Source organism: Arctopsyche grandis, chromosome 10 (genome assembly GCF_051622035.1).
Source record: "Arctopsyche grandis isolate Sample6627 chromosome 10, ASM5162203v2, whole genome shotgun sequence".
In the NCBI taxonomy this organism is placed as follows: Eukaryota; Metazoa; Arthropoda; class Insecta; order Trichoptera; family Hydropsychidae; genus Arctopsyche; species Arctopsyche grandis.
Window position 1 is genome coordinate 26,832,091 of NC_135364.1, and position 72,089 is coordinate 26,904,179.

At 35.0% G+C, this 72,089-nt stretch overlaps 3 protein-coding genes across 4 annotated transcripts; 1 reads left to right on the forward strand and 2 right to left on the reverse strand.

The window, feature by feature from the left end:
• Window positions 1-41,771: 41,771 nt before the first annotated feature.
• On the reverse strand, window positions 41,772-45,829 carry LOC143917777 (WD repeat-containing protein 48 homolog). Of its 2 annotated transcripts, XR_013261086.1 has the most exons (5): window positions 45,377-45,812; window positions 43,852-45,290; window positions 43,553-43,777; window positions 43,263-43,430; window positions 41,778-43,007 (listed from the first exon to the last, which is right to left on the reverse strand). XR_013261086.1 is itself a non-coding variant. In XM_077439358.1 (4 exons), exons 1-4 carry the CDS (start codon window positions 45,714-45,716, stop codon window positions 43,338-43,340), a joined length of 2,097 nt encoding a protein of 698 aa, XP_077295484.1. In that variant the 5' UTR covers window positions 45,717-45,829; the 3' UTR covers window positions 41,772-43,337. The 2 variants fall into 2 exon arrangements, 1 of the variants encoding a protein (XP_077295484.1); XM_077439358.1 differs by having other exon boundaries at window positions 41,772-43,430; window positions 45,377-45,829.
• A 4,804-nt stretch (window positions 45,830-50,633) lies between these two features.
• On the forward strand, window positions 50,634-60,188 carry LOC143918455 (E3 ubiquitin-protein ligase UHRF1-like). Its single transcript, XM_077440403.1, has 16 exons — window positions 50,634-51,078; window positions 53,175-53,343; window positions 53,412-53,859; window positions 53,963-54,100; window positions 54,175-54,374; window positions 54,445-54,545; window positions 54,621-54,825; window positions 54,957-55,045; window positions 56,309-56,393; window positions 56,463-56,589; window positions 56,665-56,814; window positions 56,900-57,038; window positions 57,112-57,373; window positions 58,485-58,696; window positions 59,068-59,166; window positions 59,245-60,188. The coding sequence occupies exons 1-16, from the start codon at window positions 50,899-50,901 to the stop codon at window positions 59,392-59,394; spliced, it is 2,754 nt and encodes a 917-aa protein (XP_077296529.1). The 5' UTR covers window positions 50,634-50,898; the 3' UTR covers window positions 59,395-60,188.
• Window positions 60,189-62,562: 2,374 nt separating this feature from the next.
• On the reverse strand, window positions 62,563-71,436 carry LOC143918465 (spliceosome-associated protein CWC27 homolog). The gene is made up of 9 exons (XM_077440420.1): window positions 71,074-71,436; window positions 70,831-70,939; window positions 70,518-70,769; window positions 70,256-70,442; window positions 68,757-68,887; window positions 68,473-68,677; window positions 68,206-68,400; window positions 62,882-63,016; window positions 62,563-62,802 (listed from the first exon to the last, which is right to left on the reverse strand). The coding sequence occupies exons 1-9, from the start codon at window positions 71,113-71,115 to the stop codon at window positions 62,637-62,639; spliced, it is 1,422 nt and encodes a 473-aa protein (XP_077296546.1). The 5' UTR covers window positions 71,116-71,436; the 3' UTR covers window positions 62,563-62,636.
• Between the last annotated feature and the right edge of the window lie 653 nt (window positions 71,437-72,089).

The window sequence follows — 72,089 nt, forward strand, 5'->3', positions numbered from 1 at the left end:
ATAAAAGATGCAACGGAAAGTGCGAAATGATTTTTTCGAACACGTGTAAATGTCCTTTTCAACCTATGTACATTGATTTTTATATTGCTTTCTGATTTTTAAATAATTTTTATTATTACTAAATTATGTTCACAATACATCTTATGTCTATTTTAATAGCTACTGATCTACTGATCATTTTCTATTTTATAATTTTAATTTAATTTTGTTAGTCATCATAGTATTATATTATTCTAATGATAATATAATAGTTATATCAAAAGTTTTTTTTTCAACTCTATTTGCATTGAATATTTCAAATAATACATTTTATGCTATTTTTTTTAGTTTTTATATAATCTTATTGTATATGTGGAACAAAAGATGATAAATAAAAAAAGGATCCAATTATAAGTTTTCAAACAAACATCAACATAAGAACGTCTAAAAGAAAATGGAGAAAGTAATTGAAGGGAAAAATAGGAAAAAAGAAATTAAAGAATTATATATAATATGTATGTACATACATATAAGTATTTAGATGATAAATATTGGTTCCCTTTGTATTCATTTTATTTAACGTCAAAAGAAACACAAACAGAAAACAGTATAAAACATTTATTTATTTTATTACAACTTATTTGAAACGCTGAGGAATTACCAAATGTAATTAAAACTATAATATTTTATTTTCCCGCGAGAAAAAGTATCTTGTAATTACATAGATACGACTTGAAATAAAATGTGATATACATACATACATATGCACATATGTACGTATAATGTACTCAATAAAAAAGCGTGTTTTCTTCGAACTAATTTCAAAATAGTTTGATTTCAGACAAGGCGATGTCAATAATGAATTTTTAGTAAATCTGGATAAGTTAACAGATATGTTATAAGTTAGTTAATCTGGCCAATTAACCTCACAACTACAGTCAAAGCATTGAAAAATAATGAATTATAAAATTTTATTGACATTAAGAGCTTACAAAAATATTGTTGAGTCATTGTCCGAATAATAATTTTATTTATAACATTTTATTTATCGCATTATTTTTGATTAAAAACAAACCTACAGATTTCTAACTATAAGACTGTTTAAATTTTTTTATCATTTTGAAGATTTATAAGAATTGTAAATAGGTTTTTGAGCTTTTCTTCCTATTATGCTGTACCAAATTAACATTAGAATAATATAATTACTAACAAAATTAAATTAAAATTATTAAAAAGCAAGTAATCAGTATCTATTAAAATAGATATAAAATATATTGTGAACATAATTAAGTAATAATAAAAAGCATTTAAAAATCAAAAAATACGTAATCTGAAGTATCGTGGACGTCTATTTGTTTTCAACTTTTCAACTTTTACCCGTCCCAAGCAATGCCAGGCAAAGTGCTTCAAATTTCGAATTGTGTCACAAACAAGTGACGTGCACATATAACCGCCAATTTATTAACCACCAAAGATAATACGGCCAAAGTTAAAGTGCTACATTACATATTGACGCGATCAGAGCAGTCATTGAAAACACTTGCACCCTCAAAGTGTGGTATCCGCCATGATTACAATGAATAGTTGATACGGGCAAAAGGTAAATAAGCTAATGGAGAGGGGGAGGGGGATGAAGAAGGCACCTCTGGAAAATAGGGTGGGATATCCCGAGGTAATGTAAAAGTTCACCGGAGCGTCGGCACGTAATTAAACTTGTTATTACTGTTATAATTAGATTGGAAGTCATTACGGGACGCCCGGCATATTTTGTATCCGTAGGGAGTCGGCTACATCACCCCACAACCACCCACCCGGCGATGGGGGTGTTTCGGAGCTCGCGTGTCACCTCCTCGCACGCTCGACACTTTGATAAATGTCGACACATTTTTACGCATTAATTTTAATTAGGGGAATCCCCGTTCTCTCCCCCCACTTGGCCCCGTGACGTAAATTGTTTTTTTTAATCGCCTCCCCTTTTGCACCCTCCCCCGTTCGGGTGGGGATGACGTGAATCGAAAAATTAACGTGATGTGTTGAGCTGCGATTACGCTAATTACGTCGGTCACTGTCAGCATGGATTTGGTGAAACGTGACGGTCGCGTTTTCATGGAAAATGAAAATCTAGTTAGGTTTTCTTTTTATATCGGTATTGATAGTGTGTGGTGTGGTTGATGGGTTGTTTTTAAATGTTCGAAAAATTCACAGATACTAGGGCTATTTCAAATATTCAAACTCTGAATTTCCCATTTCCAATTTCCATTTCCGATATCCATACTTGATCAATATTAACTTTAATATTTATTTTTTACAATTTCGCCATAGTGACATTACAAATTAGCTCCAGGTCGTCACTATGGCTAATTTATTACATGACATTGAAAACTCATAATTAACAAGACACCTAAATACATAGTTATTACATACATACTCATGTAAATCGAAACAATACCTGACATACATATATACATATATGGTCAGATATTACAAACATCGTATAAATACGATTAATAACATTTTCCATGTAACAATACGAATTTTTACATTCGATAAACAACCACAGAGACATCTATGGTGAGCAAAATAGCGAAACTTATTATATAACAATAACTAAAGGTTTGCAACAGTAAATTGGGAAGGAAAGGAAGGAAAAGCCAATTTTTAAAGGAACTGTTTCGATGAAAATCAGAAAAATCAGCTGATAACTAAAAATAAGTGTATGTGATGTATGTATTTAAGCTAATTGTAAAAAACTAAATGTATGTTAGCTTATTGTAAATCATATTAACAATTAGATACAACATAACTTCTTATTGAATACTTATCTCGCAGATAAAACCGACTGAGGAGATATACAGTGAAATGTCAGATTTGACATATTTGGACAAAAATCAATATATATATATATATATATATCGTGTATTACATTACATGAAGCTAGACGCCAAATTTGAAATTTATATATACATATAAGAGTTAAAACTATAAATATTTAAATATTAGAGATAACGAGAACCTATAGAGCAAATTTTATAAAATATAGAGTGAATTATAGGCGTTTAAACAATTAAAATCTTATATGGCCATATCAAGGCGAACAGGTTGGAAGACACGGGACGAACGCTTATTAAACGTCAGGAAGGTTTACGGGCCCCGTTTTTAAAACGCGTTATATACGATATTTTATCTCCAACGTAATGGCAGACGATACATTAACGTTTATTGATGACCAAAATGAGCAATATGGCAAAGTATGAAAACGATCGGATAAGAGATAAAAATGACCACTAACACGAAAGCCATGTGAAACGTAAAGGAGGTATGTAAAAATTGGCAAATTCTGATAAGAAACGATTGACCTCGACAAACCAAGGTCTGGCCAACAACAAGATTCTTAGTGGGAATCGAACCCGTAACATCAAGCACGAAAGAATTCAATACTCACCACTAGAACACGCTGCTAGTTAATCAACTTTATGTTTAATTAAGCACTGTCCTATTTAATCATATTTTAGTTTTTATTATTTTCTTTCTCATTTGTTTGTTTATATGTAAATATATTTCCGCTTAATCAAATTCATTATAATTAAAAAGGATGAAATAAATTTTCTCACTGTGCTGAAAAATTAGTTAAAATATCTTGCACAAATGAAAATATCAGAGTTTCTGTCTTATACATAAATGCTACATTTCATATGATCCTTCTAATAGACTTTTCTACATTTTTTGGCAAATGGATTAGGCTTTAACTAGTATTAAATATGAATTCAAAACTAAAATTTACATTTTTGTTTAATGTTTCTTTCATTTTAAAACATCTCAACGCCAACAAATTTTCACTCAAATCGATATAGTTTCAGACAGCAAAGATGTCAAAAATATACATATATAAAGAGTAAAATTTGACTTGAAAAAATATAAGTACATTTAAAAATGAGCCACTTTGTTGAATTGAATAATAAATCTTTGCTATTTATGGTTACACTGTAACCCAGGATGAATCAATAAATACAATGTGTGTAAAACCACCAACCCATGTTAACACGCTTCTATACAGTTAGACAAGTCTGTACGTGCTTCCGCAGTTCCCCATACTAAGTTTTACAGTTTCCAATTGCATTCTGCGATCTGGTTTTGTGATCAGAATGAATCAAATCCTTTCATCTTCGTGGAGGAACGTCAGCAGAATCTGGATAGCTTTCGGTAATCGGTGACCACCTTTCAGACTAATTTATTTCTTAATAGTACGTAAACGTACATTTTTATTTATAATTATTATGAAAGTTCACCATTCAATACTACAAATGGAAGATATGTGATTGAATCCTGATACATATCTACATATGTAACTAAAGTTTCAAGTTCCAAACATATGTACATATCTAGTTAAAGTTCCAATAAAAATGAAATAATGAAAATAATAAAATAAAGCGACAATTTGTATCGAAATTTTTATAAGTCAAACATAGGTGTAACCATATATTGTTTTCCAATATCTGCGTTCATTCGATATGAGCTTTTAATTAAACTGCAAAGCACTGCGTATGAAAAAAAACAATACCATATCGAATTACAAAAAATCAATGAAACCATACTGCAGATAAATTAATATCTCGCCACGAGTTTTCTATACATACATACATATGCATATGTATGTATGTATGTATATATGTACATACATATCTAATGTTACTGTACGTATCTTCGTCAGCTACCCACTCCCTCACATTTTTTCTTTCAAATACGAAAAACAGTTATTTGTTTTTTACTTTTGTTGTCAACAAGTGTTGTTTCCAACGGGTGGCTTCGGAAAAATAATTCATGTACATGCAATAAAATAAAATATTATGTATATAATAATAATAACAAACAATAACAATTGTCGTTAAAATTGAACCGAAGCTAGAACCAAATAGAAATCGGGAATCGGAATTGAAATAAGAACCGGAACAGAAATCGGAATCGTAACCGGAACTGAAATAAGAATAAGAAATGGAAACTATAATAAGGATCGGAAATCGGAACTGAAATATGAATCGGGAATCGGAATTGAAATAAGAATCGGATCCAGAACCGAAACTGGAATCGAAATTGAAATCGCAATCAAAATCGATATATAACTCTTGATAATTTGTTTGAAATGAAATCTCCATACTCGTTTCAAACATACAAACATCAAAAATTTTAAAGCCATCTATTTATGGAAATATCCGGTTAGCATATCATGCTATTTATATATTGTAGCTCAATTTGACGTATTTTTTGTCCAAAAGTATAGAAATTTCCGTACTATCGTCACCTAAGGTCATCCATCATAAATAATTCGGATATTTCTATATTTTTGGATAAAAAATACTAGATTAGAATGATTGGTGCTCGTCAGCCACTGATTTACTACCACTGATCACCTGATCACCTGATCTGAATGGCTTCGTATGAATAAACCGTATAAAACAACCAATAAGGTCTCGCGATCCATCCACCAATGATCTCTCTGTACTGAGAGTACACCGATTTTGTTCCGTGCTTCATTTGGAGCTGGCTGGCCGACGGATCAAGAACAATAAAATAACTCTCTAGATGCTTAAACTACAATATTAAATGATCTAAACATATTGTGATACATTTTAGTAATATATAGATAATGTTATACTTTTTTGTACATGTAAAATGTACGTAGATTAATCCCACTACTGATCCCAATGAAGTCAGTCTAAAAATGAATCTACTTAAAAGCTTGCCTAAATTATTTGTTATAAAAATAAAATAATATATATGAAAAACGATATATGCACGATACATAACTAGATCGTTTATATAATTTTCTGAATTAGGAATGGTCGATATTCTCCGATGAAGTTTGCCTTAACCTGATGGAGATTGGCAGTGTTATCTTATATGTATATATTATATATGTACATACATATATAGCATTATCTAAAGAAAAACCTTCACCAAATCAAATTAAACAAATCTCGAAGCTATCGCACTCTCCGCACCGAACTCATCAGTATGCAACCCGAATTCAAGAATAACTAAGCAAGAAAAAAATAAAAGAACCCAATCCAATTAAGCATGTAATGGCCTGGTAAAATTTCATGCCGCTAACGAGATAAGGCTTTCATCAATTGTCCGCATGTTCCTATTGTTCTCGTGTCAGACATGAACGTGAGAGCGTGACGTGTTTTCGCGTGTTTTCCATGGAAAATTATTAGATTTCCCGACTAACCGACAATCAAGAAACTTCGCCGCCATTGTTCCCGAATCGCTCTTATATGAATCGGGAATAAATTGGCTGTAATGGAATCCACAAACAGCGAGAGCGGCCTCTAAAAGCCAACAGGAAGCCATCACCGAAGGAGGAAATTAAATTCTCATGATAGACAGTGCCGTGCCTAGATTATGAAGTGTGTTTTATACACACACACACACACTTTCCACTCGTATATGTACGTTTGTGATATTAATTTTACGTTTTCGAATGTGTAGTTTGCTGGTGGGGAATTTTGTGTATGCAAACTATTGTTTGTTTTATTTTTATTTTTCAGCTCGCTCGTTCCGAAGTCGTATTTAAAAGCATAAAACATTTAACCGCCAGGCATGCGAAATGTCATCGTCGTGTCAAATGCAGATTGCTTGTTTAAATTATTGTTCGCCACTCCTAGAACAATAAAAAGCCACGCTAGCCAAATGGAATATATGTATATAATAAAAATTTGCTGTTTCAGTATGTTTTTATATTCAAAAAATATATATAATTTATTTTTAAATCTTAACGATGTTCCAAATATAATTTTTATAGATTTACAATACATATGTATATGTACATACATACATGTAGATATATGTAAGGCTTTCATTTAAAAATATGTATGTATGTGTTTATGAAAAAGGCTCATATCAATTGCAAGATAAAGACTCCTGAATTTAGTAAATAATTATAAGATTAAGATTTTAGCTCATATTCATAAAATAAATGTTTTCTATACATGTTTTAATAATTAATTTATAATTATTAACCAGTAGAATATATCAATAATTACGATGCGGTGCAAACGATCGAAAAGTGCCAGACAGACTGAACTACAGATTAACGACACGTGTACCTTATGCGTGCGCACTGCTCGCACTTACACTAAGCGAAATCTACCCGAAGTCCCAACATACCTACCCTGTATACGTTCTGTGCTTCTGATACTTTAGTTCCGAATTTTTCCTTATTAAATTATTAAAATCTCGCCAGAAAGATCCAACTCAATTTTAATAATTACCATTTTAATAATTGCATCTGTGCACATGGAAAGGTTACTCGTCATCTGATGTGCAATTTTTCATTCGTGAAGTCGAGAGGTTCAATCTGTCTGGCGCTTTTCGATCGTTTGCACCAAACCCCAATAATTAGCATGTAATGATTTCAACTGTGTGGTCACAGTGTGTATCCCTGGTGTGTGCTGCTAGCAGAATTTGGATATGTGACTCCAAGGCCGATCGTTTCCTCTCAGAGTTTGCCAATTTATGTTATATACATATATTCAAGAATTAAAAAAAAAACGATTTTTTTTTATATTTCACTTAGTCTTATTAATTCAGTTGAATTTTAAATATACATATGTATGTATATGTATATTGCCAACTAATTAATCAAATCACTCAATGAATTAATTTATGCGGACGTATAAAAATATCATCGTAAAATGAGTCGGATTAGAGGTGTCCCGATAAAATCGCGCGGAACAAAATCGCCTGGACAAAATCGTGCAGTGACAAAATTAAGCAAAACAAAATAGCGCGGCAACAAAGTCGCGCAATATATATATAAACATATATAAGCAAGAAAATAAATACAAAAACATTTAATATAAATATTAACAGGTCTAATGTATAAGAAAAATCCGATAGACCACAATAAAAATAAAATAAGAAAATTTGGGTTCTTGTCCGATCGTTTTCAAACTTTGCCATTTTGCTTTATATCATTACATATGTACGTACTTACACGGCACACGCCTCTTAGTAATAGATAAGCCGGGATCATAATTTTGATTGAAATCCCAATCATTGAAATCATTTTGATTGAAATCCTAATCATAAAATCCCACACATTTTATATATTTATAGTTTATATTGTCGTACATCTGTTATTGAAATATTGTTTAAATTGCCTTTTTATTTTATTTTATAATTATTTTTGATATTTTAGTTTAGGTTTTTTTATATACATATATTTATTTTTTTAATATTTATATTACTTGTTTTTATATTTATTTCCTTGTTTATTTATGCGTTGCGCAATTTTGGTTTACGCGAATTACCCGAGCAGTTTTATGACGGCACCGGATTTGAGCTTCCAAGCTCTTCCGAGGAGCACCATATTTTCGGGTTTTTTTTGATTTTTAAATGCTTTTTATTATTACGAAATTATGTTCACAATACATCTTATATCTATTTTAATAGCTACTGATCTACTGATCATTTTCTATTTTACAATTTTAATTTAATTTGGTTAGTAATTACAGTATTATATTATTCTAATGTTAATCTAAAGCATAATAGGAAAAAGAGCTCAAAAACCTATTTACAATCCTTATAAATGTTCATAATACATCTAATACATAATATTAATTAAAGACTATCTAAAGTCGATGACCTAAAGCAGATTGTGTTTAGGTAATCTGTGTTTATACCTGAAGGGTATAGACATTTTGTTGTAATCACCGAGACTCTTCACAAGTGTGTTAGTATGGTTATTAGTGATTCTTTCATAGAATCTACTGGTTAGTTTGTTAGTAATGTCTGTAACAAACGGAATATTATATATAGCATGCAGTTTTTTCAGGTTAGTATATATGGGTGTATTATAAATTATTTTAAGGGATTTATTTTGTATTACTTGGAGCTTGGAAAGGTTAGTATTCGAGGCGTTATTCCATACAGGTGAAGCATAGGTTAATAATGGTAATATGAGCGCGCGATATAATTTTATTTTATTTAGCGTTGATAAAGAACTATGGCGATTAAATATTGGATATATTGAGGATATACCCCGCATCGCCTTGCATTTCGCTGCCTCAATGTGAGGTGCCCATCTCATTCTTTTATCAAACGTTACTCCTAAATATTTTATTACTGACTGCCATTTCAGACTTTCTCCAGAGGGGATTTTCAGATCTGAACTTGGCTTATGTTTTCTAACACTAAAGAATATGGCGTCTGTTTTGGTTTGATTAATTTGAATTTTCCACTTAGTGAAGTGTTCAGTCATTGTTTTAATTGCAAATTCAAGATTTTTAAGAATAGTGTCTGGTTTTTTGCTACTTGTGAAGCAAGCTGTATCATCTGCATATAGGGCTATGTGACAGTTTTTTGGAATAGGTATGTCATTTATATATATGGAGAACAAGAGTGGGCCAAGCAAGCTCCCCTGCGGAACGCCAGCTGCGATTATTTTTGGAGACGATAATTCATTATTTATGCTAACCACTAGCTTTCTACGAGTTAAGTACGATTTGATGATGAGAATTAGGTAGTTTGGTATTTTGTTAATAAGGAGCTTATGAATGAGTCCATCGTGCCAAACCGTGTCGAAGGCCTTTTCTATGTCGAGACATACCATTCCGGTACTTCTCTTCATATTAAAGTTCTTCGTCACGTGTTCAGTTAGTCTTGTTAGTTGTTGGGTCGTGGAATGTCCAGTGCGAAATCCAAATTGTTCATTTATTAATTTCTTATTTACGACTTTAAGTAAACGTGTGTAGATTATTTTTTCCAGAATTTTTGAAAGCGTGCAAAGTAAGCTAATGGGTCGATAATTGGCCGGGTTTTTTGAGCTTTTATCGGGCTTAAGTATGGGAATTACGTTGGCTGTTTTCCAGTATTCTGGGAAATACCCGGTGATTAAACATGCGTTGAATATTTTAGATAGTGAGACTAAAGCTTTAAATGGAAGTTGTTTGATTATGATGTTATCTATTGAATCTCGCCCAGGTGCCTTTTTATTTTTTAAATTACGTATTATATTTTGGATTTCACACGGATGCACCAATTTTATATTTTTAGTACTGTTAGTGGGAGTTTTTGTGATGATTTTAATGGACCGGTTGACTTTATTATGCGTTGGTATGTGATTGTAATGTTGTGTGAGTGTGTGATGTTTTTGGAAGGATTTTGATAATAGTTCTGCTTTGTCGCAATCACGCGTCACTGAGATTCCTGCATCATCTAATGGAGGAATCGAGTTTTTTGTCCTGCGAATCGCTTTAGCTAATTTCCATAGAGAGCCATCAACTGAGCTCAATTTTTCTAATTTTTTAGACCAAGCTTCATTTTTGATTTCTTTGATTCTAATTTTAATTTGATATGTGAGCTTATTAATTAATGTTTTCAATGCTGGATTTTTTGATGTTTGCCAAATTTTACGGAGTTTATTTTTACTTTTAATTAGATTTGCAACAAAGTCAGTTATCTCTAATTTGTGTTCAATGTATTGTGTCTTAGGTATGTGAAGGTGTTTGGATCGAGTTATTGATTCCGTTAGGTGTATTATGGAGCTGTCGATTTCGGTTTTGTTTGTGAGTGTGGTTGAAGTTAGAATGGTTTGGTCATTTATGTATGACTTGAACTCTCGCCAGTTAGCTCTCCCGTAATCCCAACTATGCTTGATGATTTCCTCGGGTTTCCCGTCGATTGAGAAGATTATCGGGAGATGATCAGACGACAGGGTTTGAAGGGCATTTGGTGTCGATATTTTTGGGCAGTTCTTGACGAGGACAAGATCTAGTGTGGATGGTTGTGAGTTATTTGTGGGATAGTGTGTGTATGTATCCGGATGAAGTAAGATTGTATCTGTTAGTTGAATGTATTTATAAAGAGTTGTGCCTTGTAGGTCAGTGTTTACGCAACTCCATAACGGATGTTTGGCATTAAAGTCACCAGCTACCACTACCGAACTACCAATGTTAAATATTTTGTTAAGATCGGATGCCAATAATCGTTTTTGGGGAGGATTGTAAGCGGATGCTACTATGTGATGGGTGTTGTTAATTGTTAGTTCGATGGCGGTTAGTTCTAAATTTTTTAGTGGCGGGGTTATTACGCGACAATGTTTAATTGACGATTTTATAAAAATGGCAACTCCCCCTCCATGCTGTTCTCGGTCTTCGCGATAGCAGTTAAAGTTAGGTAGGTTAATACGGATATGAGGTTTTAAGAAGGTCTCGGAGATTAAAACTATGTCAACACAGTACTCACCGATCGCCGACTCTAGTTCGTCAATCTTATTCTTAAGTCCACGAGCATTCCAAGCTAGAATGTTCAGGCGCCTCCCGTTAATCAAAGACATCGAGATATTCGACAAGCATGAGTGCCAGCTCTAGTTTGTCGGTGCAACCGCTGGCCTTGGCACGAATCTCCTGGAGGATCTTCAACATCTTCGTCATAGACGCCATGGAAGTTAGGTCTGTTGTTGGTTGAATGTTGGGATTGGTTGGTTGGTGGGGTTTTTTAGGGATATTTGGGATATTTGGTGAAGGAGTTTTAATGGTCGGTAGCTTTGGGAAGTTATGATCGTTAACGACCGGGATATTTTGTGGCTGCGCCACTGGGAGTTTCCAAGGGTTGGCTTTGACAATTGATGCTCGATTCTTCCTCGATTCCAGCATTTTCAGATAGCTCTGTCTTTTTGGACAGTCTTTGAAGTTAGCGGGGTGAGATCCTGAACAGCCTGAGCAGACAGCAGGGGTAACTATTCCTTTATTGCATTGTGCGGTGAGGTGAGTGCCGGCACATTTGACGCACTTGGCCTGCCGATTGCAGTTTTTCGCAGCGTGTCCATATTCTTGGCATCTGAAACATTGAGTAATATTTTGTGATTTACTAGTATATTTAACGACACTGACCTTTGTGTAACAGATGTACCGGATTTCTTTAATCTTCTTTGCCGATACCGATGGCTCGAAGAACACCAAGTATAGCTCGGTGGCGTTGCTCCTAGGCTCCTTCGTCTTCATCTGTATGACTTTGGTTACAGGGAATCCCTGTCTGATGATGTCATCTTTAATATCAGCTTCCGGCAATTTCGGCAAGCCACGTACGACACTTTTTATTTCCTTTTCCTCCTTCCTGGAAAAGGTATGGAATTGTCGGTCTGGTGTCAATCCATTCCGAAGTTTTTTAAAGTCTTCAAGACTTTTACATTGTATCTTGACATTATTTTGACCAATGTAAGTCATTGTGAAGTCTTTTATAAACTTCTTGATCGACTCGATCATGCTGCCGTGAGTGCCAGTAGCTGTCATGATGATGGGCGGGATTCTTCCACCGCTTCTGGGGACATCGGAAACTTCCAAGAGCCCTTCAAATTTGTTTTTCTCCTGAATTTTAAATTCAGGAGCAACATCTTTCACGTTCTTTGCCGTATGTTTTGGAAACTGCCACTCGGTCTCCATCTGAGCGGTCTGAGAGCAGCCTGGTTGAGGAGCTTCGGTTGTAGTTATCAGTGTCTTCTTAATTCGCTTTTTCAGGTTGGATCCTCGCATGGTGCCAACATGTGTTCGTTTGGTGTTCGTTTTGTGGGGGGTGTTTGTTTTGTATGTTAAAAGGTGTGGGTTTTTTGACGGTATGGCGTATCGCTGTATTATGAGTCCTCGCACAGAGAGTACGTCTTCGGCACGTCCGTTCTCACGAAGCGTCGAGTGACGAGTCATATTTTCGGGTTTCAAAATGTTGAAACGTATTAAAAATACTTTCAGTATATATTAATTACAGTTTAATATATTTTAAGTCCAATTCCGGGCAATTATAAATACAATATACCTACCGCGCATATATTAAGTGAATTGCCTGATTGATATGTTAATTGTAACGAAACGCTCGAACGAATCGCAATCCGCTTTACACGATATCTCAATTTAAATTTCCATTTCAGACACACGGTATTGAAATATTTCATCAAATGCTTCTTAAAACGCTATATTGTTCGGTGGAAAAAACTCTGTGACAAATTTACCCCATCGGAACAAAGCCAGCAGTAAACTGCTGCGTTTTATGTTTTATCGGTTTTTTTTTTCAACCTCCCTCCTCTCATTCCCTTTGTTCTCTCTATTTTAATTCGCATTATTTTCGCTTGTTTCTACCCTTCTTTTTCAAACGTCAGCTTCGTACAAAAATCAAGTTATTAAAATACAATCTCATCCGACCGCAAACAAACCTACACACAAGTGCGATATACACATGTACTGAAACAACTAGACGATTATTATTTTGAAAATAAACACTCTGATTGAAAAATTTATATTATTTAGCTAAATAAAACAAAACTATGGAAGATAGCAATATTACACAGTATTTTTTTAGATAATGTCACTAATTCACAATTCACAATACTTATTTGTAATGTAATATAAATCAGTTCAATTACGTCACAAAATACACGCGGAAAATCCAATCAAACACTGACCGCACCTCAGAGAAATGTTATAATTATAGAAGTGCCTTTACGAATAAATAAACTGTGTCAATAATACGCGGTACGTCTCCATAACTACGCTACAACGCACGGAATATAATCAGGGTCATCACATATTCATTACAGAAATTAAAGTTGAGTATATATATTACAATTTGAGTATATGGTGGTATTGGGCGTTGGTTGCCAATTCGTTTAATTTCTCAGTGGGCGGATTATTTTTATCCCCTTTTTTGTATTTGCCTGTTTTTGGGAACTCTTAAATTAACGTGTAATGTAGTTTCAACAAAAATATGTATAATTTAAAATGAACGATGTTCATATTAATTAAACTTAAATAGATTTAATTATCTTGACCGATTGATTCATTTCTTCTCCTTTTCTATTTTTCCAATATTTCCAATATTTTTATACTTTAGTGTAGTTATGTAATGTGCTATTTAATTATATTATAGCTTTCATTCTTTTCCTTTTCATTTGTTTATTTTGTATTTACCTTTTTCATTTGTTTTATATTTGTAAATTTCAATTTCTTCTTATATTCTATTTTATAACCTTTTCCAAATATTTTAATACTATAGTTTAATTATGCAATGTTCTACATATTTTGTCATGCCTTTATTCTTTACTTTTTAATTTGTTTTCCTTATATTTATCTTTTTCATTTTTGTAAAAATCTATTATTGGACTCGGATGTTACATATATTATTTATTCACTATTTGTTTTTTTATACATATCTATGTACATCCTGTCTGTTGATTTTTCAATAAATAAAATAAAAATAAAAATAAAATAAAATAAAATAATTGGTTATTTATAAGTATTCGGCGCCACCAAGAGAAATGTTTTTACATTTATTTAAAAATAATTTTTACATTTCTCTGATGCCACCCCTGAAATTTTATGAAGAATCCTATCAAACTGAAACGTAGTATCGGTTACTGAATTTTTTATGGGTACGACGTTAAATTTTTCCAAATTTTTAAGTTGACCGGAAATGATACCTCCTCTTATAGGTGTCCTCTTTTTTTAAGTTTTTGAATTCAATTATCTTCCAAACCGCTAAACAAATCCATTATTAATAAAAAAAAACCGCTAAACAAACTAAAAGTTTATTACATGTAAAATATATAGGTATTATAAATATTTACCCTAATATTTTTACCTCAACCGGAAGTAGTACTTTTACTCTAGAAAATCGAGCTTTTTTATTTTTTTCTCAGAAACCTTTAGGTTTATTGAACTAAAATTGATAGCTATGCGCTTAAGCATAATACCAAGTTATATATAAAATTTAGTAAGCATCCGTCAGCCGGAAGTAGCAGTTTATTCTTTTTCGATTTTTCTTCCACTATTTTTTTCCACGCCTTAAACATGTGTGCTCGTCACGAAAAAAAATCAAGTATAATTCTTGTATCAATGTAATGAAAATAATAAAAACCATTAAATTTTATAAACCGGAAGTGAGATGTTTTCCTCTTAGAAAGGACAAAAATGTTGTGGCCACATCTGTCCACACCCCACAACATATCAAGCTGAATATTTGCATTCTTTATGTACTCACTTAGAGCTGATAACGTTTTGGTCAGAATTCGTAAACCGAAAGTAGATTTTTTTCATTATTTCATTTTCATTATTGGATGCGGTGCATCCGCTCTAAAATCGCCAGACAAATTGAACGACAGATTAACGGACGGCTGCTTTAAATGCAATTCTCATCTTCTCGAATGATAGATTGCACACCAGATGACGGGTAACCTTTCGATGTGCACAGATGCAATTATTAAAATGGTAATTAGTAAAATTGAGTTGGATCTTTCAGGCGAGTTTAATAAGGCAAGATTCGATAAGTTCCGAATCTTGCCTTATTAAACTCGCCAGAAAGATCCAACTCAATTTTAATAATTGCATCTGTGCACATCGAAAGGTTACTCGTCATCTGATGTGCAATCAATCATTCGAGTAAACGAGAATTGCGTTTAAAGCTGCCGGTCTGTTAATCTGGCGATTTCAGAGCGGATGCACCAAACCCTCATTATTATATTTTTTATTTTATTTATTGAAAAATCAACAGACAGGATGTACAAAGATATATATAAAAAAAAGCAAATAGTAAATAAATAATATATGTAACATCCGAGTCCAATAAAAGATTTTACAAAAATGAAAAAGATAAATATAAGGAAAACAAATTAAAAAGTAAAGAATAAAGGCATGACAAAATATGTAGAACATTGCATAATTAAACTATAGTATTAAAATATTGGGAAAAGGTTATAAAATAGAATATAAGAAGAAATTGAAATTTACAAATATAAAACAAATGAAAAAGGTAAATACAAAATAAACAAATGAAAAGGAAAAGAATGATATATTAACAATATTTCATTATTTTATTTTAATCTTTTAAATTATTTTTATTTTCTTGATTTTTAATGTGTATAATACCGATAGTGATTTTTAGGTAATAAAAAAATTTGAACAAAATCCGACAACCGGAAGTACATACATATAATTTTTGTCTTATGCAAGTTTCCATACATTTGCGCTCAATTTGTATCGAATTTTTATTTTCTTATTTATAGAAGTTGTTTTATTTACGTTTATAGAAATTGTTTGTTAGTAAGATTTCGTAATCGAGTGTATTATAGTTATGCGCTCGCGTAACGTAATCATATTTTTACGTGGGTGGGTCCTTTCAATTTTAAATAGCGCGGACATTTTCCTTGGCTCAAATTTACGGGATATGTTCGATTGTTTCGCAGGACCCCCGATAGTACCTTTATAATACGTACAACATTCACGTTAATAAATCTTTGAAATACTCGTAAATTCATAAGCGGCGCCATGTTCCACCGAATGTGTGGGAACCGCTCGCGGTGATAATGCTCGTCCTGTGAACTAGTGGCTCTCAACATTGCACACACGTACTTAATTAGTAATTTAATATCGATCAATAGATAACTTAGCAGATATTTTATTTTATTTTACATAGATATATACCAGGAACACCTAACAGGTAGACCCCAATGCGCCTTCCTAGACAATTAATTATAAATATTCCAACATTTTTATTACATAAATCGCTGTATTTCGAGAGGCTGATGAATACGAAATTAACGGCGCACCGACATCTCAGCGCAAACCAACTTAGCGCCGACCTTTCGGCTCTAAGTTGACAATTCAGCGCATGGACTATTCAGCGCAACGACAATTCAGCGCAAAATCAATTTTTTCGATTAGTTTTAAATGCGTTTTCGAAATGATAATTTCATAAATTTGGAGTGCGACTTCGCTTTATTGTCACGGATATTCTATCGGATCAGTATTGTTGAAGCGTGTGGAATTAATGGTTTACTTGGGTATCACTTTTGATCCTCAATTCACCTTTCACAACCAGATCAAGACAGTCGCTGACGTTTCCTTTCGTCGACTTGGATTTGTCTTGAGATATGCTAGATTATTCTCCAACCCCTTGTCTTCTCGCTTGCTTTTCAACTCGCTTGTTAGAAGTAAGCTAGAGTATAATGCGATTGTGTGGAATCCGCATGAAGCAAACTACTCTCTTATTATCGAAAAAGTGCAAAAAGCATTTCTTCGTTTTCTTTATAAGAAAGAGTATGGGTACTACCCATATCTCTATCCTACTCCTTTCCTTTTGTGCATGCTTGGGTATAATTCCCTTGAACTTCGGAGAAACTTCTCGTTAATTCGTTTCGTTCTCCAGCTATTGCGTGGTAATACGTCATGCCCGTTGTTGCTGGAACAGTTGGGACTTTATGTCCCTAATAATTATGTGCGTGGTAGACATCATCATTTGATGGTTGTACCTCCTGCTCGCACAGTTCTTTTTCGAATGGCTCCTATACCAAGAGCTATTCGACTTCTCAATGAAATCGTTGCTTGATGTGATATTTTCCACCTTGGGGAGCGTAGATTATCGGATGTTATTTTAACATATTTATCTGGTAACCTTCGCTCATCATTTCTTTCTTAATTTGAATGTGATGAATGAGTGGAATCTTAATCTTAATCTACTCTGTTCCATTTGGGCCTCGCTGTGATTTTATTTTTTATTCATATTTTGTTGATTTATTTTACTTTTTCTTTCTCCTTTGTACATTTTATGTACTATTTTATTTGTATTATTATTTTCCTTTTGTTACTTTTTATTATTTTTTTATTCTGCTTTCTAATTTTTCTGTTTTTTAGGCCATTAGGCCATAGGCCATTTTCTGTAGGCCATTGTGGCGCATTAGGTTCTTCCTGTAATACCACAATGGTCCAAAAGTATTAATTAATAAATAAATAAATAAAGTGCGAATAAATTTATTTGATACTCTTTGCGTTTTTCTTAATAAATAATGAGTATTACTCATTATTTATTAAGAAAAACGCTCATAGTTAAGCAGATAAGTGGCCGTTAGTAGTTAGTACTAGTGTTGTACTGTTTTATGACTAATGTAACCACTGGTATCTGCTTCACTTGTAGTGTCACTCTTATTTTCTTCCTCTTGAGAAACAAAATAAACGATATCTGCATCATCCATGCGTTTAAAACCTGGATCACTTAAATCATGATTGAGTTTTCAAAACATTTTAAATGTTTTGAAAACTCAATTTTTATCAAAAGCAAAGCCCATAGCGAACGACGATTTGCGAACTTTAGTTTAGAAACCCTGCATACGTAAGGGTTTGGATAGCTAAAAAACTATTTAAAATGCTGCCCGGTTTAGAAACCCTGCTTAAGAATAAAATTTTGCGGCCTTAGTTAATAAACCCTGCTTGCGTAATATTTCAAGGCACAAAGAGTATCAAATAAATTTATTCGCACTTTATGAAATTATCATCTAGATATGGCTGACAATTTCAATAGAGTAATTATTTTCGAAAACGCATTTAAAACTTATCGAAAAAATTGATTTTGCGCTGAATTGTGGTTGCGCTGAATAGTCCATGCGCTGAATTGTCATCCGCTGAGTTGTCGTTGCGCCGAGTTGTCTGTGCCGAAAGGTTGGCGCATTATTTTTTTACATTATATATAAATCAAATTCAGATATTTGTGACATAGCGGGTAGGATTGTTATTGCCTATTTGATGGAGGAACCGTTCCAACAATGAAATCAGATAAATAAATTGGCAAACTATAATAGGAAACGATCCAATTATATAAAAAAATGCAAACAATTATGAAAGTAAAAATTTTGTTCCATACAAACATCTGTGGATTCAGACTTGTACATATTTTTTTACATATTGTACATAAATTAAATTTAGATATTTGTGACATAGCGGGTAGGATGATTTTTGCCAATTCGATGGAGGAACCCTTTCAACAATGGAACCAGATAAATTTGCAAACTCTGATAAGAAACGATCGACTGGGAGTCACAAATATCCAAGTCTGACCAGCAGTATTAAATATTAGCACGGGATCGAACTCGGTGGCTTCTCGGTGCTAAACATAAACGCAACCACCGAGCCATACTTCTGGTTCCAATATCTAAATTCCAAAAATATATCCAAACACATGGCTATACAGATGTCAATTACAAACCGCAAGCATGTGTATGCTTGCAACAATCAACGAATTCGGACATACCTATTTATTATTGTTATTTCTCATAAAATTTAATATTATATTGTAAAATAATATTTAAGATAATATTTAACCATAATATGTTGCTCAGCTAATAGTATACATAGTTTGGTGGTTGCGTTAATGTTAACCACCGAGCGGTTACCAGATTTGATCCCGTGGGTTGAACTCAATTGAAAAGGATTTATTCCAAGTATTTTCTGTAGTCCTGCTGGTTAGATTTGGATATTTGGAACTCGTCGATCGTTTCCTATCAGAGTTTGAAAATTTATCCGATTTCATTGTTGAAACGGTTTCTCATAAAATTGGAAAAAAACATCCTACCCACTATATCACGACTGTTTATTTAATTATTTATTTAGAATATTAGCCACAGTGATATTACAGAATACTCCAACGCGTCACTGACGCCAGAAATACAAATATAAAACATAAGCATATAAAACACTCGTGTTGAACATCACTCATATAGGATAAAACCAACAATCAGTGTAAATTTATGTAAATTAATTTTATATTTATAAATTTATTTTATAATTTTTATATTTTACGACTATAAATTTTTGAATATGATTTAAAAAATGTATAGTCTATAAAGTAATATACATACATTTGTATGTAAATATAATTTTAGTACCAGAGATGGCGCAACCTGAAAAATGGCATCATAAAAAATATAATTGAGTCCACCGGCTACACCACCTTTTCCTAGTATAAATTCAATTCTATTTGAATATTTGTCATGAAACACTGCACGAAAAAGTATTAGTCAACTCAATTTCACGAAATATATCAGTTAATGCATTTAAGTCGTATTCCAACGTAATACTTCCGTTCACTGTCTGTAAACTTTATATACCTATACATATGTATGTACATATTTATTTATTTATTTTTTTACATATATACCAGAAAGGCCTTACATGTAAACCCCAATGCGCCTTCCTGGCCAATTACAAATTACAATTACAATGCAGCATTTTTTTTATATGTCACTGAATTACGAGACACTGAAAAACTCGCAAATCAATAAGACATCTATCAAATTGTACACAAACTTATTTATTGCACATTAATCAATCACAAATTATAGGTGACATATTGTATAGGAGGGATTTTAGCCATTTTTTTCCGGGAAGCTGAATTCAATTTTTTTTTCTCTGATTTCAACAATGAAATCAGAGAAAATTGGCAAACTCTGATAGGAAACCTGAAGTCACTGATCTACCTGAAGTCACAAATCCAGGTATGACCAACAACATACTCTGAAAATTTCATTTTTCACTCGAGGCCTGGCCCAAGGATCGAACCCGGCGCCTGTCGACGCTAAGCAGAAGCTTAAAGACCGAGCTATACTGCTGGCTATATAGTATTATGCTAAAAAAAATAATATATACAAATAGTATATATTATTTTTATAGTATATATCATATAATATATACATAAATATAACATATAATATATACATAAATATAACATATAATATATACATAAATATAACATATAATATATACATAAATATAACATATAATATATACATAAATATAACATATAATATATACATAAATATAACATATAATATATACATAAATATAACATATAATATATTAGATTATGTTACAAAAAAAGCACACGTGGCAAATTCATGTATATACCAAACACTGTTGCTTACCCTCAATAAACGTACGAGAGCTAATTAACTACGCGATTGTTAGATTGAACGATCGGCGCTCGTCGACCAATCGGTGGCCAGCACTCATCGTCCAATCAGCGCTCGGCACCCAACGGCCTATGAGATCTCCCAACCAATTGGTATAAAAGTCATACAAATTACTCCATTTGGTCATTAGGTTCCGGCTGTTCGAGGTGTGAACATTAAACTGCCGCTACCACTATTATTTCACTACGATTTAGAAACTATTCTTTAACAATACAATTTTTTGTGGATGCAACACTTTGAAACGCAGCAATTTACTTGATGAATGACCACACAATTATTTTTAATTCCTGAAATATCTGATAAGAATTCAATAAAGGTACACATCATTCGGCATTATTGCGATTAAATCGTGATCGGGGATTTTCCTTTTCATAGCACGGCCTCCCAACCGTTGGAGAACCGCTATTGTAAACCAGATTGGCCTTTTGTATAACCGGTGTGTTCGGATTAAGCGCATTTCCCATATTGAATGGCACAATACAGGCACCCGAATATACAAGAACATACTCACAGCATCCCTACATGCATAAATACATACCATCATGTCTGAGCATACATATACATATATGTATATACTCGATTCAAAATTCGGTATAATTGGTTCGGCATGTTGAATTTGGTTTGAATCGGACATTCGATCTGTTCTGTCGGCAGATTATGAAATGCTCTTGTGCGTTTGCAGACGTTCGCCTAAAAAGTAAAACAACCGAATCCACTTATTTGCATAAGGGGAAGCCAAGGAAGCGGCGAAAAGTAATTTCCCAACCGCTAGACTCATTTTCCGACCGAGGAGTTAGCGAAAATGTCAACTTTCTTTTTTTCTCTCTCTTTATTTTCGACGACGCAGAGCCAGCTGGAAAATACGTACATAGATAGCAGACAACGAACGATTTTCATGTCAATACAAATACACTTTTCCGCTTCGCATACATTAGGCAACTTGTCATACTGAAGTAATACAGAGTACACTTTCGAAAGGCACCTGGATCACATTAATGTTTTTCATTTTGAGGCAAGTGTCCCTCATCGTATGAATATATGAGAACTAGCAGATATTTCTGTTTTGATACAAATGTATAATAGCTATTTTTTAAAACTAAATATTTATTTATTTTATTTTTATAGTTTTGGACCATTGTAGCATTACAGGAAGAATTTAATTCGCCAGAAAATAAAACAAGAGGGAAAAAATCAATACACAGAATAAAAATCAAAAAGAGAAAAATATGATAAAAAAATGCAAAATAAAAATGCACATAAGAAGAAAATAATAAAATGAAATAAATTCATAATAAAAAACAAGAAATAACAGAATACATAATAGGGAATGTCTTGGATCTACATATAGCCAGCATTGATTTATGAAATAATTTTTTTTTTACTTATTTGATTTATTTTTAACATAACATCACCTCTCAAAGCCAATCCAATCCTTACTATTATGTTCTATATATTTTTCTAAGATTGTTTGGCCTGTATTGTTTTCTTCTTTTTATGCAAATTTTCAAAAAATAAAGGTTAGTTTCGGATGTTATTACCATAGCGTTGCATCGATTTATTAGTTGTTTATATACCCTACGTGTGAAATTCGTTGTTTCCTGTGTTTTATCGCAAGGCGAAGTTGTTACGTGTCCATGTCGGTGTTGGTGAAAGTGAAAGATAAGCCCAACCGGCCTTGTTTTTTGCAAACTCGATCTGCGGCCAGTACAATGTGGTTCAAACCAGTTAAGATTGAGCATTTCTGAGCAACATCCCCTTCCTTTCTAAATTTTGATGACCAGCTCATTGGAACGCATCTCTACTTTTTCTTTAAAATTGTGGAACGCATCCCTACTTTTTATACGTAAGTCAAGTCTTTTCTTACGCAATATTCCATGGAACGCATCTATCGCATAAAAAGATATCTAAGTTTACTTTATTTCTCCATAAGTTATCTATCGTCAGAATATTTTCCCATTGTAATCTCGATAACATCTACGTACATACTACTTGCTTCTCAATGATATATGTGTATGTACATATGTATCTTGCTTCTTAATCATATGTATACATGTTTATATCATTATTCTTATACATTAGATTTGCTTTAAATATTTAAATTTCTTGATTTTATATTTATTTTCTTGTTTATATTTGTTTATATAAACGTTGCGATATTTTGGTTTGTGCGAATTTGTTACTGCGCGGCATTGTGACGGTGCCATATTTTGTACTGCGCGCTTCCGTCGCTTTTGTCCCGTGCGCTTTTGACTAGACACCACATTTCTATACCACTATTAATTTATTCTATTATCAGCCAAAAGTCTAAAAACAATTATTCGTGGTATTTGGTGTTTCTATAGCTGTTAGTAACATTTAAATAATATAATAAACCAAAATATCAGTCTCCTGACAAAAATTTCCAATTTTATATAGTAGTCGTTGAGAAAGTTCCACATTAAAATATTGACATCATCAAATTATTATCTCTTCCTGATCTCCACTCTATTGTATTAAAAACACAATAGGAAGCTGCTAAAGAAAAACCTTTCAAAGGATTCCATAGATTAAAAAAATATTCAACATTGAAATAAATAAAAGTATGCTTTAAAAAAAACTTCATCTATTGATACTTTATATACATATGTACATACATAAATATATGCAGATATAGTAAAAATATATATTTCAATGAAAACCAATTTTATGATTTTGTGCTTCATATGTAACTTTTATAACCCATTTTTAAGTGGGAGTACAACACATTTAAATAGATTATCTTTACGATTACTTTTCATCTAAAGATCATGCATGGTTGGTATGCTTTTTTCATTACAACAATAAAACCTGGCTTTAACGGATCGTTTTGATAAAGAATTTTCCGTTAAATCAGATTATGTCCCAAATATAGAGCTCAAAACAATCCATTAAAAATAACAAATTTAAAAACACATAACAATAATACATCACTCAATTATATTTACTTGTGTATAGTTTCACTTATCACCAGCCATTACAAATTTTAATTGAAGGTTTTTATTTTATTTCTAGCATCTCAAGGTCTGGCTCGAGTTCGTAGATTAGCTTCAGACACCGAAACGGTGATGCTTCAGGAGCGTTTCCCACCCAGAGTCGTCGCTCCAGGAGTCTTGGGAGGGGTCCAGCTAGAATGTGGTGCAACAGGAGCAGCAAAAATAGTGTGGAATCGCGACGGTCGTCCTCTTCCTCCACATCTTCAAACCCAGCACTCATCACGTCTTGCACCACACGGTGTCCTGAGATCGACTCTCAACATCACTCACCTGACTTCCGAAGAAGCAGGTCTTTATTCGTGCACGGCCCTGTCCCAGGACAACTCATCTTCGGCACACCATTCTGCCAGACTTGATGTTTATGGTATGTCACGTTTGAATGTGAAATTGAATGAAATTTCCCACTGATTTACAAGAGCTTATTTTCAGGTCAACCGTATATAAGGAATATGCTGCCGCTTAAAATTTTGGGTGGTTCTAGAGCTGATATATATTGTCCGTATTATGGCTATCCAATCAGGTATTGTAGAAGTCAAGTGTTTCTCGACCGATGATTCGTGGATTCCTTATAGGTTACTATCTTAGACCTCAAGCCAAATAACGTATTAAAATTCAAGACCTAAATCATCATCATCATCTTCAGTCGCTCACCATTCACTGCTGGAAGAAAGCCACTCCAACACGCTTCCAGTCGTCTCTGTTTTGAGCAACTCTCATCCATCTCACCCCACACATCTTCCTAATTTCGTCTACCCATCTTTCCTCCAGTTTTCCTTTTACCCTTTTCAATTCTCTTGAGTAACGTTCAAGTACTTCTTTTGTCCGCATTTCGTCCATTATTCTAGCCACGTGGCCCGCCCATTGCCATTTCAATCTCTTTACTCTATCCACTATGTCCACTACCCTTGTCACACTTCTAACCCACGTGTTCCACCTCCTGTCTTTCCTCATTATGCCGATCATACAGCGTTCCATACTTCTTTGAGTGCATTGGCTTTGTGTTGCATCTTGGCGCTCGGTATCTAAGTTTCACATCCATACATCATCACTGGCAAAACGCATTGATCGAAGATCTTTTTCTTCAGGCAGAGTGGCATTTTTGATTTAAAAACAACATTAACACAGCTAAAACAAATGCCAATTTTGAAACAGGTCATATTATAATTACATGTGTAGATAATCTCTTTTATTATTTATTTTTTGTTGCATCCTTATCGAACGCATCAACATACATACATAAACATCTTACGATTGTTAACTGATTTTTTTTTAATTATATTAATATAAAATAATACTTTTTTACTTTGGGTTGCTCAAAAGTTACATTTTTGAATATATTTTATATTAAGTACTAAAGTATTACATATTAAGTACTAAAATTGAACCAGTGGCAAAATTAAGTGGATATACATATGTATGTTACAGTGAAAGCATATTTCAAGTGAAAATATATTTTCATTATTGAAAATATATTATCACCAATTCAAGCAGTGAAAATGTATCAAACAATTAATTTACAACATTTAACTCTATAATTTTAACCCGAACAACCCAATCTCAAATCAATAGGGCCTACCCTTACTTAACCTAACCTATCCTAACCCTTAAATAATACCAACCCCAACAATCTAATCTTAAATGAATAAAACCAACCATTAAAATGTTATGATTTCACTGAAACGTCAGTAAAAATAGATTTTCACTTGAAATATAATTTCACTGTGACATATATGTATATAAAGGTGACCATTATACATATTAGGACATTTTCTTTCAAAAGAATGTTTCTAAATACTTGAATTATTAAAAACATTAATGAACATTAGGAAATCATGAATACACATTTATGAAAATAAATATATCGGTTTCAATATTTATAACCAGACCCATCCCAAGGATTCTGCCAGGTCAGATTCCCAAAAACCCAGTACTGTACTGGTAAAACCAGTACGAATGATCACCATAATATATGTATGTATGTACATACATTGTGGCTTTGTACAGTAAATGAAATGTATATAATTAAAATTCTGACGCTACGACACAATTTTAATCAGTGCGACTGCGGTATGGAATGTTGACAGCGCGTCTGGAACATTCCCATTGATCCAAATAGTCCTTAGGCGTCCACGAATTCAGAAAGGTTGAGATTCGATATAGATATATTTCGAGATGATTAGTATACAAATTCGATCGTTTCAGCAAAGTACAATGGAACAAGACGGACCGTTCGCCAGCGTCTAGGTTCGAGGGACGCTACAAAAGGCAAATAAACGCTGATGAGGCTAGTAGTAGAAGTCGCAGAAGTTTCGCTCAGGAAGACGAGGGTTGGCTCATTTTGGAGAGTGTGAATAGCGCCGACAATGGAGCGATATACACTTGCACAGTTTCCAGTCCCACGGGTGAAATGGCCAAGAGGGGTGTGGAGCTGATCGTCACGGAGCCACCTGTCTTGGACGAGTTGACTTTTGGCTCCAACATCAAAGAGGGGGAGATAGCGAAAGTAGTTTGCAGCGTGAAGAGTGGCGACACGCCAGTGTTTTTCTCCTGGCTCAAAGACGGTGCTTCGATATCGGCCATTTTAAAAGTAAACCACTTGTAGACGTAAGGGCTGCTTTGACGTGATGTGCATACAAACGCTTTTTGAGTAAACGGTGACGTAAGATGTCTTCAGGGGAAAAACTCGATTGTTTTTTTTTTATGCTCTAGTTCTTTTTAATCCAATTTTCTATATTATGACAATGTGATGACAAAATGAGGGTCACGTCTTGATGAAGTGTGTACGTGGTTTTAGTACAATTATTTAGGTTTGGTGTATCCGCTCTAAAATCGCCAGATTAACAGAACGGCAGCTTTAAACGTAATTCTCGTTTTCTCGAATGATAGATTGCACATCAGATGACGAGTAACCTTTCGATGTGCACAGATGCAATTATTAAAATTGAGTTGGATCTTTCTGGCGAGTTTAATAAGGCAAGATTCGAAACTTATCGAATATTGCCTTATTAAAATCGCCTGAAAGATCCAACTCAATTTTAATAATTACCATTTTAATAATTGCATCTGTGCACATCGAAAGGTTACCCGTCATCTGATGTGCAATCTATCATTCGAGAAGATGAGAATTGCATTTAAAGCAGCCGTCCGTTAATCTGTCATTCAATTTTTCTGGCGATTTTAGAGCGAATGCACCGCATCCCAATTATTTACTAAAAATAGTGTTGTAAAAATTGCGTGATGTCAATGCTGTGCAAACGATCGACAAGCGCCAGACAGACTGAACCACAGATTAACGACTCGTGTACATTATGCGTGCGCACTGCTCGCACTTACACTAAGCGAAATCTACCCGAAGTCCCGACATACCGAACCTGTATACGTTTTGTGCTTCTGATACTTTAGTTCCCAATTTTGCCTTATTAAACTCGCCTGAAAGATCCAACTCAATTTTAATAATTGTATCTGTGCACATCGAAAGGTTACTCGTCATCTGATGTGCAATCTATCATTCGTGAAGTCAAGAATTGCGTTTAAAGCAGCCATCCAGTTAATTTGTGGTTCAGTCTATCTGGCGCTTGTCGATCGTTTGCACCAAACCCCTTGATGTTGCTTGGGTGGCTTAAATTTGGAAATAAAATATATGTTTTTAAGAAAATTTGCCAGGCCAGGCGGCCGAAAGAATTGAGAATCGAAAAAATTATATTCCTTAAAAAAATACGAAAAAAGACATAGTTTGAATTTGTGATGAAGTTTTAGGCATTTATTTATGATTCGGTGATTATTCTGCACAAAATAATTACGAGCATGTCACTAAAATATCGATCATGGAGCATCTGGCACCCGAAAATTCCATCCATTGAGATTAACCCACGTGAAATATCATACTAACGAGAACTCGAGTGTCAGTTAATCCGTATTTGCGATTTTTGTGACAAAGATTGTCGTTTGCGCGATCGCAATGTGCGAAATAATCCATTTACCTGTATTTATATGAATGTAGATGTGGAAGTCTACTTTCCTTTTCTCCTTGGTCTAGTTTTGTTGAAAATTTTCCTGAATTATATGTTTCTTTCTTAAAAAAATGTTTAGACATCCAATTTTTTTAGCATTCTTCTCAACGTCCCACTTTATGGAACTATTTGATACCATTAATCAATCCCCTTTGAAACACTGCACCGAAAAGTTTATACAAAATCGTTACGTCAAACTAGCCTTGTTGATTTTATATACTTTCGGATTTTGTATCTAAACTATAAACACATTGTTTTTCAAGATTGAAGAAAGAAATTTGGATTTGTTCAGTATACTTGTAATACGAAAAGTAGGACTACAACACTGCGGTATATACACGTGCATTGTTGCCAATCAAGCTGGACGTGTTAATCAAACTGCTGAATTGTTCATAAAAGGTTTGTAGCTGATTTTAATAAACAAAATGTATCCTTTAAAATGATACGGTTATTATTTTGGTATTTTTGTACAGTTGCACCCAAGTGGATCGAAGAACCTCAGAACACATCAGTTGTAGTTGGAAGAGAAGGAAATGTCGGATGTAGTGCCAGTGGTTATCCACAACCCCAAGTACATTGGATGAAAAAAGATGGTAAATTCAGTTGCAATATTGGTAGTGAAACACATGCTTTAAGTTTTATTTATATTTGATATTTTTTGTGCAGAAAATCTTGGAATATGGAGACCTGTTCTGGAACTTAGAGGAAGTGGTCTTCTTAGTCTACCCAATGGCTCACTTATATTTGAAATGGTATCTCTGAATCACGAAGGAATGTATTCTTGCACAGTCGATAATGGAGTACCACAACCATTGAATAAAGTTATATGGATATCCGTCAAGAGTAAATCTATTTTGTCTTCTTTATAATATAAGTAGTTGCTATGATGAATAGATTGTTTATAATAAAAATAATTTCAGGACCAGTTTCATTTGAAGGCGCTTCAATTAATATGACAACAAGAGCTGGACATCCAACTACTCTCATGTGTGAAGCTTTTGGAGACAATCCAATCAGAATAACTTGGAATTTGAATGGAATTTCAATTGAAAATTTGCCGATGAGGTAAAATTTATATTTTATTCATTTAAATATGAGCGTTTATATAATCTAAGTATTTTATAGATTGACATCGAGCAGTCATCAGACAGTGCGTGGAGCTATAAGTGAAATCCTCATTGGAAGCACTATTACTGAAAATTCTGGATTGTATCAATGCAAAGCGACCAATCCTCACGGAACTGCAATTTATTCCATAAATCTAATAGTAAAAGGTAATTTGAAATTATACATCAGACTTAAGTCAGTTATAATTTAATACTGACAGTAGTTTTGTATGGATAGAACCTCCAGGACTGCCGGCAGAGGTTGCTATAGAATCGGTATGGGGTCGATCAGCTCGAATTGGCTGGAGAGTGCCTTCTGGACCACAACCAGTCGGCTACACACTACAATATACACCTCATGGTCACACTCTTTACTGGGACACCGCTCCTACTATCAACATTACAAGGTTATTAATTTTTGTATTTATTAATTAAGTAGTTGAATTTTAAATTCATGCTTCAATTGTATGATTTCAGTTTACCTGGACAGCAAAGGCACCAGAGTGAATTGACAAAACTTCAACCTGCTACATCATATGCCACTAGATTGTGCTCTGTAGGTGAATTAGACTCGAGTCCGTTCACTCGTCCTCTATTGTTCACCACTTTAGAAGAAGGTATGTATGCTTGTGATGTTAACATTTATGCGAAGTTAATTTTTTTTAAAACACACATAATTATTATTTCTTAAAACTTCAGCTCCGGAAGAAGCTCCGAGCGGGTTGAATGTTGAACATACACTTACACCTGGAGAGCTAAGTCTCACTTGGTTACCTCCTCCTACACATTCAGTGAATGGAATTTTGCTTGGGTATGTAATCAAAGCAGTGCCCCAAATTGAAGAGCAATCAGGTATTATGGGTGAGAAATTGTACTTAATAAAACATGTATGAAGATACTATTTAATTCTATCAATATTTGTTTAGAAAAAAATGTACATACAAAAGAAATCCGAGCTGGACGTAAAGTTCCAATGCAAGCCATCTTATCAGAATTACTAAAGAGTACCAGATATGCCATAACTATAAGTTGTTACAACAGTGCTGGGCAAGGACCTCAGTCTACGGTCGTATACCAGCAAACTCGAGGTGGAGGTATGTTTTTCAAAGCATTTTTACATTTAATTACTAGTGGTAACCTTTTTGGTGTAATAGAAACTGCTTCCAAGATACGAAGAGTTCCTAGTAAACTAGACTTATAAATGTTTCAATTTGTATAGAAGATGGCAAATCTCCAGGATGTTTAGAAGTCTTTATTGTTCCAAGCATTACTATTTACCCTTAATGAGATTCTGTGAAGAATCTCTAGGTCTAGATAATAGTTCACCCCCAAAATTCGTATATTTTATATTAATATATCAGCCACAGTGACATTACAGAGTACTCTAACGCGTCACTGTGGCCAGATACACAATCATAACACAAATAAAAGTGTATAAAACATAAATATCCGTGCTCGACAATATTTATAATTGATAAAATCAACCACTGACGTTGCTCCACAACCACTCAATCAGTTCAGCGCAGCTTACAGATCAATTTTACCAGCAACCCGGTTGAGCAGATATATCCCTCTAGATCAGTGGTTCTTAACCTTTTTGGAGGTACTGAACCCCACCAGTTTCATATGCGCATTCACCGAACCCTTCTTAATTGGAATCCTTCTTAATTTGCACCCGAATCATATGATTCAGGTGTGTCTTGACTTCCGCCGAACCCCTGAGACTGACTCACCGAACCCCTGGGGTTCGATCGAACCCAGGCTAAGAACCACTGCTCTAGATATTGGAAACGTTTCCAACATATTTGTGCGAGCCACAGGAGGAGAAAACAAATCACGAATTCCTCCACATTTGTGGGTTTGGTGCAAACGATCGAAAAGCGCCAGACAGATTGAACCACAGATTGAACCACAAATTGAACCACAGATTGAACCACAGATTAACTGGATGGCTGCTTTAAACGCAATTCTCGACTTCACGAATGAAAAATTGCACATCAGATGATGAGTAACCTTTCGATGTGCACAGATACAATTATTAAAATGGTAATTATTAAAATTGAGTTGGATCTTTCTGGCGAGTTTTTAATAATTTAATAAGGAAAAATTCGGAACTAAAGTATCAAAAGCACGGAACGTATACAGGGTAGATATATCGGGACTTCGGGTAGATTTTGCTTGGTGTAAGTGCGAGCAGTGCGCACGCATAAGGTACACGTGTCATTAATCTATGGTCCAGTCTGTCTGGCGCTTTTCGATCGTTTGCACCGCATCGCACATTTGTATATGGAGAATAAATATTTGGAAGCACAATTAAAAAATCAAGATTCCTACAAATATTTAAAAAATAATAATTATTAATTACAGTACCTGAAATAGCACCATCTCCAATAGAGTGCACTAGCGTATCGCCTACTTCAATTCGTATAAATTGGCATTCACTACCTAAGCATCTTCAAGGTGGTGCAATGCTAGGGTATTACTTAATCTACACATCACCTGGTAAGTACATGAAAATTGAATAGCCCTAGAATACTTTTCAATATAAATTTCATATTATTTACAATCCATTTAAATACAGACGGTTTACAAAAGAACCATACTACAATTCATAACGAAGTGTACTTGAAAGGTTTAAACAAATTTACCAATTACACTATTGAAATAGCTGGATTTTGCCAGCAAGGTATGGGTCCTATATCCTCTCCACTAACATGCTCAACTACAGAAGATCGTAAGTTATTGTTTTCTTTCTAAAATATATTTCAATGAATAACTGCAATGACAAAACAATATTCCCAAAAGTTCCCAGTGCGCCGTCAAACGTTAAAGGACTGGCAGTCTCATCGGATGCTATTGTTATAAGTTGGAAACCACCTATTCATCCTAATGGAAGACTCACTCACTACACAGTATATTTTAAACCAACCGTGAAGTAAATATACTGTCGATGTCAATATATTGAGTAAAATTTTATATATAAAAATTGACATTTTAATTTTAGAGGAGATTCCAGCAAAAGTTATCGGGTCCCAGTGGGTTCAAACTCAAAATTAAATACTGGCATAGGTTTGGGTACGGAAACTATGGTACAATTGTTACGACAGTTACAATCAGGACAACGCTATGAAGCGTGGGTAACAGCAAGCTCTGGAGCCGGAGAGGGAGATCATTCGAGGCACGTTCATACTGAACCATCCATCACAGGTTTGAACAATTGAAAATTTTGTCTGGAATATCTGTTTATTTATTTGGTTTGTGATTTTAAACTTGGTTTTTAGTTACGGCTGGCGTTGCATCTTTGGGTGGAGAAATTTGGGCTGGAGCCGGACAACCCTTACAATTGGGGTGTTACGCTGTTGGAAATCCCCAACCGACGACCACTTGGTATCAGAATAATCACATTATAAGTCATCATCCCAGATTCTTACACAGAAAAGATCACAGTCTACTGGTTCAAAGTAAGTTTATGTACATATTTTAAAACTGGGTTATGTTAGCTATTCAAATTTGGAGCATAAATCATTGAATCAATATATTCATCATTTAAAATATTACAACCTGGAATATATGTATTATTATTTTTAATTTATACCAGGAAGGCTTAACAGTTAACCCCAATGCGCCTTCCTGGCCAGAAACATTGTACATTTGATACAAATATTATTAGTATTGTTACGTACACTCGGATTAGGCCGAGTAAGTGCAATCGGATTAGGCCGAGTAGCATCCCAGAGACTGTGTGACCGTTATAATTGGTTTCAAGAATTATCTTTAGACTCTAAGTGCATGCAGGCTAAACAATGGCCACCGAAGTGGCCCTTCGCAGAAGTGACCGATACCGTGGGACTGGGTGTCGTGGGAATACATATCCGGGTACATGCCTAAACAATAGGGAAGTAATCGGATGCCCTGAGAGAACTGCCCCTTATAAGGCGGAACTTAGGCGATATCAAGACATTCTGGACGGAGCACTGCCAGTGCGTGTATCTCTTTAATCACCAAGAAATGCCGTGAAACGACTTTGGCCTTTTACTTAGATCGTCCACCCACCTCTACGCAACAGTATTATACAAAGTACATATCAATTAACATCCACAGAGAAATTTACTGTCAAATTTGTAAATTTGCAGCATTTTATACAATTTAGCGAAATTCGAGATTGCTGAAAACTCGAGATTTTACGAGAAAATGGGTAAGGTTGCCAATTTTTTGGAACTGTTTCAATGCAAATCAGATAAATTGGCAAACTATAAAGAGTCACAAATCTAATGTCTATCCAGCAGAAACCAGTGGGATTTGAATCCGTGACCACTCTGTTCAAAGCATCATATGCTAACCACTACTCAATTCTGCTGGTTATATATTGTCTTGGAGAATTAAATGAGATAGTTAAGACTATCGCTTGCTATTTCTAATCGTTATCATATAATAAAATATATGAAACAGCAGATTTTTTACAATTATCATTAAAGACTGAACGAGATTCCCTATAATTTTTAATTTAATTGATATTTTACAGACATAGACACAACATTAGAAGGCAATTACACATGTCATGCTCAAAATTTATTCGGATCTGACAAAGTTGAGTACTATGTAATTGTACTACCGGTTCCTGCACCACCGATTTTACACGTCACTCCTACATCCGACTCCTTACTTCTAGAATGGGAACCTCCAAGCTTAGAATTACTCCATCCACCACCACGCACAAACAATACAACTAAGATTTTAGGTAACTTGAGATTTATCAAATCAAAAATTTACACACATTTATCATTACTTACTTATGCTACTTATGCAGGATATTTGATAACGTGGCGAGAAACTAACGGAGAGTGGAATCCTGAAAAAGAATTGAGTCTCCACATGTACAGCTACACAATACGAGGATTACGCTGTGGCAATTCGTATGAGAGTCGTTTGATTATACGTAGCACTGCCGGAAACTCTAAGCCATCCATCGTAGGAACGAGGACTAACGGGGAAGGTATGATGATATGAAACAAAATGGTATGTCTGTTTTAGTACTAATAAATTAATATCCGGATGTTTTATGTTAAGTTCTCTTGGCGCCAACGACTAATGAATGGATTTGGACTAATGCAACGCATGTATGGCTTCAAATCGATGCTTGGGAAAAGGGAGAATGTGGTAGAATCAGCTGGAGCGTGGATTACCGACCTGTGCCTTCTAAAGCTTGGCTCCTCCCAGACACTGTACAAGTATATTTATGTTTACAAAATGTTTAATGTTGAAAATAACTTTATATCACATAATATAGTCATATACATATTCTAAGCCCGCTTTAAAGGTCATGGAATTTGACCCTTAAAGCCCTCAACATGAGGCCACCACCCCCCCGACGAATACAGTCCAAGAGACCCTTTCGTCGGAGAACGAGACGGTTGTTCTTGAATATCGCACAAGAACAACCGCACATCACTGTTCTAATAAAAAAAACCACACTGTACATAACCAAGTACAAAATTAACAACAACGCATGAACACATAAAGCGCGTATGCGGTAGGAAACAAAACCTAAGATGTGCCGTGCGAATGCACGCACACGTCAGGCACACACACACACACACACACACACATACACACACACATATATACACACACAAACACACACACACACATACACATACACATAAACCACAAATACATACACTCACCTAAAAAGCAAACGCACACTCACTCACACACACACACATTCACAGAATATATAACTAGTGTTATACCAGATGAAATATCATCTCATGTGTGTTGGTATATTAAGTTATTAAATAAACATAAATAAAAGAAATGTGCCGGTCCTGTGTTCGATCAGCACGCGGTCGAATTTTTTTCAAATATATTTAATTTGATATTTATATTTAATTGTTTAAGATGAAAAAAAAAATGGCAAAAACTACCTACCTACATATAAATAATATAAAACCGCAATAGAAAAATTAATGAAATAAATCAATTTTCAATAGATGACGCGTTAATGCTCAGAGACTGATTGCCCTAGAGGAGTTTTGTTAGCTGTGACGTACATATGAATGACGAATTGAAACGACTATTATATTATTATATTATATTATATTATATTATATCCTTTTTCGAATGGCTCCTATTCCAAGAGCTATTCGACTTCTTAATGAAATCGTTGCTGCCGAGACTGAATGTGATATTTTCCACCTTAGTGAACGTAAATTGTCGGAAATTACTCTAACCCATTCATCTGGTAGTCTGCGCTCATCATTGTTTTCATGATTGATTGTGATTTATGAGTGAAATTTTGATTAACTCTCTTCCATTTGGGCCTGACAGGGATGTTTTGTATTTGTAGTTGTTTCTTACATATTTATTGAAACTGGCTGTAGGTGCAAGGCATTCCTTATGCTATATTTTATTTGATATTTTTACTTTATCTGTTATTATTAAATGCTATTTTTTATGTTTATGTATGGATGTATTTATGTTTATGTTTAATTGTTATTTTGTTTTTTTTTGTGTTATATTTTTTGACCATTGTGGCGCTTTAGGAATTCCTGTTATGCCACAATGGTCTGTTTAGAATAAATAAATAAATAAATTATGGCGAGCGTTATCTCAGATACACAGACAGACTGACAGACACACAGAATAGCGGTATTATTTATTATTTATTTATTTTTTTACATATATACCAGGAAGGCCTTACAAATAATGCAGCATTTACTGAAAACTCGCAAATTAACGAGACATCTATGAATTGTACATAAATTTTATTGTACATTTTCATATTAATCAATTAAATATAAACATTAAAAAGGGCAAAAATATCACAAAGATCGAACACGGGACCGATCTATTTATTTTAATTTATTTTTAATTAATAGCTAAATATGCCATAATCCATGTGATGATACTTCATCGGACACAACACTAATATACAGTAATGTTCAAAATTTTGTATCAAAACTTTTGTTTTGTATTTCATTGCAAAGTTACCGTTTGTTTTTATTTGTTTATTTTATTATTATGTACATATATAACAGAAAGTAGAAAGCAAAAAGCAGTTACTTTTGGGAGAATTTCACCCTGGACGATGGTATCAACTGAGGGTAACGGCGACAAATGCCGTCGGTGCTACTACTACCATTGTCACTGTATCAACTAAAACCACTTCAGGAGGTAATCAAACTAAATACGTTGCATCAAAAAGTATAATATTTTAGAATGGAATTACTAACGATACAAATTATATTAATTTCCAGAGGAAATCGGACCGTACAGTGAGCCTTTAGATACTAGCATCTTGGTAATAGTATGCAGTTCAATACTGCTTTTTTTATGCATGATCATATGCATCTTTGCCGCAATACAAAAGCACAGGTATTTTCTACCTTATATAATAATGAAAACTTAACCAGCCAAGCTTTGTTGTCACTGATTCTGTAATTTTATAGACATCGGTTGCTGTGTGGATCGATCGCGGGTAGCGTATATAAAGATAGGAATAATTCTACACCGGCTTGTCCACCTCCTCCACCTCCGACTTCATCAGTTCCCACGTGTCCTCGACTGTATACATCACCAGGTCCATTGAGAAAACCCAGCAAAACCAATTCAGGTACTGTCTATTGAACTAAATCACATAGAATCAGATTATATCGATGCGGTGCAAACGATCGACAAGCGCCAGACAGACTGAACCATAGATTAACGATACGTGTACCTTATGCGTGCGCACTGCTCGCACTTACACTAAGCGAAATCTACCCGAAGTCCCGACATACCTACCCTCTATACGTACTATGCTTTCGATATTTTAGTTAGAATTTTGACTTATTAAACTCGCCAGAAAGATCCAACTCAATTTTAATAATTACCATTTTAATAATTGCATCTGTGCACATCGGAAGGTTACTCATCATCTGATGTGCAATCTATCATTCGTGAAGTCGAGAATTGCGTTAATAGCAGCCATCCAGTTAATCTGTGGTTCAGTCTGTCTGGCTCTTGTCGATCGTTTGCACCAAACCCAGATTTTATATACATAGAATTAAGTAAAATATTTGATATTTTGCAGAGATGTTTGAAATAAGTCCTTACGCACAATTCAGCATGGGTTTCCAAACGTTCGGCCACGTTGAAAACCAAGATAGACCCGGTTATATTAAAAATAAACAAGGAATTTTTAGTACAGGTGTGTATTATTGACTTTTAACATTTGCAAAGTTTCTCCGATTCCGGAAACTTGTACAAGTACAATTAAAATCGTATAATTTGTGTCATATTTTCAGAAACAAGCTTTCAAATGGGATCAGAGTCTGAAGACAGTGATAGCTTATCAAAAAGTGCAACCATCAAAAGTGCTCCCCGTAGTAAGTAAACGTTATGTACTTTTAAAGGTCTATTCATACCATACAACAGTTCAGGGCTACAGCACAGCAGCTCACATAAACGACATATTTTATTCACACTATAAAGCAGCGCACGTTCAGACAAGTTTTTGCCGAGTGCAAGGTAAAATTGGCTTACATTTACATTATATCGTATCGGCGAGTCGGTATTGTCACAATATGACGTTTCCGAAAATATTCACATGCGCATGCGCACTTTCATTAGGGCCGGGCCGCACCGTGCAACTTTGTCGGCCGACTAGTTGCGCGACACGAAAAAATGTATGGAAATGTGTGCGACAAACAAGTTGACGGTGTAGCATGTCCCATCTACCTGCATGCATTGGTCTGGTCGCCCTCAACCAAGTCGCTCGCAAGTCGCACGATGCGGCCCGGCCCTTAGTAAGCGTGCACTCGCTACTATGAAGTCACGTCGTGCGTGAATATTTCCAAACTGGTTTTGCTTTATACATTATTTTTATTTTTTTAACATATTAGCCACAGTGACATTACAGAGTACTCTAACGTGTCATTGTGGCCAGTCACACAATCATAACACAAAAAAAGGTATATAAAACATCCGTGCTTAACACTTATAATTGATAAAATCAACCACGGGCGTTGCTCCACAGCCACTCAACCAGTTCAGCGCAGCTTACATTAAACAGATCAATTTCATCATCAACCCGGTTGAGCAGATATATCGCTCTAGATATTGGAGGCGTTGCCAACATATTTGTGCGAGCCACAGGAGGAGAAAACAAATCACGATTCCTCAGGTCCTTGAACTTACTAGGTGTATAAAACTCAAATTGATTAAGAACCTGAGGAATGTGTACTAACCCATTTAATAGCTTAAAAAGTGCTTTCCCTGAAACATATATCACAATGAGACTCCATTGAGTTGAAGCCTAACGCTCCTAATAGGAATGCACTAGGATATAGCCAAGGATAATAACCATACAATTTCATATAAAGATATCTGAGAAACCGTTTTTGAATTCTCTCAATCTTCAATGAATGAGTCCTATGAGTAGGACTCCATATAATAGCCAGCAGCATAGCTCGGTCGTTACGCTTCTGCCTAACACCGAGAGGCGCCGGGTTCGATCCCGTGAGCTGACCTCGATTGAAAATAATTTTTCCGAGTATATCTATAGTGCTGCTAATCAGACCTGGATATGTGACTCCAGGTCGATCGTTTCCTATCAGAGTTTGCCAATTTTTTTTGGTTTCATTTTTGAAACGGTTCCCGATTAAAAATTGGCTAAAATCCTTCCTACCTACTATTTCACCACTATTTGAGTATGATTAATGTACAATAAAATTTAAGTACAATTCATAGATATCTCGTTAATTTGCGAGTTTTCAATGTCTCGTAATTCAGCGACTTGTATAATAAAAATGCTGTATTGTTTGTAATTGGCCAGGAAGGCGCATTGGGGTTAACTTGTAAGGCCTTCCTGGTGTAAAATGTAATAAAATAAAAAATAATGGAAGAAAATTCTAGAATGCTACGTACTACGTAGAATTTTAAGCACCATCACACATGTTATGGTGACATGTTCTGCTGTATAGTATGAATTGATTTTTTCGGCTACTGCTTGTTACGTGTGTCCATATAAAAGATACCAAAGAATACTTTTCGTACCACAGTTGTCGGTACGAGCTGTGCTAATATGAATAAACCTTAATAATTATCAAAATCGGCCAACATTTACTAATATGCAATGATAATTTATTTATATTTTCAGAAACATGTAGAGTGCAGTATCACAGATAACATAAAAGAGTCTTAAGTTAATAGAATAAATAAAAAATTGAAAGAATCAGTTTGACCGGATGTATGACGAAAACGTTTATGGACCCAATCATCATATTATTTAATATATATATACTATTATATGTGTAATGAAAAGGGCAAATGTGATATTATAAATGTATGAGTTCTTCCACGTGTACAACCACATATGCGCATACACACAGATGTATCATACAAGCCGCAGAAAAATCTAGCACAATATATGTAATTGCATGTGCCAAATTATTCGACGACATACTGTATAAATTATATATAATTAAATAGTATATATATATAGGTTTTAAATTTAATAACTGCATAATTCAGACTATTTTCCGGAATACCAGTTGTATAAAATCCAATATGTTATAATTGATTTTAATATTATGTATATTATAGAGGTGTGTATACATAAATATGTACATATGTGTTAATTGATTTAGGTATATTGTTTATTTTGAATCTTTTTTTTTATATGTATGTATGTTCTTGAGAAATTATCAGTTTTGAAAAATTATGGCTATTTTTATTGAATTTTTGAACGCTTTAAAACAAGTGAAACTTGTTTATAAAAAAAAGTTATATTATGTGGCCTTGCTGACTTACATAGATATCTATAGATTGAAATTATTTTTAAAAAATGATTTAATAATTTCATTCATATCCGAACAAAAATTCTAATATTAAAATATTCGCTTGGATGGTTTATATTTAATTTGTTAATTGAAGTTTTTATAGAGTCGACATATTAAGGAGTTGAATGAGAGCATTTATGCCAAGACTTCACTGTTTTTACTGAAAAAAGTAAAATAATGACTTTCTCAAATGTAAATTACAATCTAATTCCCGTTGTATATTTGCTAGCTTTTAACGGTGTTTATATATTATTACATATTAAATATATGTTATATAAATCATATTAGAATTTGTGAAAATTTATATTGACATTTGTAGCATTATACAAAATATATTGAAAAATTTATTCATAACTTTTAAAAGACTGTTAGAATTATTTTAGATAAATTAGATATTTTACGATTTTTCATAAATTAAATTTAATACATATAACCTTTCTGTTATTTACATTTTAAACAAAAGCAAATTATTAAAACATACTTCTGAACTAACTCAATATTAGCTGTCATTTTTTTTCTGTTTTAAATACCCAATTGAAAAACATTTACCTGATACTAAAAATCAATTGAATGGCTTGTTGTTGGAAATATGTATAAAAAAGTCATTTAAAAAATAATATAAAAACATCATTTTTATGTTTTCCAAATGAATATCTAATATGCAGGGTAAACAAATTGTTAAATTAATAAAGATTACTTTTTAAACATTACCAATCACATTAAATGTGAATTTGATGCTCTTCTATGTAGGCTATAATTATACTAAGCAACCAAATATATAATAATAAAATAAATAAAGAAACAGCATAAAATTGTCAAAACAACAGTTTTCTTTTAGTTAAAATTAAAAAAAATATGTAAATTGAGTTTAATGCATTTGAAGTTACATTGAATTTTGATTTAAAAATATATAGAAATTACCAATATGATTAATGCATATTTATTTACAAGCATATATCCTTGAAATTTTATGTATATGAATTGATGTAAATTGAAATAATAAATAAAAAACATGTTTTTATAATTAAATTGTGTACCTAAACTCAATCTGTCTAAAACTCCAAATAGATTTTTTTATTTGAGCATAACATATTCATAGATTTTAACCAGGGGCGTCATTTGGGGGGGGGCTGGGGTGGGCAGCCCCCCCCCAAGATTTGAACAGAACTATCCACGTTGTTTAATGTATTATTATTAATTAAAATATTAAAGTACTAAACCAACAAACCAAATCAATTAATAGATTTGTTTAAATTATTTTACTATTAATTTTAGTGATAAAAATATATAAATAAAAAAATTATTAAAAGAAATAGTTAAAATTCGTATACACTCATTTTTTTAACCCTCCCTCACTGAAGAGGGTTATTCAAGTGCCCCAATTTTTACGTTTTTCGTAATAACTATGTGGTTTTCAAAGCTATACACCCTATATTTCTTTTATTCCTAGAATGAACTACAAGAAATTTATTTGAATATATTTTGTATGATTTAGAAAAGGGGTACTCGTAAAAAATACATTTATAAATTTCTACGTGTCATGTGATAAGTCATGTTTTTGACTATTCGCTTGCATATTCTTGTTGATCGATGAATCAATGCGAGAGAAAAAGACAGCTATATTTCCGTAAGCTATTGTTTTCATCGCTTTTGGCGCGTGGCTATTGAGTCATGCAGTCGCCTGTTGGCCTTACCTTTGTGCGTTTGCATGTATGTAGATGCTTGTCGTTATTTTTCAATACAACAAGTCAAAAACATGCTATAGGACTAAAAATTTTTTATGTTGATGTATAAAATGATTAATAAGATATATATTGAACCTTTTTTTTTAATCAAAAAGCTGTATTAAAAAACTGGGGTCCTACTCGACGGTCTGTCCTTCAAAGGTTAATACACCCCCCCCCCCTCTAGATAGTCATTCCTTATTGGTTAAAAATTTTACCCCCCTCTGGGAAAAGCTGAATGACGCCCCTGATTTCATCCGTCATAAATCGCAAAAATGGTCAGTATAATTCATACAATAAATATTAATATTAGTGGTGGAGGAAAAATAAATAGAGGTATATAAAAATATTATGGAATTTATTTAAATAAGTAGTATACATTTTTTTTTCACAAGTATTTACTATTTATATCAACAATGGATTATAGATGTTTGTGAAACACAGCAACAGAAAACCAACTAGACTCAGTTTTAAATAGATTCTAAAAAATCAGTTCGATGTATGAAATATTAATGTTCGGTTTATCAAAAAGAAAAAAAATCTGCAACTTATTCTTATTTTAATTGAGGTCATTACAGCGTAAAATCCTCTGATATAAGATGAAAATAAAAAACGCTCAAGTTGTCCACATAATATATAAGTATTAAATAATATAACATTTTCAATCAATACATGATATTGATCAATATTGTTTATAGTTTCACACACACACACACACACACACTCTCAACGTACAAACAATTTACAAGCAATTAAATTATATCACAGTAGTCTCGGTTCATTGGGCCTCAAGCGATACAAATCATCATACAATTTTAAATACATATACACACCGACTGAACAATGCTACAATACTTTTGAATTTCGCATCAAGTAGAAGCACGTGAAAGGAATGCAAAGTCAAAAACCCAATGAAAACTCTATACAAATCAAGCTTCTATGGATATTGTAACATTATCATTATCCTTGCACTCAGCATCGCACGAATATATTATTCACACACTTAACCGAGACCTTTTGAGTATGCTACAAAGAAAAAAAGGGAATTTGTACAATACATTAGAACCGTTAATTAAATTTTTAGGCCAATTTTACTGAATAAAAAAATTCTGCGACAAGAAATGTAGGCCCGAATTAATGCGACTGATTTCATTAAAAAAAACCAACTAAAATACATCGAAAACTACCGACAGTTAGACATCGGCCATCTATAAACCCGTTGATACATAAAGTTCAAGTGAAAGCACATTGAGAAGATATTCAATTTGGAAAATAACAATTTAACAGCAACTAGTATACTTTTTATATAAAGAATATATGTAGAACGCATTCAAAAACCTTTCAATTTAAAATAATAATAAAAAATAAAACAATTTATAACTAAAAAATATACATATGCAGTTTATATTAATTATTTAATCACACAACAAACACTCTACTTTATAAATTTTTCATGGCGTACAATTTACATACTTATATACAAATAATTAACAATAAGATAATTATCACAAGTCTAATACAAAATTTTACTAGCTGCTTTAGTTATGATCATATGATGATCGCACCTTACAAAACTTCCTAGAAATGCAATAAATATATGTATATAAAAAAAAATTAAAATATATTAAAGTATATCAAGAAGTCACCGAAGAATACATGATATAATATATCAACAGAAAATTTCAACAAGCTTCATTTCAAATAAAACAATTCAACATTATAAATGAACGCCTTTCCATATCACAATGAAAAATACGAGTGTCATGTGACATATTTATAAATTTAAATACTCAATTATTACATCTACTACTCCGTCTAAGACTTCGTACAAACCTCCAATAAGTTAACCAAGCCCAAATGTGACTTCACATATACTGACTATCGCCAATCACGGCTCTATACCAAGTGCTACTTGAGTGTTCTGTAATGCAATGTGAATTCTACGTTCGACTTCCAAATGAATTGACGTACCGTCCTTAGGTCCATGTTTGGATTCAATACCTGAAATAATATAATAAAATACATTATTTCACTATACATATGTATAAAATTCAAATCAGATACGACATGCAGCAGGGGTGACGAAAAGAGACTCATATTCAGTACGCGTTTCAGTAAAATACCTGTTCGCAACAGAGAAGTTCAATCTTATCTTCGGGAGCCTCTCCCGGACTATCACCGTTTGCCGTCGGGCGCGCTGGAGGAGGCGCTTGTTGACTAGAACCCTGACTTTGAGTTTGATTCGACGAGTTAGATCCGGTGCCGGTGTCATTACCGCCAAGAATTTTTTCCAACACATGTTCGGCTACCTTTCTACATTGAATGAAATCATTGGCTATAAGACGATCCTGCAAAAACACACAAAATTTAATTTAAATTTAAATGAAAGTGCGTATCGAACGTGTAGGAACTTAATGCTTACCTTTTTCTGTCTATCTTGTTTAGTTTGGCAACTAGAATGTGGCAATAAGTAAAACGGTAGTTTGATCAGCTTCGGTGGAGACATGTCGATTGCGACGTCGACCACCCACTGCGGAACGGTCTCGTTGAGCAGGACTCCTTCCGTATCACCTCCTGCATCACCGACGGCCAATCTATACAATGTCCTTCCACCGACTTCACTAAATATTAAAGGTGTATGTTGAGGCACAGAAAAGTAAGCGTTGCCGACGGCTTTCGATCCCGTTTCCGAATTTGTAGTGGCTTTCTGCGGATGATTCCAATGTTCCAGCAGAGACTGAAGCAGAAGACTGCCGTAGTTCACCTTTTGATCCCTGTCTGCCGTCAACTCGGCCTCCTTCGCGCTCACCCAAGCACCCAAACAATCGACTTCGTCTTGTCCTAAATGTATAGTCAACATCCCCGTCTTCAAATCGACGTTGAACCAATTCGGTACGTGCACTTCTTTAAAGCGCTTCTTAATCTCCTCTTCGTAGTCGATCTCTCCCAAATCCTCGACCTTTACAGCTTTCAACACGTCGAATAAGGTCACTTTATTGTCGGTGTCTTTGGTCAGGATGTGTCGTTTGTCATTCAGCACGGTGTAATCTCTTATGGCGGCTCCTCCTTGAATCTGGGTGAGGGGTCCGTGCGGATGGCTCACTCGGTATTGCGGAGCACCGGCGTCAGTACTGAGCGCGTTGGCCGGCGGCAGTCTCCAGCATCTTATGTCAGAATCGGCGGTGGCCACCCACACCGATAGTTGGTCGGCTGAGAAGCACAGCTTAAGAACGGGAGCAGCCTCTTCGCAGACCAACACCGAATTATCGGGATTGCGCAACTCGGTCAGAACGACGCGACGGTCCCTCCCGCCGGAAATAACGTGCGAAAAGGAGTCCGTAGCGAGCAACGCCCACACGGCTTCGGAATGAACCCGCAGGGTTTGGATGCACCGCTGTTGAGTCAACGACCAATGTTTGACGGTACCGTCGGACGATCCAGAAACGCAATAGCCGCCGTCGTGGCTGACGACGAGGGCTTTGACATTGTCAGCGTGGCCCTTTAGCGTCATCAGTTTGGTGCAGTTCCTCGGGTCCCAGACGCGAAGTAGCTTTTCGGTGGAGCCACTGACGAGAACGGTGCCGGATGGATTCATAGCCAAGCTGTAGATGGATTCGGTGTTTCCGAACAGGCTCGAAGTCGTCACCGTGTTATTGGAGGCGGTGAGAGCCGTCAGAGTGTTAACGTCCCATAGGAAGATGGCTCGATCTAGTCCGGCCGAAGCGACCTGTTCCTTGTCCCTAGCATAAGCCAGAGCTCTTACGTAGTCTTTGTGGGTGCGTAAAGTAGACATGCAGAACCCTTTATGGGCGTTCCAGACTTTGACTGTAGTGTCAGAAGAGGCGCTGATGAGGTTTTTTCCTAAGGTAGCCAGAATACAAACAGTCAAATGAACGACTGGGGTATTTGATTAAAAATAAAATGTAAAATTGTGCAAATATAGTTACCGCCGCAGCAAAGGACGATGTCGTTGACCCAGTCGGTGTGGTGCTCCATGGAGTGCAGGTAAGTGTTGCTGGAGGAGGAGGAGGAGGAGGTGGAGGTGGAGGTGGAGGTGGAGGTGGGTGTGGGGTTGGGGTTGGAGTTGGAGTTGGGGTTGGAGTTGGAGTTGGGCGAGTCGAGCCTCCAGACGCGCACCACGGAGTCTCTGCCGGCCGAGTAGAGGCGGCCGTGATGGGCGTCCAGCTGCAGAGCCGACACGCCGAAGCGATGCCGACGCTCCTCCTCGTCGCGGATCACAAACGACACTTGCGTGCGCTTTCGGGACGTGCTCTTGTGGACCGCCATGGCCTGCAGACGCCGCGACGACCGGCCGCAACTCCTCGACTCCTCGACTCTTCGACCGCTCGACCGCTCGACCGCTCGACCGCTCGACCGATCCACACTACCTCCGCCCAACCGACTCCCCTGTACGTCACACGCAATGACAGCGGTCCTAACTCGCCGCACGCACGCCCATCCTCCGTTTATCGATTTTATTCAACTTGAAATATGAGAAACATTACATTTGTGGCCATTTATATGGAAACAATCACTTTGAAAGTTAAACCTTTGCCCGCGGCAATAAATATAGCTAACAAGCCCTGTACGCGGCACCTTTTTCGCGAATTTGGCAATCGAGTTTTCGACCTTAAATACAGATTTTAATATTTACTCAAGTTACCACATATGATAATTAACACATAAAGTATTATTTTAAACAATAAAATACATAATATTGTGGGAATCTCGTCATCATCAAAACATTTACTGCGACGCAAAATACATTCCCAAAACCAGTCGAAGCGCACCTGCAGCCTGTAGGCATATAGTACAACTGAAATGATCTCATCAGGTCACTGCGACACATATCCAGGAAAGTCATTAACGCATGGCACACGCTCGCCTCGTCAAAAGGTCGACACGTGCTTGAAAACAAAGGAAACGTATGACCCCATTCTCTTACGGACATCGTCCTGGCTTTGACCCCAAAGCTATAAAACTCTCGCCCTGAGAACACGTGCCCTGGAGAACAAAGAGATCTTTTGCACACGCCACGCTTAGAACTTCCATATATAAAGCAACGCAGCTACCTCCACCGGCAGAGTGAGCCTCTAGAGTTCAACTAGATCACATCTCCGAAGAAACCTCTTCGTACATACGTTAACCATTGTACCAAATTGAACAAAAATAAACGATCCTCAACTGAATTTCCATAGGCCGGGAAACGGTCGAAACCTTTCACTCGACCACCTGTTCTATAAGCCATTAAACTAAACTCAAGCGGAACACCCCTACCAGTCGAGCGGAACCAAACCGGTCGAAGCACACCGCAGCCATTAAACTACATCGAGAGGAACGGTGCCAATCATTCCAGAAAATTCTACCCCATCGACAAAAGCACATTCCTCGCTTACGCATCAACAACAACCACCACGGGTCACGTGATACCCAGAAACACTATAAAAGGAGGTACAGCCCAAACAACGCCAGTCGACCCACAGCAGCAAGCGTCGACACACAGCAGCAGACCGGAGACCTTCTGAACATAGCCGAACGCCGAGCCAGCAACACACTGCCGCATCCAGAGACCTTCTGAACATAGCCGAATGCCGAGCCAGCGACACTCTACCATATCCAGAGACCGCTGAACGACATACTTTTGCCCAAATATAATACCTTTGTACAATATTTAGGCAAACAATAAAACTTTATTAAAACAAGCACAACGGTGTTTCGTTAGGCTGGGATACGGTCAACACATTCCTACCCCGCCTACAATATATCTCGTAGTTTTGGCTTAATTGTCAAATAATCATTCTTCATACAATTGAGACGTATCGTCACCATTGTTCAACAGACGTAACGTTACATAAACGAGGTTTCAGTATGGTTCCACAAAACTACTAATTTTGACTGGTATATATTCATTTTAAGCAAATTGAATAGATGGCATTCAACTCTCAGTAATATATTCAAACCAATTTTGAACCTTAAAACAGTTGAAATAGGCGCATATAAGGCTCAAAATCTCGTGCAAAGTTCAGAAATTCTATGATAGACAGCCGCGCTACACATTTGTCGCGCAAAGCTTCCATAGAAGAGGGCCGCGGGCAAACGGTTAATATCATTTCATTATTGAGAAGTTGACAGAGATAAATTGTCAGGAAAATATTTTTCATTGGCTATAATCATAGAAATATAATGCATAGAATCGCTCTCAGCCTCCAAAAATGTTGCTACAAAAACTCTGCATGGCAGAGTTTGTTTATTGTTTGCTAAACTTCATCTCTCTCTCTTGTCTCTTTTCTGACTTCCCATCTCTCTCTCTTCGATGGCTCACTTTTAGACGATACTTTTGTTAACAATGACGATTCTACTTCTATGGCTATAATCGTTTGTTACTTGGGTTATAATAAGATAACCCAATTTTTATTTTTATATTATATTTTTATTGTCATTAAAATTTTCAACACTATATTTCTCATACAATATTTATCACAAGGTAGGATTTTTGCATTAACCGCATGAACGTAATTTTTTTATTAATTTAATATGATTTTGTGGCGGCTCGCTATACGACATGGTCGAGTTTGGTCACCTTCCTGCGAGTGGGGACCAGCTCGGCTGGGTTCGGAGAGCGGCTACTCACTCTGCCTTCAGCTGTCATAAATAAAACACGTGCATTAACATGCCAGTCGTCTCATTCGTTCATCCCCCATAATTTATACAAATGCTGATAAAATTAAAGAACGGCTGATTTAAGTTTGCACACAGGCGACTGAACTCCTAGGCACGGCCCTGAGGTGACCATTCATACTGTTTTTACCAGTACAATACTGGTTTTTTAAGTATCTATCCTGGTAAGTCGTAAGATAAAACCAATACACTTTTTTTCTAATAGATAAAATTTTAATTTAAATATATAGGTACAAAGATAAAATTTTAATTTAAATATATAGGTACAAAGCCTTCAGCGAAAATGATGTCTCTTACAAAAATATTGGCAAATTAGTCAAATATTTTCTTGGTTTACCAGGAACTGCCGAAGGACATTTTTCTTCGATGAACAATATGTAGTCAAGTAATAAAACGCAATCATCATCGTCATCTACAGGCCTACAGCCACTTACCATTCGCTGCTGGATGAAGGCCTCTCTAAAACGCTTCGCCTCACACATTTTCCTAATTTCGTCTATCCTGCGGTGGTCCTTTTACCCTTTTGCATTCCCTCGGATACCATTCTAGCACTTATTTTGTCCACCTTTCGTCCATTCTTCCAGCCACGTGGCCCGCCCATTGCCATTTCAATCTCTTTACTCTATCCACTATATACATTACCCTTGTCATACTTTACAACCACATGTCCCGTTTCATGTCTTTCCTCGTTATGCCGAGCATACAGCGTTCAATACTTTGATTGCATTGGATTTTTTGTAGCAGCTTGGAGTTCAATTTTCAAGTTTTATATTCATACGTAATCACTAGCAAAACGCATTAATCGAAAATGTTTTTCTCATTTATGAACAGAATATGTCTGTTCATAAATGAGTAGAATTATAGTAAAATGAGTGGAATTATCGGGTGACCGTGAAAAAGTCGAAAATATTTGTTTATCATACATACATATGAAAAACTTGTACAGACTCCAGGGATGTTCAACTCGAGAGCACCCCGGAAGTCGGTTTTGTAGAAGCTCGTGGTAAGCGTGGGCGGGGCTGGTTTCCTCAAGGTGCCTTCCTTCGTCGTCGGTGGTCTGGTCTCTGCTGATGTCGGCTGCTCTGCTATGTCCCTTTCTCCTTCGTAATGTGCGTGGGATGCGTGATGTGGAAAAAGGGGGGAAATTGTAATAATGAAAACAGGTTATAATTCTGTTTGTATGGTGACTGTATTTTATATATGTATAAATACAGAGAATAAGCAGGGGGGGGGGGGGGGAGTCCGTCGTGAAATTAGCGCGCACGTGTTCGAGAGGTTATGATAACCTCACTCCTCACGTGACTACGTGATCTGACTTCGACGAAGAAAGACCAGGATTTCCTCACTTCTCACCGGACGTATACTGAAGCTGTACTTCCAGTATCGTCTGCCGATCCAGGCTGAGCTGATCGGGACTCGGTGGTGGGAACAAACTCGGTAGCGAACAGAGATGTTCACTCGACCGAAGCGGAAAACGAATAGGGGGCGGGTACGCGCGCTCGGCGCCGATCTCCCTCCAAAACGGCTCCTTTGGTCGTAACGCCACGAAAGCTGACCATGAAGACTTGGTCGGAACAAAACTGTTAGTATATATTTCAGTGGCGTGCGGTAAAACTCTCTCTCACCCCCCCCCCCCCCCTCCCCGTCGTACATCCTCACTTAATTTGAGCAGGATACAACAGGAATAAAAGGAACAGGCTTTTCCTCCCGTATCTGCGCGCGCACATTAAACAAGGCTGTATGACAAAAAGAGTAGTAGATAATTTCATCGCATGCTACTAATATATATATTATATTGGTGTCCGTGATTTGACAGAATGTTAAATTACAGAAAACGCAAATATCAGAATGCAAAGATCGAAAATCGAAAGATCTTAAGTCGAAAGATCAAAAAAAAAAATGGTGCATGGTAAACGGTACATACTCACTTAATTTGCGCGAGCAGGATACAACAGGAACAAGAGGAACATGCTTTTCCTCCCGTGTTAATGTGCTCGAGCAAATTAAGTGAGTATGTACCGTTTACCATGCACCATTTTTTTTTTTTTGATCATTCGACTTAAGATCTTTCGATTTTTGATCTTTGCCTTCCGATATTTGCGTTTTCTGTAATTTAACATTCTGTCAAGTCACGTAGACCCATATTATATATACATAGTACCGTTTACCATGCATTCTATTTTTTTTGATCTTTCGACTTAAGATCTTTCGATTTTCGATCTTTGCCTTCCGATAGTTGCTTTTTCGACCTTTTCACTTTCGGTGCCGTGAGGTAGACCCGACACAAACAATTAATGAATAAAACATCGATTAAAAGTGGCACTAAAGCTCCATATCAAAATGATATATCAAAGCTCCATATCAGGGGTAATTGGACTATTCGTCACATTGGGGTGGTCACAAAGACAATCTTTGCCATGAAAATCGCGAATACACAATATTTGGCACTCAATTTCTCGTTACTATGATAGTAATCGTTAGTATGATGGACTTTTCGGCTGCCAGATGTTCCGTTATAGAGATTTTAGTGACTTTGTGACGAGTAATTTGTGACCAGTAATCACCGAACCATATCAGGTGAGCGAGCGGCGCATAACAATGGCCGCGAAGAAGTGCGTTTGGGCGAAAACAGAACGCTGCTAATTTGGCGCGAAAAGACAGCTGTGTGTTCTGGTGTCGCCGGTCGATTGGCGCCAGTCGTTTGGCGGACTTTCGCGAGTTCGCAACGAGTGGAGCGGAGTCATTGTCATTGTCATTGTCATCGTCGTCGTCAACGTCTCAGGCGAAGAAGATGCACGTGAGGGTGCGCTGCGCCGCGGGGATCGAAGGGGGTGGAGGTGGGGGAGGATCTGACGAGCTGATCGTGCCGGTGCCGTCGCGCCTCTCTCGCATCGAGCAACTGAGGAAGATCCTGGTCAATCGCCTGCATCTGCCTGTCAATCGCCAACGGCTCTTTTATGGCGGGAAACTGGTCACTATACATACATATCTGTCAATGTTTATCCGTTACACTCTACACTCGACCATAACCTTACACGCAAACATAAATACTGGTTGACCTTGACATTGGTCGCATTTTTCTATCCAATTCATTTGCTACTACCGAATTTTTTACACTAAAGCATCACTTGCAAGCATATCAACCTAACGATATCATTCATATTTTAATTCTAGAAAATTCAATTGTTTTTAATATGAGAATTTTATTATTTATTTTGAACTTGAATCTATTAGATTTATTTTTGTATGTTTTATAGTTTAAATCATTAGTTATATGCATATATATTAAGGTGGCCATTCATACTGATTTTATTAGGACAATACTGGTTTTTTTTTTTTTTATATCTGACCTTGTTAGTCGTGAGATAAAACCAGTACACTTTTTTTTATGTAATAGATGAATAAATATACAAATTCTCCTACAAAAATATAGGAAAATTAGTCAATTGTTGTTTCCATTTATCAAGAACAAATACACTAGCCAACGGATTTTTTTACTTTGATGAACAATATTTTTGATTTTTAAATGCTTTTTATTATTACGAAATTATGTTCGCAATACATCTTATATCTATTTTAATAGCTGCTGATCTACTGATCATTTTCTATTTTACAATTTTATTTTATTTGGTTAGTAATCCATAGTATTATATTATCTAAATAGCAATACTGCTTTCTGTGGCAATCCCTAATATTTTTTTTAAATCTTGCACCTCTGGAACCCATTTCTTTTTGAACCAATCTTCAAAAATTTCCCTGTACATTTATGCCCCTTTCTGACTATAATAATCGACGGGAAGATTTTTCATTTCCGCAACACATGACAATTATCCTTTCTTTGGACGATTTATGTCCAGGAGTCGACTTTTCTCTCATTGAAGCCAGCGTTTTTGTCGGCAAGCACTTCCAGTACAGGCCTGTTTCATCTGCATTATAGATTTGATCGGATTACTTAGCAAATATTCTCGAAATTCGATGCAGAATCCATCAGCCATTGATTTTGATTTTAAAATGCTTTTTATTATTACTAAATTATGTTCACAATACATCTTATATCTATTTTAATAGCTGCTGATCTACTGATCATTTTCTATTTTACAATTTTATTTCATTTGGTTAGTAATCATAGTATTATATTATTCTAATGTTAATGTACAGCGTAATAGGAAAAAGAAAACAAAAACCTATTTACAATCCTTATAAATGCTCATAATACATCTAATACATAATATTAATATAAGACTCTCCAAAGTCGACGATCTAAAGCAGATTGTGTTTAGGTAATCTGTGTTATACTTGAAGGATATAGACATTTTGTTGTAATCACCGAGACTTCACAAGTGTGTTAGTATGGTTATTAGTGATTCTGTCATAGAATCTACTGGTTAGTTTGTTAGTAATGTCTGTAACAAACGGAATATTATATATGGCATGCAGTTTTTTCAAGTTAGTATATATGAGTGTATTATAAATTATTTCTAGGGATTTATTTTGTATTACTTGGAGCTTGGAAAGGTTAGTATTCGAGGCATTATTCCATACAGGTGAAGCATAGGTTATGAACAATATATAGTCCAGCGATAGAACAAAATTGAATGTTGAAAACCTTAAAATCACTTTGTGTAATTTTGACGAGTCTTATGTAGAATTTTATGAGCATTCAAGAAAGTTAATTAATTTTTTCTTGAATGTGCATCCATGGTTCTTTAATATTTTAAATAATTAGATGTTTTTTGGAAAAAATGATCACCTTACTATGTACATATGAATAATATATAAACAATATAGAGCAAAATTATACCTGTGGCTATTTTATCAATAAGTTAACTAAGTATCCACCAAAAATTTAATCTAACGAGTAATTTATATACCAATTCGACTGCATTGGTATTCATTATTCTTTCCATTTATGTAATCTACCTGTACTTTTATAATCCCCTACCTTTTTGTGGTTACTTTGATCGCAAGTTATGATAAGCGAACCTTTACATTATACCTGCTTCGATCGACACTTAGCATAAGTACTAAACATGAAGTAAAATTTAAACTCTAATATCAAATTTACAGTTGGAAGACGGATATACGCTACACGACTATAGCATAAGACAAAACGATGTAATACAACTTATGCCCAGGTCTCTAGAGGATGCTATGCAAGACGATAAGAAAAATAATGCAACAGACAAAAAGGAAAACGATCATACTGATCGTTCAAATAAGCTCGATAAATACGACGGTGTGTATTTATTTTAAATTCAATTGAATATATGTTCTTATTTGTTGATGTAAATGTATGTATTTTAGATGCCGAGAGTGAATTATATCGAGTTGGAGACTTGGTAGACGCTAAAGACATGCATAGTGCTTGGTTCGAGGGGAAAATAAAGCAAATAGTTAAAAATCCAGATTTTTTCGATGAAACAATCACTCGGAACAACACCGAATCGGATCATATTATCAGAAACGATCATAATGGACACATTTCGGACGATTCCAGTGTTGAAAACGGCTCTAATGGTAAAGTACGACCGTCCACATCCCCTCCGAAAAAGAGCATTTTGAACTATTTCAGTAAAGTTTCCAATGTAGACAACGAAAAACCGAACAAAGGAGGAAATTCTAAATGTATATCACCGGAAAAAAGTAAATCCTTCAAAAAAAAAGGCATCGTTGCAAAACTGGAAGAAGACGACATACGGAAAATAATCAGCGAAGAAGAGAAAAGACTGGTTTTTCGAGTTTTGTTACACGGGTTATTATTATTTTATCTTTTCACTCGTTTTGTATATGAGTATTTTCTCCCCTTACTATTGTGTCGTACTTCATTGTATGCAATATACTCGTTTTTTTTGTAGCGAGGATGAAATTTTAAACTACAAACTGTCGGAGATTCGTCCGAGGGCTAGAAATGCTTTGAAACTGTCTAATTTAAAAGTCAACACTACCGTTATGGTCAATTACAATCCAGAAGAACCGAATGAGAAAGGATTATGGTTATTATATTTGCATGTGCATACTGTTTTATTTGTTTAGTCGACCGACTGATAACTGTTTGCAAATATTTTAGGTACGACTTTACCGTCCACGAGATAAGGAAACAGAGGAAATACGAGGAATTGCTCGGAACGCTCTATCACGGAAACGACATCATGTTACACGATACCAGAGTAAAATGCCACGATAAAATATTCTCCATCGAGACTGTTATTCCTCTAGTGATGAGAACTGAAGAGTACAATCGGTTGATGATTACAGACACTGAAAAAAGTATATTGCGCTTCATTAAAAATGCATATTAAAACAACCAGACATTTTTTTAATCCGTTTATCTTTTAAGGGAATCGCCCATTGAATTGTACTACGTGTCGAGACAATCCAAAAGCCAAATGCAAAGATTGCGGTTGTTATACTTGTGCCGGAAAAGACGATCCTGATAAAGTACATAAACTTTTCTGCCGTTATATTTTGTCTTATGTATACCAGAATAGAATTCTATATAATTAATTTTTCCAGATAATCCTATGTGACGAATGTAATCTCGGTTTTCATCTCGTTTGCTTGGATCCTCCACTTCTTCAACTGCCCGATGAAGATTGGTATTGTTCGAACTGCCGCAGGGATACGGATGATATAATCGCTCCTGGAAAAGGAAAACAAGTGCATAAACCTAACATCAGCAAAACCCAACGAGATTGGGGTCGAGGAATGGCGTGTGTTGGTTAGTTTAATTTAAGTTATTCAACACTTGGCTGCTTTATATTATCTCTGGTGATTTGGAACGCCTTGGCAACCAAATAAAGTAAAATCAAAATGTATTTTCATTATTATATTGTACTAATTCATTCACAGGTAAGACTCAAACGTGTGCAATGCCGGCAAATCACTTTGGACCGATTCCTGGTATTGATGTTGGAATGATTTGGAGATATAGAATTCAGGTAGACCCATTTTCTATTTCATATACTAGATGTGTGATTCTCAATGATGCATGCTGATTATATCAAACAGCGTTTATTAAAGTGCAGAGTGGTATGCAGCTCGTGTTTATTGTTTAGATAGTTTGATAGACTAGTGGTTAGTATATTATGCTTTCAAGCATAGTGGTCACGAGTCACGCTGCTGGCCAGACCTTGGTTTGTGACTATAGGTCGATCGTTTCTTATCAGAGTTTGCCAATTTATCCGATTTCATTGAAATGGCTCCAACTGATTGGCAATATGATCATTTCTCGCAAAATTCGAATTGTCTACATCTCAAATATGCTAAGTGTTTGTCCATAGATGTCTCTATAAACTTTTTATTGATGTTTATAATTGGCAAAGGAAGCGCATTGGGGTTAACCTGTTAGGCTTCCTGATATATGTGTATTAAATCATCATATATATAAAGACGGTAATGTGTGTGTGTTTGTGTCCTAACTCTCGCCGAACATAATGAATGAATCAATAAAAATCGATAAATTCATTTTTCGACGAGACGACTTTGTCGCGACTCGAACCGATCACCCCAAATAGCCTGAATATAGGTCTAAATTGAGCTAATGGTCACGAACATCACGCCAAATCCAATTCTTCATTTCGCCTTTTATTTTTAAACATTAATTGAAATATTCCTTCTCGCCATATAAAAATACCTTATTTTAATAATTTCATTTAGCGAGGTTTTGAACCATTTTTTTTATAGATTTATTTTTAATTAAATTTATATTTTGACGATATTCGATAAAAAAATTGATTTCATTCACCGCAGGCGCCGGGAATCGAACCTCGGACCCTCCGATCCAAACGCAATGTTCTCACGAGCCCGCGCCGCACGCCATATCCTCGCCCAGAATACGTGTTGTAAATACACATCATATGTATATGCACGTAATTTGTTATGTGTAATAATAATATTCAACGTTACGAGGTCAATGACCGTTTGTGTATAATCGAAAAATATTACATTTTGTTAACTTTAATTAACATTTTGTTAACGTTAACTTTAATAATTAAAAATTATTACAAATAAAGAATTGAAAACTATGAGAGTCTACGAAAATAACGGTTCCGGTTCCAGATTTTTTTTTTAGTTTTATACGGGTATATAATAATTTTATACCCATGCGATGATATTTCATCAGGCTATTCACTAGTAAATTAATAAATGTATTAAAAAAAATTAAAATATATGTAAATTAATGAATTTTGTTTTACTTTTAGCTCTCGGAATCAGGCGTTCATCGTCCACCAGTATCAGGAATTCACGGAAGAGACGTAGACGGTGCATACAGCATTGTGCTATCCGGTAATTATTTGATTTTCTAAGATTATATTCCATTTTTGCATTGTTTTTAACTTTTGTTTTTAATTGTAGGCGGATATGAAGATGATGTTGACTATGGATTTGAATTCACATACACCGGAAGTGGTGGAAGGGATCTATCCGGAAATAAGAGAACGGCCGATCAATCTAGTGATCAAGCGCTTACCAGAGAAAATAGGTAGCTTATCGTAATCGTCATATTGCTTTAAATTATTGCTTTCTCTTAATAATACATATTGTTTGTATTCTATAGAGCACTTGCAAAGAATTGTGCTGTGCGAGAAATTAGCGAAGACGGAGCTGATGCTGGAGATAACTGGAGGGATGGAAAACCTGTAAGAGTATCTCGTTCATACAAAATGTTGAAACATTTCCCTGAATATTCACCCAGAGAAGGTGTAAGGTAATAGTTATTTTACAATTCGTTAAATTTAACATTGATTTAATAAAAACAAATTAATACAATTTCCTTTTTTTTTTTTTTTTAGATATGATGGTATATATAAAGTCGTCAAGTACTATTCGGAAACAGGAAAGTCTGGTTTTAAAGTTTGGAAATATTTACTCAGACGAGACGATCCGAATCCTGCTCCGTGGGAAGAAAACGCAAAAAAATATTCAATAGTGGTATGTATATTATAATATTTTTAATATTTAACTCAATTGCTTTGTGTATTCATTCAATTTTTGGTATGTTCAGTATCCGGATGGATATTTAGAAGCAGAAGCTGAAAAGCGCGCCGAAAAGGCGAAGCATAAAAGTTCATTCAAAAAAGGAATACTCAAAGAGAACAATTCAATATCCAATAACTCTACGAGTGAGGTCAAATTGAAGAAAAAGAAACGTAAAGCTGGCAGCGATGATTCGCCGCCTCCGAAAAGAATGACCCGATCATCAATCGGTAATGAAAAATCCGTTGATGTGAAACCGAGTGGAATCAACGCAACTCCCAAATCTAAAAGTAATTGTTTGATCTACTTTATTTTAAGGGTGCGATTTAACTGTACATTGAGAAAAATACTTATTGTATCTTAAAAAACTGTTTGTGCATTATTTTCGGTGCATTAAACAATCTCGTATTGTGCATCGAATAAAATATTTTGGCGTTATAAAGTGAACAATATAAAATATGAAACGATCATTCGATAAAATAGCTTTTAGCTTAAAAAAAAATTTAGATACAAAAAAAAGTGGCAACGTTGCAGTCTGCCGCTATTGACAACTGTCAACTGTCAAAAGTGTTTACTTTTGCTTATGTATGAATATGAATGATGATATCAGGTCGTAGAGTCTAAGCCAACTTCGTAGGTTTCGAAGGTGGCAAGCTGAAGAGTAAAAAAGAAGGAATCCAATAGAGAGAAGCGTTGATCGTTGTCGTTTCGCATTTTGTTATTTGCGATGTTGCCGATACAGTTCATCTGTCATTTTAATACACATTTCATCCGCTTTTTAAGTAGAAAATTTTTTTTTCATTGATCAAAGCAAAGTTTTTAATGCAATCTGTATCCGTCATTAACCGTTTGCCTGCGGCCCTCTTCGATGGAAGCTGTGCGCGACAAGTTTGTAGCTTTGGCTTTCTTCCATAGAATTTCTGAACTTTGCATGGGATTTTGAGCCTTATATGCGCCTATTTCAACTGTTTTAAGGTTCAAAATTGGTTGAATATATTACTGAGAGTTGAATGTCATCTATTCAATTTGCTTAAAATGAATATATACCAGTCAAAATTAGTTTTGTTGTGGAATCATACTGAAACCTCATACATGTGACGTCACGTCTGTTGAACAATGGCGATGATACGTCTCAATTGTATGAAGAATGATTATTTGACAATTAAGCCAAAACTACGAGATATATTATGTATTTTATTGTTTAAAATAATACTTTGTGTTAATTAACATATCTGGTTAAGAAATACACACAAATTTTTTGTAATGTACAGAAACTTTTTTTAATGCACAAAAAATTTTTTTAATGCACATATTTTTTTTTATAAAATGGTCGTTTAAATTGTTCCCTTATAATTATAATATATGTAGTGAAGTGTATAATCAAGCTGTGATGTTTTGCAGATAAACCGGCACCAGTGAAGAGTCCGTTGATTAATCCATTCACGCTAGCCGTCACTAAAAAAGAAATTCCTAAAAATAAAAAAACATTCCAAGGTGAGAATAAAGATTGCGAAGTTTTGTCTGCGGCTGAAAAGGATCTTATAGAAAAAGATGTCCGCAACAAAAAGTTATGGACCGATTGCTTAGAATTGGTAGAAGACGAAGGAAGACAGGTGTGCAATTCATCGAATGATCTTAACACTATGGCGGCTGCTGACTCATATTTGTATCATGTTGGTTGCTGATACATATATGATTCACGACTGCGCAAATATATTTTTCAGTCCGCTGATATATATTTGTATCACGTAATCGTTTATAACGATACATAATTGTATCATCGGCCACAGACGATTGACGCAAACGTGATACAAAAATATATCAGCGGACTGAAACAGTTCGCGCAGTCGTAAATCATATATGTACCAGCGACCACTAAGCGTTGTGCACCCAACATGATACAAATATGAGTCAGCGGCCACCATTGTGTTAACCAGTTTTGTCCTGATGAGAAATCCATTGATCGTTTATTGAATGTTTTCAGGGTCTGGTGAATAGAATTACAACATTGTTTCTGTGTATAATTTGTCAAGAATTAGTCGCTAATCCGGTCACTACGAACTGCAATCACAATTTTTGCACTGTAAGTAAAACATCGAGATGAATTGAAATTGTTAATGCATTTGATGAATCGTATTAATTGCTGTTTGAAACGTTTCAGGGTTGTTTAAAATTGGCTTTCAAGTCGACCGAAACTCACAGTTGTTCTTATTGTAGAGCCGATCTGTCAAAAGATGAACTCCTTCCGAATGAATTGCTGAAAACTGCACTGCAAACTATTATGCCCGGCTATGATAATAAACGCAAATGAATTCTGTCCCAGTATATGTACAATGTATTATGTTTTTATTAAACGTACCTCATGCACTTTCGTTTCCATTTTTAGGCTTTAATTATTTGTAGTTAGCGTTCTTTTATCATTACTACTTATCAATATGTATGTAAATAACAAAAGTAGTAGTGTACTTGTATATATATATATAAATTTTATGAACTTCTGCAAGATGTCTGATTTTATTTTTTTGACGATTTATTGTTTTTTAATGAAAGATGCGAAATTCTGCCGATTTTTATTTGAAACTTAAACTCAAATACTAATATTATGATCGTGATAAATCTTGGAAATTTCGAATCGATAACTAAATGTAGTTAGTGGATCTGACATGTTGTCTCGTTAATTTATGCGTAGTAACTCTAGCTAGAATATAATTTTAAAAAACACTTCCACAAAGCAACTGTTTGATTGCATAATTCAAAGAATCTTAGTGAGAACATTATGAAATGTTTATAAATACCTCATGGAAATGCTTATAGTGAGACGTACATAACGAAGGTGGATATAATTTATGAAATTCTGCACTATGCGAAATTTCTTGTTACGCCATTTTTTTACCATTGTTTTTCTTATTTTATATAATTTTTTTATATTTAAACTTTCACATTTATTTGTCGAAAACTATGTAGTACAAATATAAAGACATTTTTCATATTCAAATTCTTGATGAAACTTATTTGTTCTTGATGTATTAGATAATTTTTTTACCTTTTGATGTAATGTGTATTGATTGTAATTTTGTTCAATAAATTAATTGTTTTAAATATTCATTTTGCATATTATTTACCCTTTCCAGTTTTCTTTTTAAAACAACAGATCATAGTATATTTTGTAGAAATAAATTGCAACTGCACGAAATCCCACGTGTCAACTGCAAAACAAATGCCGTTAAAGGTCTGACCGCACTATACGATAACCGAGTGATCCAACACTTCAAAACAGTGTGCGACAATATTAGGTAAACCGCACTTAAACGACAGCGATGCGACACTGCAGCAAATTATCTCAATCATTCGTTCGATACCTCGGAGCAAAATGGACGAAACAGACGCTATTATAGTATTGTTACGTACGCCGCGGATTAAACGAATAGAATCCCAGAAACTATGTGACCGCTCAAGGGTTATCTGTTAACGGATTAACTAAGTGCTTGCACTTACTTCCAGAATTATATCTGGACTCTAAGTGCATTTAGGCTAAACAATGACCGTTATTAGTCCTTTCTCAGAATCGGTACGAGGAGACCCAATGTCGTGGGAATACATATCCGAATACGTGACTATACAACAGGTAAACAGATTAGACGTCCTGAGAGATCTACCCTTTATAAGGCGGTACGTAGGCGATATCAGGTCATTCTGGACTGAGCACTGTCAGTACGTAAATCTCCTGAATCATCAATAAATGCTGTGAAACGACTGTTGGCTTTTACTTGGATCCTCCACCCACCCCTACGCGACAGTATCTTTGATATGCGAGGAAGATGAACAATCGAGAAAACCCTAAAGATTATGGCTACATGCTATTTCAAAGTCACGATATGAAGAAGGAGAATAATTGTCGCAAGGCAACCCCCCACTCAACGACACCTTGCGTCAAAGTTAGTCGAAAAGTCAACCTTGACGCAAGGTGTCGTTCTACATCATGCGACTGTCGCGCAGTGCGATATGTCTCATACAATTTCATACAAACAATATTTGGTCGCGTACTGTTGTGAAGTGAAGGATCGTTCGGTTGTCGTATAGTGCGGTCAGACCTTAAAACGCTGCAGAACAATAGATACTGAAAAACAATCAAGCAGAACTGCGACACGCAGACGCTAAGAACATTCCACATACGCGAATGGGAAACGATTCGGAACATTCTTTGCACACGACTCCTAAGTGCAGCTGCACCACGCGACCTCCGGATAAGGACATTTGCGTACAGCGTATCGTATATAAACCATCGCACCAGCTCAAGACGCCAGAGTGAACATCAGGAGTTCAGCCAGCTCACTTCTCCGAAGTGAGCAACTAGCTCCTTCGCACATACAATAACTCTTGTATAAACTGACCACATGCAGATGCCCTATATGCAGATGATACAGCTTGCTTCACAAGTAGCAAAAAACCAGACACTATTCTTAAAAATCTTGAATTTGCAATTAAAACAATGACTGAACACTTCACTAAGTGGAAAATTCAAATTAATCAAACCAAAACAGACGTCATATTCTTGAGTGTTAGAAAGCATAAGCCAAGTTCAGATCTGAAAATCCCCTCTGGAGAAAGTCTGAAATGGCAGTCAGTAATAAAATATTTAGGAGTAACGTTTGATAAAAGAATGAGATGGGCACCTCACATTAAGGCAGCGAAATGCAAGGCGATGCGGGGTATATCCTCAATATATCCTATATTTAATCGCCATAGTTCTTTATCAACTCTAAATAAAATAAAATTATATCGCGCGCTCATATTACCATTAACCTATGCTTCACCTGTATGGAATAACGCCTCGAATACTAACCTTTCCAAGCTCCAAGTAATACAAAATAAATCCCTAAAAATAATTTATAATACACCCATATATACTAACCTGAAAAAACTGCATACCATATATAATATTCCGTTTGTTACAGAAATTACTAACAAACTAACCAGTAGATTCTATGACAGAATCACTAATAACCATACTAACACACTTGTGAAGTCTCGGTGATTACAATAAAATGTCTATACCCTTCAGGTATAAACACAGATTACCTAAACACAATGTGCTTTAGGTCATCGACTTTAGACAGTCTTTAATTAATATTATGTATTAGATGTATTATGAACATTTATAAGGATTGTAAATAGGTTTTTGAGCTCTTTTTCCTATTATGCTTTAGATTAACATTAGAATAATATAAGACTGTGATTACTAACCAAATAAAATAAAATTGTAAATAGAAAATGATCAGTAGATCAGTAGCTATTAAAATAGATATAAGATGTATTGTGAACATAATTTCGTAATAATAAAAAGCATTTAAAAATCAAAATCAAACTGACCATAAATAAAACGATCCTCTTACAAACACAACCGTGTTTTAATACCCTGGGCTACGGTCGACGCGCCTGCCCTGCCCTATAATTTATTTATTGAAATATTACTACGAATGCAGTTTAATTGAAATCGTTTATTGCTGAAAATACATATCAATAAAAATATAATAAATTATTTTCTATTTAATACTAAATCCGTTTTGATTTTTGAGATTTTCCTTCCTTGCCCTTTTCTCTTTTTCGTTTATTAATTGGGTTTCTCGGATCATATATGTCGTACCAATCGTCGCCTTTTGTAGATGCATCTTTGGCAAGAACTTGACCTTGATCTTCAAAACGCAAAGTATGGGCTAACCTAAAAAAAATATCATTTCATTTAGTTATATGCCTACATATATAACAATTGTGTATAAGAAACCTAGAAATTTACATACCATTCATCTTCCACAGCGACAGCAGTCTCTTCGTTACTTTTGGTCTCATCAGACTGCGGTTGCTCGCCATGTTTTTCTTTTACCGAAGATAATTTTTGTTTAAATTTGCTCAAAAGTGAAAGCGTAAACTCTTCTCTATAAAAATAATATCAAATACAACCATTAAAAATTATACGATGAACCAATTCTCCAATTGCCCGATTTCTATTACGGCCATTTGAATGTACTTTTACAATAAGGATCCGAATTATACAAAAATATTTGTTAAACTGGCGCATCTGAGCATCGATTACACACTAAAGGCGAAAACACACTGAATAGTACGGAACGTCACGTCCTTGGCTCTACGCCGTGACAGTGAGTGTTCTCCAAACCGAATTCGGGTGTAGTTTTATCATAAATAGGTTGTAGAAAACTGAATTAAAAAAATAATAGCTTGTTTTGAAAAATTGTGGTACTCTTCTGACAAACTCGCTCAGAAACCATTTATAGGCCGAATTTTGTATTTTTGTTTCAAATCAGAGTCACTAATGAGATGTTCATAGTCACTTGCGCTTAAGCCTACTTGTTTAGCTGTCACGAAAAATGGATTCCAAACCCAGGAACCGTCCTTACTAGTTTTCGGAAAATATTGCAAGAGATGTTTTCAAGTTATGTATGTAGGTGTTCTAAAAATAATTTGGAAACATCTTCATCTATTTTAAAATTGAATTCATTCAAACATTCATGTAAGGCAGGAAAACAATCAAAATTATTAGATTCAACTAATGAAATCCAAAATTGTATTTTTTTTTATCAAAATTTGCAATTTTATCTTTTGTTTTAAAAATTTGTGGAATTTTTTTTAGTCACCAGTGCTAGCCTAAGCAAAATGCAATTTCTGCTGGTGGCTCTTGTAGCTAATTTCGAGATACGTGATAGAACACCTTTCATCTTTCCTACCATTGCTCGAGCGCCATCTGTACAAATATCAATATACTTCTCCCAACCTATCTCTTGATTTGTAATGTAATCATTAATACAGTTGAATATATCTTCTTCTGTAGTTTGTCCATATAAATTTGCGCATATGAGTAAATCTTCTTCCATACTTTTATCATATGTGAAAAGAAGAAATACTAGTACTACAGCTAGTCCTGCGACATCATCACTCGCCTTTTAATATGAAGTACCAGTTGCAGTGTATAAAACCTTTCGAAATTGTCGCGGAACACCTATTCAGGTTCAGCGGAACATAGTTTGGGAAACCCTGAACTAGTATATAAACCAGTGCATCATCCCCGGATTCCAGTCTTGCCGTGAACCACTTCAAGTCTCTCGGCAAGATAGACAATCCCCTGATCAATTCCCTCATTGTGACCAAACTCACGTCCAATCTAAGACCAATCATATTGGTATAGGCTAAAACTAGTAGTTAGTCAAATTTAATCAGAAAACCACCACCAAACGGTCCCAAACCTGTTAACCACCCACTAACACACTAACCCAGACAACATCCCACAGATGATGCACTAATTTTGCTTAGTGTTGCAGACTAAAATAGGAAAAAAAAAATACCACAAGCGAGCAGCTGCCAGCCCGCACCACAACATCAACGCGAACTGGATCAGATACAATACGATAGATCGATAGGCATGGAGTGAATTCCAAGGAACTATCTTTAAAATATTAACCACTACTACCGGATTCCAGTGAGCTTCAAGAGCTCAGTTTGCCCACTCCTCCGAAGCTGAGGATCTACCTCCTTCACCGTACATACAAACACACCTGTATTAACTGAGCAATAAAGATCCTCTTTCAAACACACACGTGATTCTATAGACCGGGACACGGTCAACATACCTTCCCTGCCTACACGTTTAAGATTTATATCTATATTGTTTGATGTAACGTCAATAACTGCTAAAACTGTTTGCGACACATATAGGCCATTCATGTAACTGCCGTGTATTTGTGTTTTAATGTAAGTGTGTCTACTCGATGCTTAGATGCGCCCATATAATCAATAAGTACCAAAATAGATTCATTAATGTGCTACTGTCAAAATACATATTGGATCTTTTATGCAGAACTATAGATATGTTACCGAGAGTTGGCGCGAATTAATGCGCTTGTGTTGTGTCGGCGAATAGGTGTATAGCATGCTGACACATTGCATTCAATAATAATAAAATCTGACAAGATGAGTGGATGGCGGAAAGTCAATCATATAAAGTTACTAGCTATCAAACGTCATCGTCCCCAAAAATTACGCAAATTTAGACGTGCTTATTACGATTATTTTTTACCATCGAACTATCAGAATCGATTCAAATTTCCATCGTTGACCAAACCGCGCAAAATGACAATGTTTCAAAACGATCGGAAGACTGTAGGAATAGATACTGAATCGTTAGCGAAGTGAAATATAAATAATTGTAATAAAAAGATGCTCTGTCCCTTTCGCGCGCTTCTGTGTTGGTATGAGAACGCGCCAACTCTCAGTAACACCCCTTTACGTTCTTTTGTTAATACATATTACATTATCAAATAATTAAATAATGATAAAAAAAAACAAATTCAGTTTATTCATTTGTTTCTTGTGAATATAAAAAAATAATTAATACATTAGAAACTTTGGTAATTATATAATAAAATATAATATATGTATGTAAATATAAAAATATATGTATAATATAAAAACATAATAATAGGACTTATATTAATTAGCTAAATACATAAATACCATAACAAATTTGTACTTCAATTAAAGTTTAATATTTATTTCAAAATATTTACATATAAATGATGCGAAATTTGAGAAAAAATAATAAAATCATTTATTTTAATTGCAATACATGCAAATTTAAAATTAATCAATGACATGGTTCGATGCAGTTTTGAGACAAAATGAAATAAGAATGTACAAAAAAAATAATAACTATAATACTATATCACTGACATCATCGGAATCGTGCACGATGGCTTCGTCCCACGGTCCGTATATATTATCCTTATACTTCTGCCACCGGACGAACAGGAACGGACAATAAATATTCAAAAACAATACGGACAACACAAAAAAATGAAACAGAGTCCTCGAGATGTTCCAGAGAAACGTCAACATCACTAATACGGTCGCACTGAACACAAAGACGAAATAATTACTATTCCATATCAGTTTTATGAGAATAGGAGACAGGACGAAAGCCTGAATGGCGACAGTGATCAGAACGAAAGCACAAAACGACGTGGAAAGCCGCGAGGCCAAACAAATCGAACCAAAGATGGCCGAATTGATAGACAACGAGTTCGACACCACAGCCACTGATATTCCATAGTCGGAAAATATCAAATGGATGATCATCATGAAGATGGTCGTTGCGAATATCGTATCCGTACTGACTGTGTCGGTGAGCGTGTGCAGAATCGGCGAAAACAAATACCCGAAGAATAGATATATCAATACAGTTTTTAAATCGTTGAATACGCGTGCAGTCGAAGAGTTGCATATCGACCGTCTGTTTGGTTGGTTATTTCTATCCAAATAAATATGATTTTCCCTTTTCTTTATCGATTTTCTCACACTCTTTTCCATGTTTATTTTAAATATATGATCTATATAATCTTCGTCTATGCTTTTCTTTCCCGAAGGATTCGATTTCCTTTTCTTGTACTGATGTTCCTCATCACCGTGCGAAATGCTGGATCTTTCGCCGCCGTCTCTCGTCTTTGTATTATCTACCAAAAGGTATAAGACGTATCCGAGCAGGGTGAATATCGAGGATGTGCCGAAGACGAACTCCGGAGTGATCCACTCGTTGTACATGTACGTGAAAACTATGGAAAATATCACACAGGTACTCAACTTCTGAGTCACTCGACACGATCCAAAAACACTTTCACCGTATGTTATGTCAGAAATGTTAATGTTTGTTTTCATTTCTTCTAAAAATTTAGTATCCGTATAGTTGTCCGGATACACGCCGGTGTTTTCATACAATTTTTTAACCCATGGTATTTTGTTCCGTATTTCTCTGCAACATATTTACAATATGTATGTAATACAGTGTTTTTTTTTCTTTTTTAATTCATTTTTTACATTTCAAAAACTGGATTTGAATTAAACTTCTTAGTAAAAGTAATTATGTTGCAAAAATATGCGTAATTTGTTCAACAAAATAGCGTCACCGAAAATTAGTACATGTATGTATTACAAATAGTTAATTACACTGAGCAACAAAAAATCATGCTATTTACTTACCGGAGCGGAGACTAATCAATCTTTACTAAGTTTGACTCACTAAATTTGAATATGACAATATTTTTTCGTTTAAAAGGTATAAGCGCATAAAAATTTGTGCAATTTTTACAGATTCTTGGCTTTTGGAGTCATTAATTCAAAATCTAGTATTGCTGTGCCAAAAGTAAGTATTGGAATCAATAGTCAGATGTTTATTCTCTAGATTGCAAATTTTGTTCCTTTAGTATACGTATAATTAATTATTTAGCGAATTTTAAAAGTCTAAGTTTCTCTAATTTTTCACTTTATCACATTTATAAGGATTAGTTTATGTCAATATTTTGTTGTTGTATCGAAATGTACTTATTTTAACGGTAAATGATTATAAATTGAGTTTAAAAATGCACACAAATGTATGATACAAGAGCGAGATGAATAATTGAGAGCGCATCACTCCATCTCACTCGCTCACGCTCTTATTAACGAAGGATGAGCCTAGAAAATTTCATATCGTAATTTAAAATCATTTACCGCTCGAATTAGTACGTTAAGACAAAATAAAAAAATATTGAGATTGAAAACCAACCTTTATAAACGTGGTTAAGTGAAAAATTAGCTCATAATTAGAGACCGGAATCTGAAGGGGCTGTTTATTGTTCAAAGATTGTAAATGCATTGTTAAAGGTTTGCCGAACCTTTTTTACAAAGGATTTACAACAATGGAAAAATAGGCGGCGCGTTTCCGGCCCCTTCAGATTCCGACCTCTACTCATAATATTACATAAAAAAATGTATAAAAAGCATGTTTTTGATTTTTTTTAAATTCGCTACATATTTCAAAGCAATAAAAAATCCAAATCAATGAAAATTGATTCCAATACTCATAAGAATTGCTCATTTTTTTAAACGCTCATATCTCTTAACGAGAGAAAGCCAATAAAAATCATTATCATATTAGAATTTAGTGGGTAAAACTTATTGTAAGTAAATGTTGATTTATAAATATTGTTTCCGCTCTGGTAATTTTTTTGTTGTTGCTGTGTTATTTTAATACAACGAGCAATAATCGACTACAAATCTAAAACAATATTAAAACACTCACCGCGATGATCCTTTCTTGGGTAGTTTACTCATCTGTTCTTTGTACTTGAGCTGTTCATCTTCATATTGTTTCATCATTTCATTAGTATCACTTCCTGTTTTTTCAACAGTTTTTTCTTCACTTTCAACAGCTAATTTATTATTTGCACCGGACATTTCTTTTTTCAGGTCCCGTATTTGTCCTCGAATCTCTTCCCTAAATATAAAAATAAAATAATTCAACAATAACATCTTCATTATAACGATATTATCAATCAAACAGACTTACGCAAGTTTCTTCCTTGCTTCTTTTTTATCTTTCCCCAAGTAATATTGTTCAATTTCCTCATCACTGTTTGCATTATCGACTTCAACTTTTGCAACATCTTTTTTTTTCGACTGTAATTTATCTCTAATATTAACTACCGCTGTTTGTACTTCTTCTTCATTTTTTGTCTCGTGTGTAGGCGACGAATCTAATTTACTATCTACATCTGCATAAAAATTCAATACGATCGAATCAATCAGAAGATATACATATGTAGAAGCAAAAATTATAAAATTAAACTATACCTATTGCAGTAAGCTTGCTAAGTTTAGGATCATCCAATAAATCATGCGTAGACTTGGGCTTCCCTCGGAATTCACTAGTTTGACCTTCATCTTCTTCAGCTTCCATTCCGAATGACAACAAACCAAAATTTCTGTGAAATTCAATACAAAAGATAAATCAATGAGACTACTTTAGGTTTGAATGCTTCAATAATAACCTCCCTAAAGTACTATGCAATGCTTCATGTCTCTTGTTTGCAGACGACGTTAAATTATTCTTTGCTGTCAAGGACGAGAGGCAAGCCTCTCTCCTACAAGCGAATATTAACGCTGTTTTAGAGTTCAGTTCCAGTTTAGGGCTTGAACTGAATACTAGTAAATGTGGCATTATGAGTTATGGACGTGCGAATTCGCTTTATTGTCACGGATATTCCATTGGATCCGTATTGTTGAAGCGTGTGGAATCTATGGTCGACTTGGGTATCACTTTTGATCCTCAATTCACCTTTCACAACCACATCAAGACAGTCGCTGACGTTTCCTTTCGTCGACTTGGATTTGTCTTGAGATATGCTAGGTTATTCTCCAACCCCTTGTCTTCCCGCTTGCTTTTCAACTCGCTTGTTAGAAGTAAGCTAGAGTATAATGCGATTGTGTGGAATCCGCATGAAGCAAACTACTCTCTTATTATCGAAAAAGTGCAAAAAGCATTTCTTCGTTTTCTATATAAGAAAGAGTTTGGGTATTACCCATATCTCTATCCTACTCCTTTCCTTTTGGGCATGCTTGGGTATAATTCCCTTGAACTTCGGAGTAACTTCTCTTTAATTCGTTTCGTTCTCCAGCTACTGCGTGGTAATACGTCATGCCCGTTGTTGCTGGAACAGTTGGGACTTTATGTACCTAATAATTATGTGCGTGGTAGATATCATCATTTAATGGTTGTACCTCCTGCTCACACAGTTCTTTTCGAAGAGCTATTCGACTTCTCAATTAAATCGTTGCTGCCGTCCCCGAATGCGATATTTTCCACCTCGGTGAGCGTAGATTATCGGATATTATTTTAACATATTTATCTGGTAACCTGCGCTCATCGTTACTTTCTCAATTTGAATGTGATGTATGAGTGGAATCTTAATCTACTCTCTTCCATTTGGGCCTCGCTGTGATTTTATTTTTTATTCATATTTTGTTTTATTTTATTTTACTTTTTCTTTCTCCTTTGTACATTTTTATGTACTATTTTAATTTTGTTCAATGTTAACAAAGAATGGGATTTATGGATTTTATTTTTGATTTTTACACTTTTGTTCATTTTTTTTCTTCTGATCTATTATTTTCCTTTTGTTACTTTTTTTTATTATTATTTTATTTTACCATGATTTCTGCTTTTTACTAATTTTACTTGTTTTTATATATTCATTAAATGTAGGCCATTGTGGCGCATTAGGTTCATCCTGTAATGCCACAATGGTCCAAAACTATTAATAAATAAATATTTGAATGCATCTGCAACTTACTTAACGCCTTTTTCTTTTTTCTTCTTCTTTTCAGGTAATTCTTCCTTTTTTTCTACAACTCTAGGGACAATATCTTCAAAAGGATTGACTAAAATTTGACATCCAGTAATTTTATGTGGATATAAAGGTCGTTCATCGTGATCTGTTTCTCCTTCGGCCAACTTGAGCACATTAAATATCGTTTCTCCTAATAATAATAACGCTACCGTCAAACATTTCATATAAAATAATACATATAAAAAAAAAAAAAACAGTACATTACCTGTAACTTTACCAAATATGGTATGTTTATTTTGTAGCTCTGGTGTGGTGTTGAGAGTGAAGAAAAATTGTGAACTATTATCATCTTTCCCAGCATTGGCCATGGCTACGAGTCCACGTCGATTGAAGCGGAGACGAGTATGGAATTCATCCTTAAACGGATGTCCGTAGATTGATTCCCCGCCAGTTCCATCACCGTTTGGATCACCGCCTTGTACGATAAAATCGGGCACAATACGATGAAAGATCGTACCTGAAAATTTAACCAATTAATACCATACATTCAATCAACATATTCAAAGCAAATGACCTACCATTATAATATCCTTCCATGCATAGTTGAATGAAATTTTTGCAAGCCTTTGGAGCTTCTTTCGTCCATAGCTCCAAATCGATATCGCCGACAGTCGTCTTGAGAAGCACCTATAAATTTAAAATATATATGTATTGCATAGATATAGTAAATTTCCATGACAACATTCAATGCTATTGAATTACATTTGTCATGTGTGTATTTATGAATATATGGTGTACAGAAAAAGCTTAAAAATGATTACCTTTCCAAGAGCTGGTGGCTCCTGAATATAAATGTTGCTCATGATGACGTTATTTACGATTTATTCGTCCCGCCCAGTAACAACTGTCAACAGTTCATAACCTCAATGACTAACTATGACACTCAGGTGCGCCAATCCTTGGCGTCTACAAGTTCGCCAATCGTTTTATTTAAAAGTATTAATTACTAGTGTTGTGCCCGATGAAATATCGGTAATTGGACTATTCGTCACATTGCGGTGGTCACAAAAAATCGCGAATACACAATATTTGGCACTCAAGTTCTCGTTAGTATTGTAACGTATACTAAACAGAGCCGCCGAGTAATTGCGATCGGATTACACCGGGTAGCGTCCTGAGAGACCTTGTGACCGGGGTAAGTGGTTTTAAGGATTAGCGACAAGCTAAGTGCATGAAACAATGATTGCACTTCTCATACCGTGGGAATACATATCCGAATACATGACTATACAGTAGGTAAACAGATTAGACGTCCTGAGAGATCTACCCCTTATAAGGCGGTACGTAGGCGATATCAGGTCATTCTGGACTGAGCACTGTCAGTACGTAAATCTCCTGAATCATCAATAAATGCCGTGACACGACTTTGGTCTTTTACTTAGATCCTCCACCCACCTCTACGCAACAGTATTATACAAAGTACATATCAATTAACATCCACAGAGAAATTTACTGTCAAATTTGTAAATTTGCAGCATTTTATACAATTCAGCGAAATTCTAGATTGCTGAAAACTCGAGATTTTGCGAGAAAATGGGTAAGGTTGCCAATTTTGTGAAACGACTGTTGGCCTTTTACTTGGATCCTCCACCCACCCCTACGCAACAGTATGATGGACTTTTCAGCTGCCAGATGTTCCGTTATAGACATTTTAGTGATTTTGTGACGAGTACTTTGTGACCAGTAATCACCGAACCAAAATATCATCCCTGGGTGCTTGCATATTAAGTCATTAAATAAAAACGATCGGATAAGAGATAAAAAGTCCTCTTTATTG

Excerpts from the sequence above, each read along its gene's own strand:
- LOC143917777 (XM_077439358.1), bottom strand. The coding sequence starts at position 45,716 with ATGGCGGTCCACAAGAGCACGTCCCGAAAGCGCACGCAAGTGTCGTTT. Across the intron at positions 45,291-45,376 it reads CATCGTCCTTTGCTGCGGCG|GAAAAAACCTCATCAGCGCC; the intron begins GTAACTATATTT and ends TGGCTACCTTAG. Across the intron at positions 43,778-43,851 it reads AACAAGATAGACAGAAAAAG|GATCGTCTTATAGCCAATGA; the intron begins GTAAGCATTAAG and ends GTGTTTTTGCAG.
- LOC143918455 (XM_077440403.1), top strand. The coding sequence starts at position 50,899 with ATGCACGTGAGGGTGCGCTGCGCCGCGGGGATCGAAGGGGGTGGAGGT. Across the intron at positions 53,344-53,411 it reads TAAGCTCGATAAATACGACG|ATGCCGAGAGTGAATTATAT; the intron begins GTGTGTATTTAT and ends TATGTATTTTAG. Across the intron at positions 59,167-59,244 it reads GCAATCACAATTTTTGCACT|GGTTGTTTAAAATTGGCTTT; the intron begins GTAAGTAAAACA and ends GAAACGTTTCAG.
- LOC143918465 (XM_077440420.1), bottom strand. The coding sequence starts at position 71,115 with ATGAGCAACATTTATATTCAGGAGCCACCAGCTCTTGGAAAG. Across the intron at positions 68,401-68,472 it reads GAAGCAAGGAAGAAACTTGC|GGAAGAGATTCGAGGACAAA; the intron begins GTAAGTCTGTTT and ends TTTTATATTTAG. Across the intron at positions 63,017-68,205 it reads CCCAAGAAAGGATCATCGCG|AGAAGAGTTTACGCTTTCAC; the intron begins GTGAGTGTTTTA and ends TTATTTTTATAG.